This window comes from Pteronotus mesoamericanus, unplaced genomic scaffold (genome assembly GCF_021234165.1).
Source record: "Pteronotus mesoamericanus isolate MK-2021 breed Mesoamerican mustached bat unplaced genomic scaffold, CSHL_Meso_final contig_186, whole genome shotgun sequence".
NCBI lineage: Eukaryota > Metazoa > Chordata > Mammalia > Chiroptera > Mormoopidae > Pteronotus > Pteronotus mesoamericanus.
Window position 1 is genome coordinate 64,893 of NW_026555081.1, and position 69,832 is coordinate 134,724.

Genomic DNA, 69,832 nt, shown 5'->3' on the forward strand with positions numbered 1-69,832 from the left:
CACTGCTGGTCCCGCCAGGAGCCATCCTGCCCTCCGCGCCCAGCCCTGCCGGGAACAGCCGCTTCCTCTGCCTCGCCCTCCCCGGCCTCCCGCTGCAGCCGCTCTCCCCCCTGCACCGGGACCCCAGCTCGACCACCCTTCTCCTGCGGGATCCTCAGACCCTCCTGGCCGCCCCTTGCCCTCCCTAGTCCTTTCGGTGTTCCTGCCCCGAAACCAGACCCCAGCGCTCAGCCCCATTCCTTCCTGCCCCGCGCCGCCCCGCGCCGCGCCGCCCCGCCCCGCGCCGCCCCGCGCCGCGCCGCCCCGCGCCGCGCCGCCCCGCCCCGCGCCGCCCCGCCCCGCGCCGCCCCGCCCCGCGCCGCCCCGCCCCGCGCCGCCCCGCCCCGCCCTTCTCCAAGCCCACCCCTCCCAGGACAGACACCCGGAGCCCCGGGCCTGGCGGCAGACCCTCCTGGCAAGTTCAGCCGGCACAGATTCCCCGGCAGAGCTGGCTCTTCTGCTCGCTGTGGAGGGAGGAGCCGTCGGCAGTGAACTGCTGGGGTTTTCTCTCACCCGACCGACCGGGGCCTGGGGTGGGACAGGCTCCTGGGCTGCAGATACAGCCCCCAGGGCAGAGGCAGAGGCAGAGGCAGAGGCAGAGGCAGAGGCAGAGGCAGAGGCAGAGGGAGAGCACAAGGGGGGGGGCCTGGCCTGTGGGAGTGAAGAGGCTTGGAGTGCCCCGCGCCTCAGAGCGGTCAGCCTCCTCAGGACCTCCTGGGCCCTCCCCGCTCAGGGGGGAGAGAGCCCTGGGCTCTGCCGCAGAGGCACTCAGGGACCCCCGGGGTCACGCCCTGACCCCACCTCTGTCCACTCCGGATCGCAGGGGGCAGTCCAAAGCCCAGCCAGGACGCGGAGCTCCGGGCAGTGCCCACCCACGGTGACAGGCCAGGGTGGCGAGGAGCAGGCGGAGCCAGGAGAGGCCCTCAGCAGGGACCCCGGCCTGCAGCAGGCTTGGCAGGTTCCCAGGGGAGACGAGGGCGCCGCCACTCGCCACTCGGAAAGGGAACACCAGAGGGAAGGCATGGGACGCTGCTGTGGCCCTAACAGGCCCCTGCTCCCCAGAGCCACACGTGCCCAGGGGGCCCAGCAGCTCTGAAGCCCCGCGGAGCCTGGGGAGCGCAGGGGTCACCCGAGACCGAGACCCGGTGGCCGGAGCTCCTCGGGCCCCAGGCAGGAAGGGGTCCAGCCAGGCTTCCCCCTTGCTCGGAAGTCGGCAGGCGTTCTCGGAGCCCAAGGCCTGTGCGGGTGCTCCCCACGCAGGTAGGCCACTGCTGGGCTTGGCCATTCAGGGCAGCGGACTCGGTCGGGGGGACAGCGGTGGCAGGCACAGGCTGCACGCTGGCCCCCACAAGCCCGCCCTGGGCCCCTTCCTTCCTCAGGGAGCGAGCCCCCTGATATCTGGACATGCTTTCACAATGGAACCAAATGTGTCTTCCCTGCCCTGGTATTTACAGCTTCACAGAGTTTTTGGTTTTATCCTCACATGGGTTGAAAACCTTCCAAGGTTTCCGAATCTTGATATTTTCTATGGTGTCTGTCCCCGTGGGCTTAAAACGGTTTCTAGCGAGAAAAGGATGTCTTCCTCTTGGTGTGAAATGGAGGAGAAGGTTTTCACTTCCTCCTGGAGAAAGGTTGTGGGAGAAATCCTACTTCTTGGGTGTTTCTGGATGCAAGATTCGGGGGTCTGCGTTACTGGAAATTCTCGTGAGGAAAAATAGGACCCTAACTGAGGTCTATGAAGCTGAGGTAATATTTCGTGCACACGGATAGGGCCCATGCGGTTTAAACATTCAAATGTGCATTCGGGGATACCGGGGACTGTCTCTTACAAACCTTCAGCGATGCGTCAGTGACTGCCAATCAGCGTGGAAACAGTATTACAACCTAATCCAAAGAGCGTGGGCCATTCTTGGGCCTCTCTGAACCACAGGACCATTGGTGCCCCCTCAGTGTCACTTTGGCCGCTGACACCCGGGTGGGCTGATCCGCCCCGTTTCAAGTGACAGCAACCCCTCCTCAGGGGCTTGGAAGAGCCAGGGGCTACTTGCTCTTGGCAGAAAAAGGCAAGAAAACTGCACTGGTCCGAGCAGGCCCTTTTCTGTTCGTCCTTCTTCTGTCCTTCCTTCCTGTCTCTCTTTCTTTCTTTTTTGATTTCGTTTTCTTTTGGTTTTGGTTTCTGTGGGTTCTATTCCCCGCCCCTGGGGGCTGCCTCCCTCCTGGGGCCTCTCTGAACCACAGGACCTTTGGCGCCCCCTCAGTGAGGGGCCTGGGGCTGCCATTGCGGTGCCCTCACCACTCGTCTGTCCATTCGCAGGCTCGGAGCTGAGTCTGTTTTCTGCTCTTCAATGTGATACTTAAGTTACCAGCCTCCAAGTCGGCCCTTCCTTCGTTCCAACATGTGACTGGCCCAGGAGGTGCCTTCTTGTGATTTTAAGGGAAACGTTTGCAAAACCAGGTGTCCTCAGTCTCCCTGAACAGACCTCACCCTGAGTGTCGTCATGATTAGCAGCTGCATTGGGAAACCTTCCGTACTTTATGGTCGTCAGCGCCTCCCAGCCCTGGGGGGAAAGGGGCTCTCTGTGCATAGGAATGAGTGACAGAAACAGTGAGAAATCACAGTACGTCCAAGGACAGTGATCTGTATAAAAGCTGAAAATCATACGAGACTCCTCCAAAATCCACCTTCCCAGGCTAAAACATGATTATGTGTAGCTTTCACCGTTTCCTAAGAGCTGAACTAGGGAGAGTGATATTGATGATGAACTAGAAAAATAAAACATGCATGGCATTCACTAATAATTTTACAATGGTTGTTTGTTTCCCTTAAAGGAACATTCCAGTGCATTGTTTTAACTTTACCATGCTGTAGAAGTTCCCTCTGTCAGTAGTTATCTATGATTTTGAGACCTAGTAGGAATTATTGCTCTTTTCCCTTTAAATCTAAAAAGCAAAACTAGAGGCAACAGGCTTCAGGGTTTGTACCCGAATCGCAGGAACAGGACTAGGTGAGTCCTGGGCCCCTTGGTCCTCAAGAGAGACGGGGGCACCTGCGTGCTGTCCTTGAGCCCTACTGTCCCCTCGATTGTGTGCCGATTGGCGGGGCGGCCACAGCTGGAGGAGCCTGGGGCGGCCTCTGGGGTTTAGCGCCAACCCTCCGCCAGCCCACAGACCGGGGAGCCCGGGAAGCTCAGTCCCTCCAGGAAAGCGCCTGCACCCGACAGGGCAAGCCTCCTGCTGGGCTCCCAGGGGCAGGACCCGCCAGTCCCCACAGTGTTGGTCCCTGATGCCTGCAGGCCCTATCCTCCAGGGGGCCCTCACCCGGTCGCCGGAACCTCCGTCTGGCCCTCGGAGGGTCCGTGAGGCGTCTGATTTGGTCACTGGGCACCCTGAGTGGCTGGACCCTGGCCAGAGTGGCCTTTGGGCAGGGCAAGGTGGGAGTCAGGAGTCAGAGACTGGCCAGGAACACAAAGTGAGAGTGGGGGGCCCAGCCGGGGCGCTGGCATCTGAGATTAACCCCCGGTGAGAGATGAGGAGGACCAGTCCCTGCGCCCAGGCAGGGATTCTGAGCGGAAGCCCCCGCCAGCGACAAGGTCTGGGAGGATGACACGGAAGCCAGGCTGCATGCCCAGCTCTGCCTGCCCGCCCCTCACAGGTGCCTGATAAACACCCGCTAATTGGATGAGGACACCAGACCACACAAGTCTGTCACAAGTCTGTGACACCTGGGGGTCAGGTCACGTTCCTCATAGACTCAGGGGCACTGGTGTCCACAGGGGAGGAACCAGCAAGTGCCCACGGCGGCCCCAGGGATGAGCCCTTACCCCTCGTGAGGGTCGACCCCCATTCATTCCCCCCACGTCACAACCCTGCCCATCTCCACCTTGTGAGTGACATCTCTCCCTGGGGCGGGCCTTGGTGACAGCCTGTGCCCTTCCTCTTCTCAGGGCCACCTGACCTGGAACAATCTCTGGACTCTCATCCCCAGGGGAAGATACAGCCAGGGGAGGAAGGAGCCCCCAAGACCTCAAAGGAGTCAGGGGGCAAATCCCTGGGCGGGGGGCCCTGGTCTGTGGGGACACCCGGCTGGGGGCCCTGAGCCCATCTCACCAGCCCAGGGTGTCCTGAAGGACAAGGGGCACCTCCGTACAGGATGGGCCGGGCGACCAGGGTCCATGTTTTCCTCCATCTCAGAGGGGCTGAGGATCCCATGGGGAACCCCCTCCGCTAACAGATGAACCCACGGGGGCCCCTGCGTGAGTCTCCATGGGAAGCTGCTCCCGCTCCTGGGCCCTGGGGGGAGGCCTAGAGCAGAGGACAGGCAGGGACACAGGCGACTTGGATGTAACTCCTTAAAGCTGTGATGGGGGTCACATGGGGCACCCTGGGCATTAGATCCCCAAGCTGGCATCGTGTTCTATTTCTAAAGATTTTAATTTGTTTTTATTTATTTAGGGAAGGGAAAGGGAGAAAGAAAGAGAGGGAGAGAAACATCAGTGCACAGTTGCCTCTCGCACGCCCCCAACCAAGGACCTGGCCCAAAACCCAGGCATGTGCCCTGCCTGGCAATCGAACCTACGCTCAACCCTCGGAGCCACGCAGCCCGGGCAACTTCATGCTTTGAAAACCTCCCAAGAGCCCTCACTCACCACATCCTTCCTTGAATCCTCAGGAACAGAGAGCTCCTCTGGGGGGACAGTTCTCCTGTCACGGGGTCACCCTCCCCCCGGGCTCACTCTGCCCTGGGATAGTGTTAGGCAGCCTGGGACCCAGGGATAAGGCCAGTCCCTGCCGCTCACCCTGGCGGTCAGAGCCCGGCTCTGCTCAGGGCTCAGGGTCAGCTCCCTCCTTGTGGACCCTGGGCAGCATCCCTGCTGCAGCCCTGACCTTGGATGCAGGTCTCCTCCGTGCCCTCCCGGGGGCAACATTGAGACACCCAGGCGACAGAAAACTGACAAACCAACCCGGATGTGTCAAAGGAGGTGGAAAAGGAGCCTGATTTACATACCACTGACCCTTCTGGGTCCCTAGAATGTGTCTGCTCTGTCCCACCCACTGTTTCCAGAGGCCTAGGAGCACCTGCTCTCTCAGGGGTCCCTGAGCACCACCCGTGGGGAAGGCCGGGTGACCACAAGGCCCCAGGCAGACGACAGAGGCGGCCCCCATGGTCAGGGAGCACGTGGACAGGATGGGCCAACAGACACGCGGGAGGGGGTCTCCCTAACATCATCTCCCTCAAGGACCAGGGAGCGCACAGCCACCTGACCGCCCGCCACAGGCCTCTCTTCCCAGCACACGCAGGACCCCTCTCCCTTCACAGCCACGACCGGCGGGTCCTCCCAGACTCCTGGTCCTGGTCTCTGTCCCTGGAAGCAGAAACCAGGCTGGTGACACCTGAAGACAGGAGGAGGGGACCCCACCAGGCCTCACCCAGCTTGCCCCTGTCTCACCCCAGAGTCACCCCTGTGACCTTCCTGCTGGGAGGAAACCCAGCCTCCCCAGGGCACCTGAGGACCTGGGGGAGACCCAGGGACCAGCTGGGTTTAGTGTCACAAATATAAATAATGCCCCAGGATTGGGGACTCCAGGGACTGGCTCTGTGGTACTGACATTGCAATGGCCAGGACACAGCACAGGTCAGCAGTGGGGCTCAGGGGGCGGGTCATCGCCCCCGGGGTCAGCGGTTCCCCTCGGCGTTGCCACTGAGAGTGCTCTGCAGACCGGCATGATCGGCGCCCTCACAGCTTGTCAGAGGAAGGCTGTGGGGTCCACCAAACACCTGCTGAGCCAGAATCTGCATTTGAGCAGGACCTGCAGACCCTCCTTGTGCATACAGAGGAGGAGGGGCTTCCCCACACCATTGTGAAACCCACACCGTTGGGTCTCAGCCTGGCTGGGCATCCAGGTTACTGGACAGCTGCACAAGCGGTATTTCTGAGGTGTCACCTGGGCGTGGTAGGTTTTAGGAAGTCCCACAGATGATCGATTCCCGGAGGGCGACCTCCCTGTGACAAGAGGTCCTATTATAGCCCCTGGGCTTCTGCTCTGAAGAGAGAGGCCAAAGGGGATGAGAGCTGGCTGCTGGGGGGGGGGGGCCTTGTGCACCCACACTGAGCTGCGGGGCTGGCCCTGGACACCCTCCTGCAAGCTTGAGCTCGTCCAACGGTGACTGAAGGAACGGACCCAGGTGTTACCCAGATGAGTTAGGCCACACCCCTGTCCTACACATAGGTACTTGAGCTTGGCTGGGAGAAGAATTCAAAGACAAGAAGTCAGGTTATAAGAGAAAGTTCCACTAGACAGTCACAGAGGTAGAAGAATTGAACCTTAGAAGAATAGGGCCCAGGAAACAAGTTACAGAGGCAAAGAAGGGTCCCTGGAGCTTGGGAGAAACTTTATGAAAATCTGCACCTTGAGACTAAACAGGTGGGAAAGGCGAGTGTGTGCTCAAGAGAGGGAGCCGCACTGGGTCCTCCCTCTTGAGGGTATTCGTCTGGAGGTCGCAGGGAAGGAGGTCAACAGAATAGTCGTCCACTTTCCCAGTGTGTCCTTGCAGGTTCAAGGTCTTTACTGACGGGTCAGCGCAGGGCAGGAGGTCATTAGTCAGTGCAGCTCGTCCTGATGTCAGCCCTGGCGTCGCTTGTCTGGTTTCCTGCTTTTCTGGGCCTGGCGCGGAAACACCACTGAGGCCTAGATGTATGTGATGTGGTCAGAGCCTCATTGTCCTGGAGGCTTACTGTTTTAGGGCCATTCTCTGGTCCCCTTGTTTGTTCTTTCCCTTTCTAAGGAGGTCTAACCCACAGGGCTAACAACATTCCAGGGGACCAAAGGTTAGGGGAGGATCTGCACCACATGACCAGTGATAGGAAAGGTCAGGGGGTCTAAACAGCATGATCAGGGATATCTAGGGAAGGAAAGGTTACCTTGGGAGTAAAGTCTCAGCTCAGGTTTGCACGTTGCTAGGTACCCTGGGATTTCCACACTGGGGACCTGCTCTACTTGGCCTATCGTCCTACTCTGCTCATGTCTGTCTAACTGCCTATAGCACAAACCCTGTGTGTGTGTGTGTGTGTGTGTGTGTGTGTGTGTGTGTGTTTAGGAGTCACTGCTGAACAGGGCAGGGGCCTCAGTAGTTACAGGGAACTGAAATGTAGAGGAGAGGAAAGGGGAAGAAAGGGACGCAGGAGGCGAGAGCAAGGGGAGGGAGAGGAGGATCCTTGACACAGACCCCACCCCTGCCCACATGATCAAGGAAGTGATCTTGACACAGAAGGAGGCTCAGCACAAAGAGATTGACAGAGATCCCAGAGGTCGGAACCTCAGTGCCTGTGAGCATTTCTGGATCCAAGCTCTTCTGTGAGTGGGGGACAGAGCAGGCAGCAGACTCCATGGAGGCCCCCTCAGCCCCTGCTCCAAGAAGACTTGTGTTGCAGCAGGAGCTCCTGCTGGCAGGTGAGACAGCACAGTTATGGTGGCGAGGGGTGGACTGGAGGATGAGAGGCAGAGAGTGGCTGGGGACTCCTGGGGAGCACAGGGCTTTCAGGGTCAGAGGTGCTCAAGTAATGGTGGCCATGCTCCCGACCTGCTCCACGGGAGGGAGACACACAAACACACACACACACATACACACACACACACACACACACACACCCCGCAAGGCTGAGAGATGAGCAGATTTGCTCAGGACCAGGGGCCTCATCTTTCCCTCCCAATACATAGATCCAAATATTGATCAGTTTCTCTCCTCCCTCCTAGTCTCACTGTTAACTTTCTGGATCCTGCCCCCCACTGCCCAACTCACTATTGAATCAATGCCGCCCGATGCTGCCGAAGGGGAGGATGTGCTCCTCCTTGTGCACAGTCTGCCTGCGAACCTTCTAAGCTATTCTTGGTACAAAGGGGAGAGTGTGGACAGCAACCATCAAATTGCATCATATATAATACACTTAAAAATAATGATCTCCGGGCCTGCATACAGCTATCAAGAAACTCTATACCCCAATGGATCCCTGCTGTTCCAGAACGTCACCCTGAAGGATACAGGATACTACACTGTACAAGCCATAATGAAAGATTTGCAGACTGAAGTAGCAACTGCACGGCTCTGTGTGTACCGTGAGTGGTCCCTCTCTGACCTCTGGGTGTCGGGTGGGTGAAGTCTGCCTCACACACAGGACTGACTGCCCTGGACTCTGCCTCCCTCCCCCTCTGCATCACGTCCCAGGATGGGGTTGGGCATTTAGTGCAGGACACACAGAGTGTGGACAGACTTCCTAAGATCTTAGTTCCCTTCCCAGGTTCCAGCCCTGCAGACACTCACCACAGGGAGAAGGACCAGTCTGGTGGGAGTAACTCAGCAGGGGGAGACCAGTCTCAGTCCAGACCCCTGGCCCCTCCCCAGCAGAGCTGGGTCAGGGCCTGGCCTGAGAAGCCCCCTGGAATCTCCACAGAGAAGCTCAGCCCAAGAGCCCCTCCCCAGACCCCTGTCCCAGGGATCCTGACTCCAGGAACCCTGGGCAGCCTGTGTCAGGTTGGGTTTTGCCTCCTGGGAAGCTCTGCTCCCGAGGCTCCCGAGCTGGTCATCAGTCAGGGCTCGGCCCCATGAGCCACATTAGGGCAGCGATGGAGCCTGGTCCTTCACCTGAGACGGTGTGTGGAGAGCAGAGGTAGACGAGCTGCCTGGACCATTGCATGGATGATATAGAAGATTCCAGTGGACGATCAGTGCCCTCAGAGGGGAACAGAAAAGATGCCCCTGACAGCTGCTCCTCCACCAGGAACCAGCCCAGGGGATTCGCTGTCATTGAGGCAAATACTGGTCGTTGTCATTTATTTGGGCAGCTGCTCTGTACTAAGTTTTGGTCAAGTATTCAGGAGTGTTTAAGGTTGACGCATAGACAACATGGTAATCCAGAGTTCGTTCACCATTTATTCGGTTTTTATTCAGGAGAAACTGAGGCACAGTGTGATTCAATCATTGAATCAAGGCCACACAGACCAAGAGCAGTAGATCAGACACAACAAAGTCCCTGTACAACCACAGCCCCACTTGCTTCTACCCCAGGGGTTTTATTAGGTGTCTGTGGAGACTGAGATCACTCTTTGGGTCTAGTCCTTTTTCTCAGGTGTCCCTGCTTGAGATAGACCTTCTGGTCTGGGCAGTGACAGCAAACGGAGACTTAATTAATCTATACTCTGGAAAAAAATTACCTTCATGAACAATCCGAGTCAGTGCTGGGATGCCCAGCTGCCCCCCAGGTGGCTGATCCACACCTCCCCACCCTGGACTTAAAGTCACTTCTTTGTTTCCTGAAGTGCTGGTGTCACTCCCACTGAAAGTGAAGGAAAGGACTTTGCCTTCTCACTCCTCACTCTCCACCTGCAACCAGCTCAGGGACCAGCACTCAATTGTTTTTCCTTAATAGGGAAGGAGTAAAAGGTGGATGGATGAATGAATGAATGAATGAATGAATGAATTGTTCATAATCTCTACAGACACTGGAACCTGGATGCAGAGCCCTAAGAGATTTTGGTCACACCTGTTCCCTGTCCCTCCGGAGGCTGAGACACATGGTCCACCCCTCTGACCACCTGCCCCCGAAGCCCTCTCAGGAGCCAAGTCTCATAACAACTGTGGGCTGTTCAGCCTTGGGAGGGTCTCTGGACTGCACAGGTCCTGTCCTGGGGCCTTCATGCTGGAGTGTTGTTTGTTTGTGTGTTTGTTTTATACTCACCTGAGGACATGCTGATTGATTTTAGAGAGAGGGGGACCGGAGAGAGAGAAAGTGGGAGACATACATAGATGTGAAAGAGAAACAGTGATCAGGGACCGAACCCGCAATCTATGCATGTACCCGACTGGGGATAGAACCCACAACCTTTCAGTTCACAGGATGATGCTCCAACCGATCCACAAGGGTCAGGACATGGGAGCACCTGAAGTCACCTGTAAGCCCTGCTGCTCACTACCAAGTACATTTCTGGCTCCCTCTGCTCCTTCTGTGTCCTTCATCTTCCTCCTCTTCACTCCAGCCCCACTGCCCTGCTCTGCTCTGCTCTGCTTCCTCCACCCTGCAGTCTCCCTGGATTCTCTCAGTAACACCTGTGCTCTCCTGGGTGCTAGGAAAGGACACAGAAGCCAGTCAGAGCAGCAGCCCCGGCTCCATTATGAGCCACATTCCCAGGTCACCAGGAGGAAGAGCCTCCACTGTGCCCCCATCCAGGGTCCTTCTCTCCCTGATGCCAACAAGAGGAATGGGCCACGTGACAGGGACATGTAAACCATTAATCTGCTCTCTGTATGACTCAACCAGGGAGTCAAGGGCAGAAGGACAGGTCCCAGTCCCAAAAGCTCATGGGCTCACTTCAGCCCTGACTTGTGACTCACATCTGTGTCCTGGTATGAGGCTCCCATTCCTCTCAGTGACCTAGAGACCTTCCCGAGGTGGGGCTGGTGGCCCTGCACCCTCTGACTGGTTCACTGCCTGTGTCATACACGTGTGTCCTCATGATGACACCTTTGCCATGGGGTGGGGTCCCTCAGACGGTGGGGTCCCCCATACAGTGAGGTCCACCAGCCCCTGCCATTTCTCTTAGGTGCTGTCCAATCTGAATGGATTTGATCAAACTACAGTTGTTTCCTGAGTTATGTGGGGGCCCCTCCCCACTTGCCTGACTGTCCATAGAAACAGGTGACGGACCTTCTTCCCAAATGTACTAACATAACACACACCTTTTCTACCATTGCTGTCATTCCTCCCTTTATCCACCAGAGACACCTACCCGTGCCCCCTGATCACTTCTGTCCTCTCAGCGGGACTCACAGCCTCTCTCTCTCCTCCCCGGGAGGCGCTGATGTCACACTCGCTGCAGCACCCTCCTCTGGCCACAGTGTGAGCCTGCATGGACGGCAGGACTTGGTCTCCGACCTTGAATGTCCTGGTGATAGAGAGATTCCTCCAGAGACTGGCATTAGATCTTTGGTGTATGAATAATGATTTTCACATATTCTTTCGTGATTTAACTCAAAGTTCTGTCTCATAAGGCCAAACACAAACGGTCCGTGAGGGCCATATTTTCAGCAAGTTCAAGCCCCAGCACTTCCCACAAGTCACGCCTTCTGTAGTTGCTGTTGTCTGAGCGTTTGTGGGAGGACCCCTGCCCGCTGCAGTGGGAGAAGGGACACTAAAGACCAAGGGCAGGGAGCCCGGTTCTGCTGCCAAAGCCAGCCGGCTCCTGTGCCCCTCACCCTTTTCTAAACCACTCCTGGACTCTGCTCTGCCCTTTCTGGGGTCACTGTCTCATGTCAGTCACCAATGAACTCCCAGGCACACTGCCCACTTCACGGTCCTGCAGCCTGGGTACTGAACTGACCACCAGACTTCCTTCTGACCTCCTGTGTATTGTTTCTGCTCCAAGTGCCAGCCACAGTGACCCTATCGCACAGAATGTTCCCTGTGAGTAACATCGGTCCCTGTGAGGTGCAGGCCACCACCAGAACCCACATTCCAGAGGCAAGGCTGCATACCTCTCTGTCCCAAACACACAGACCCTCACCCTGGACACCCAGGCTGGCCATGACTTCCTTTCCCAGACCAACCTGGGCAGGCCCAGCCGTGAGCCAAGACTCGGATGGTATGGGCGGATCCTGTCTTGAAAGGCTGGGCATCAACAACCTGTGATGGGGCAAACAGATTAATGCCTCAGAATCAGACTCAGTGGACACAGGGGTTATGGTGGGGACTTTTTCGAACCAGGCTGTAACCCAGCTCAGAGGACACTGTGGCCCTTACACAGACCCTTCCCTCTGATTACATCACATGTGTCTTTGCTCTGTTTGCTCCAATGGCCCGGACGCCCCCACCATTTCCCCCTCAGACTCCCATTACCTACCGGGGCCAACCTCAGGCTCTCCTGCCACGCGGCCTCTGACCCTCCCGCACAGTATCTGTGGCTTATCAATGGGAGACCCCAGCTATTCACACAGGAGCTCTCTATCCCCAGCATCACTGTGAATAACAGTGGATCCTACACCTGCCTCGCCCATAACTCTGTCACTGGCCTCAATAGGACCACAGTCAAGACCATCACAGTGTCTGGTAAGTGCCCCCTGGACCATGGGCACGAGGCTCTGGGGTGGAGGTCTGTCTGCTTTTCAGAAAAGAGCCTGGATGTTATCTCCATCCTGTGGCCATGGACGCAGCAAATCACAAGGTCCTCCCCTGAGCCCCCACTACAGCTCTGTCAGCTCTCCTCCCCTGGCTCTTCTGATTTCTCAGGGCAGAGCTGGGGTCCAGCCTTGGAAAGTGAGGAGGGGGTTCCCTCAGCCCCAGAAAGCCCCATGTGGTAGAGGGGGCCCCACAGAGGGGGAAAACCAAGGGGCCTCTAAGTTGCTTCATCTGCCACTAACTCATTCCTTCTGTCACCTCTTTCTTTTCTGTGACCTACTCCATCTGCTATAGGGAACATACGAGGCTTTGAAACAAGCTCACCTCCTTTTCCCCAAACAGAAGGGTGAAGCCCCCGCCAAGGAGGGTGGGCAGGACAGACCCCTGCTCTCTGCTCTGCTCCAGGCTCACCTGGTGCCTGACTCTGCTGCCACCTGTGCTGGGACAGGACCCGTGGGGGAGTTGCATGGGCAACCTGTCCTCAGTTTGGCCAAATTGTGCCGCCCACTGACACCAGAGCTCCCCGAGGCCAGGCTGCATGGAAACAAGCCACAGTGTTTTCATATGGAAAGGGAGTTTGATCACTTAGAAATTCACAGGAAACAGCGGGGAAGAGTCACACAAAAGTCGATGGGTGGAAAATTCCCCCCGAGGCTGAGGATGCTGGACACATGGGCTGAGAAGAGGTTCCTGGTGCTGATACTACAGATGTGCAGGGGCACAGGTCAGGGGTCATCCTGGGGAGATCTGGTATCAGAGGGAGAGATATAGTCCTCTCTCTATGGATTGTCACCTGAACAAAGACACTCGTTCTTCTTCAGAGGTCAGGGCCATCCTCTGGTGACCATGTCATAGCTCACGGGGACTGAGTGGCCGAGGTCTCTGGGGAAGGAGCCCACTCTCGTCACTCACCTCCTCTGTTTCTCCACAGAGCCCGTGGGGAAGCCCTCCGTCCGAGCCAGCAACACCACCGTCACAGAGCATAAGGACACCGTGGTCCTGTCCTGTCTCACAAATGACACTGGGATCTCCACCAGGTGGTTCTCCAATGACTGGAGTCTCCTACTCACAGAGAGGATGAAGCTGTCCCAGGACAACAGCACCCTCACCATAGGGCCCATCAGGAGGGAGGACGCTGGGGGTTATCAGTGTGAGGTCTCCAACCCCATCAGCTCCAGCAAAAGTGAGCCCCTCAGGCTGCATGTGCATTGTAAGTGACCCTCGGCCTCTCCCACCTGCCCCCTTGTGTACTTCACAGGCTGGGGAATGAGACGGATGAAAGTCCTAAGGAATTGGGAGCCTCCATCAGAGTCTGCAGGGCAACATGGGGAAGAACCCAGAAGTAGACAAATCTCGTCCTTGTCTCTCACCCACCTGAGCCTCAGCACCCTCGCCTGTAAACTAGAAGGAAACAGCTGGGCCTTAGGATGGTTGTGAGGATGTTTTTTGTGAGATTTGTGAGGTTAAAGCCCTTGGACAGGGTCACTCACAGTCAGGCACATCCTTATTGCTAATCAGCACTGAGCAGACAGGTCAGGGCCTGCCCTCTGAGACTGTCAACAGGGATGGAGAAGAAACAGAGGGAAGAGACACAGTGTGAGGGGAAAGAGGAGTTAGGAGGAAGGGCAGTGGTAGGCGTGAGAGAACCTGCAGGGTTAGAGCAAACGGAAGGTTTCAAGTGTGCAAAACAACGTGACGTGACCAAGGGAGTTGGATCCAGTGAGGCCCGGACCTTTCCAGTAGGTCGCACCCTCGGGCGGTTCCTGTCCTGGTTCCTCTCTCCCCTCCCTGTTTCTTGAACCCCTTCCCCTGGAGGCCCTTCCCCTGCGGGCCCAGATCAGCCATGGTTTCCTGAGGCCTTGCCTCAGAAGGACGGTCTGATGACAGCACCTCCAAACCGCACACCGATGGCGACAGTTCCTTCCTCCCTAGCCAGGCCTCCCCGGTGCGAGGCCCCTCCTTGTCTCCTGACTGGACTTGGGCCCCTCCCCGCCCCCTCTCCCTTCCCCTCTCAGCAGATGAAAACTACTCGGGCTACCCCGTGGGGACCATCGCTGGCATCGTCATTGGGGTCCTCGTCGTGGCGGCGCTGGGGACCTCCCTGGGGTGCTTCCTGTGCCTCCGGAGGACTAGGAGGTACCATGGCATTCCCTTCACCCTAATCCTCTCCCCACCCCAGGCTGACCCCCGCTGACCCCAGGCCAGGAGGAAGGAGACCCCTCCCAGATGCTGGGCTGGCTCTCTGGCCTCCCGACTCCCCGTGGATGTTCCTAACTCACCCCCTCCAGCCCCTCCGGCACCAGCCGCTGACCAGGGCAGTTTCCTCAACAGCTTCCTCGTCTATAAATCGCTCACAACTAAGGGACTGTCCCCTCGGGATGGTCCTGGTTCAGTCCTCACCCCCGCAGCGGGGCCTGCTGGCAGTAAGTGCTCAGTAAGGCACCTGCGGTTGTTTGTCTAAATCCACCCACCGGGTGAGGGGGATCTGCTGCCCCAGGACCTGAAGGGCCTCCTGGCCAAGGTCACACTGCTGAGGGTGGAGGAGCCTGCACAGGCCGGGGGAGCTCAGTCGCCCCCGCGTGGCCAGTTTGGTAGCTACAACCCCTGATGTATGAGATGGGATACCTGGGCCTGGACGGGACAGCAGACGCTGTGCAGTCATCTTGGCCTCTAGTCCGGGCAGATGGAGATGGAGGACAGGCCACTGTCACAGCTCAGCTCTCGGGCCTGAGGGGCAGGTCTGGCCCCAGCAGGACACCGCATTCATCCAGATGCAGCAAGCACGGGGCTCCCAGGGTCCTGCACAGGCAGCTGGCCCTGCTTCCCTCTGCGGCCTTCAGCTTCCCACTTAGTCACACGCTCGGGGTGGTGCCTGTCCCGGGTCCTCAGTCCCTTCCCTGGTCACTGCCTCTCGAACCCCGCCTGCCCCTGCGTCCTTCCCTTGTGGGCCCAGGTCAGCCATGGATTCTTCAGGCCTTGCCTCTGTTTCCCTCTCCTGGTCCCTCCCTTTCCTTAACAGTAGAGAAAGGTCTTCACCCTCTGATGAAAAAGGGACCCTATTGTCCCCCGTTGTGACGCAAAAGCTCCCCCTGCTCCCCTCACAAGGAAGTCTGACCTTTCCTAGGGCCAGTGACCCACGAGGCCGCAGAGAGCACCGACCCCCAGCATCCACCCCTGGTGAGTGCCTGCTCAGCCGGGCAGAGGCCGGATGCCCCTGACCCGCCCCACAGAGTCCACTCCTCCCTGTCCCCCCTCCCCGGGCTCTGACCCTTCCCTGGGCTCCAAGGCGGGGGGCTCTCATCAACCTCTGTCAGCCCTGACCTGCAGGGCTGCATCATGGTCATCCCCTCCCTCGATGGACCCTATGATGGCCAGAGGGTCTGTCTCTGGGAGGTGTTCTGTCCCCCCCTGGTTCTCTGGGGGCTAAGGGACCCATCCCCTCCCCGGAGAAGGGGAGAAGCTTCCTCACCCCCGGGTGCTGACTGCTGTCTCTGCTCCCAGGCCAGGGTCCTTCTGGAGCCTCCGCCTCCCCGGTGAGTCCATCCCCTCCCCGTCTCTCCACCCAGGGTCCCGGCTGTGCAGGCCCAGGGCAGGGGTACCCTCCAACCTCGCCGCACAGCACAGACCCCATCCTCAGAGCAGCCAGCGCAAGGCCTCCCGCCCGGCCTGGAGGGGGCACCCACGTCAGGGACAGACGCCCGGCCTGCCCTGAGCCTGCCCTCGTCCCCCGGGTCAGCCCGAGGAGAGCCCTGGGGTCCAGCATGGAGCAGAGTGAGGGCTGCGAGATCAGGCAGGGCTCCTGGGCTACCAAGGGTGAGGGGGTGCAGTGTGGACTGAAATTGGGGTGCAGGGCGATGGGTAGGTGTGGGGACAGCTGGTCAGGAGGCAGAGCTGTCACTCCTGTGGGGAAATGACCCTCCCTCCCTGTCCCCTGATGCCCTCTCTCTCTTGTCCCTGCACAGGGTCCCCTCGACTCCCCCAGGACAGCCTGCCCCATCTATGAGGTGAGTGGGGGTGACGAACGTTCTGTCCCGCAGGTCCGAGGGCGCCCAGGATCTGCCCCAGCCCAAGGCTGGCGGGGCTTCACGTTCAGGAAACGGCAGCATAAAGTGAAGACAGAGGGTGGGGAGGAGGGGGTGCCGGGGTCAGGCACCCCAGCACGGTCAGCCCCATCACACATGTGAAACGCTGCCCTGGCTCTGGGGAGGATGCAGGGCTCAGAGGCCTCTTCTCTCTCCCACAGGACTTGCTGAGCCCGAGCACAGACGTGTACTGCCAGATCCACCCGAGAGCAAACGGGGCCCCTTAGTTCCCTGGGGACCTGCTCCTCCCACCCAGGGCTGTGGGGAGGAGACCTGAGACCCCCGACCCTGAGGCCTGTGGGGGGTCAGGAACTGGAGCCCGAGCCAGAGAACCAGCTCTGAGTCCTGGGGATATTCGGGGACCTGGGCCCAAGGTCGGGGTCCCTTCTGATCACTGACAACCCTGACAGGCTGCCTGGACCCTGAGGGACCAGGGGAAAGGCTCTCATCTTCCAGAAAGTGACTGGGGCCGTGAGGCACCGTGGACCACCTGTGTGATCCGAATAAAGGGGACCTTCCCCCCGTTTGCTCTTTTTCTATGAAAGGGAACTTCTTTTAGTAGAAATTCACCTGAAACTCTGGTCATTTCTCTCCAAGGTCACACAGGGAAAACATCTCTAAGTTACCCCAGCCCTCATTTCTGTTTCCTGAGAGAAAGGATGGAATGTGGGTGTGGAGATGGCGGGACATGTTAAAGGAAAGGCAGAGCCCTGGCCTGGTGTGCTCAGAAGGTTGGATGTCGTCCTTGGGTGCCAGGGTCACGGGTTCAATACCGGGTCATGGCACATGCAGGGCTCAGCCAATGAATGGATGGATTTGTGGAAAAAGAAATCAATCTCCCTCTCTCTCCCCTTCCCCCCAATCAATAAATTTAAAAAATTAAAAATAAAAATGAAGGAAACACAAAAATGACAGGGGTGCCCTGGCTGGTGTGGCTTAGCAGATTGAGCGCCAGCCTGTGAACTCAACGGTCACCCGTTCGATTCCCAGTCAGGGCACAGGCCTGGCTTGTGTGCCAGGTCCCCAGCTGGGAGTGCGCAGGAGGCAGCTGATCGATGTCTCTCTCACACAGTGATGTTTCTCTCCCTCTCTGTCTCCCCCTGTTCCCTTAAGAAAAGATTTTAAAAAACAATGACAGGAGCCATAGCCCTGCCAGGAGACAACACTACCTACAGTCCTTGCATGGCCCTGGGGACCAGGCCATGGACCCTCCCAGGGTTTGCCCCTCTCCACATGTGCCCTGTGTATCAAGAGAACACAGTAAGGGTCACCTCAGGTTCTCAAAAGATGAGCAAGGGTCCTTCCGTGGGGTCACTGCCTATACCCATTGGTAGGGAACATATTCTTGGTGGGGCCCCCACTGAGTCTCCCAATGTCCAGTGTCCTCCCTTCTTCCTCCCCCAGGCCCTGGTGGCCTCAGCTGGTGGCCTCCACAAATAGACTTGCCTGTCCCCACATCCAGGATCCAGGGCGCTGGGCTCTGTCAATGAGGTTCCGCTTTGACCCAAAGGCTAGCCCTCGGGACACCTTTACATGTGGGGGACACAGACAGGCGGCCAGAGTAACCGAGGTGGGGAGGACCCGGGACTCCTGCCTGAGCAGGCCCTCCTTGGCTCACCCATGAGCTCAGCCCCCACTTCCCATCCGTCTCCACTCTCCTGCTCCACCTGGATCTCACTGGCTCGGGCGTCCTTTCCACAACGGAGCGTCCAGGTGTTCCAGCAACAAACTCTCACCCAGGCTGCCACGGAGAAGGGACAAAGTGTCTCCTGCACCTGGCCCACAGGCTTCCTCCCACACACGCCTCACCTGCAGCCCCCCTACACACCTGGGCCCGCCGTTCTCAGGCCTCCCCTGAGCACCCAGGATGGGTGCTGTTCCCATGTAGGTCCACTCGGATCAGGGTGCCCACGTTCACACAAGCAAAGCTGGTCCATCACTGAGGCGCAGAGCCACAGCTCGGGGACGTTCCGCATTGCCCGAGCATAATCTGTCATGAGATGAGATCGTCACAAGCCATCAAAGTCTCTCATCACGATGGGGCTTTAACTCCTTCCCTATCCCAATGCACACGAGGCTGGTTAGACAAGGTGACGCCTCTCGCTGGTTTCCTACAGCTGCTGCAGCCAATCACCGCAAACATGGCGGAGCCACACAGCACAAATCACAACATCAACATGGCTGGTTCTTTCTGGAGGTTCTTTCTTGTGTCTTTGCCTTTTCAAGATGTCAGAGGCACCTGCATTTCGTAGTTTATGGCCCCTCCTCCATCTTCATAACCAGCAGCGCAGCATTTTGAAGTCCCTGTGCTCTGCTTCCACCGGCACACCTCCTTCTCAGGCTCTGCCTCTCCTGCCTCCCTCTGCCCCTTATAAGGACAGGACGCTTGTGATCATAAAGAGCCCACCTGATGAACCACCAGAGTCTCGAATCACGTGATCTTTCACCTGTTAGTTCCCTTTATCAGGCGACATGTTCACAGATGCTAGGGACGAGATGTGGACTTAGGGGCCCGTGTCCCGTCCACCGCCCCTCTCCAGGCAAGTCCTTCATCTTCCTCCACCATGAGCCGCCTGTGGGCAGCCTGGACTGGGTCCTGCTGACCCTGGGGCCAGTTCATGCGGTGACGTCCACAGCACCCTCAGTCCCCAAGCGAGGGAGACAGAGGCCATTGCACATGCCCGACAGCCCCTCCTCTGCCTCCTCCTCGTGTCAGCAATGCTCCTTGTAAACAACGACAACAAGGCCGACGCAGCTCCTGCTCCTGGAGCGCTCAACCCTGGGTGCTGGGCGTCCGCGCCACAGCCGGTGTCTCGGGACGCGGCTCCCTGGGGCTACGGTGGGGCAGGCACCATGAGGAGGGGCTGCGAAAGGCCACTGGTTTCTATTCCACATGAGAAAGACACCACCAGGGGGATGTTACCCGATTCTGCTCTCATCCGTGAATCGTGAACCTGTTGCACGGGCCTGGAGTTCACTTGTTGGCTCTCTCCACACATGGGCGACCTCTCGGAGGCTGACCAAGCTCCGGCCTCAGGGAACCTCCATGCCCCTGAGGGCCAGGCCGCTGTCTTGCCTACAACACAGAGGGATGTTCACCGAAGAGCTCTACTTGTGTTCCCACCACACTAGGTACTTCCCTTCTCATGCCCTTGCGATTCTCATAACTGGTCTCTCATAGTGACTGGCTAAGTGCCTGGCTCCCTGCTCCAACACAGGGATCACAAAAGGCCTGTCTCTGTGGTGTCCCCAGGCCAAGCCTGGTGCTGACACAGAAGAAATGCTCAAGGAGTCACACAGGGACAAGTGCCAGAGTCCCACTCCAGCAACCGTCAGGGTCCCACTGGAATGGACGGAGTCAGCACAGTGAAATGATGAGGGGTCAGGTATGCAGTTGCAGACAGTCTGTCTGCAGCAAGCAGGCAGTCCTTTACTTATATTCAGACACTGCATAAGTTGTGGTTAAGTGCTAACATAAATCAGACATCGGTTCTTTCAGTTTCCCATACCGCATAGTCATGGGGTTTTAACATCCCACTTATTTTTACCTCTATGCTGAACTTTATTTCCATTACTCTTAGTCTATATTTCTAACTAAGCATATAAGTCCTAAAGCTTATACTGCTAAAACATACTCAGCAAAGGTTATTTGTGGAAGCCTTGCGGAAGCCCTGCGGTTACCCCTGTCTGGCGCGTTTTCACTCATAATTTCTGATATAATACCAGCACCCTATTTCTCGATAATACTTATTTAATTGTTTCCTAATAGCATTCCTAGATTCCTTTGTTCTATAACACTGGGTGGGGAGGGGAAGGGGTCCTGACCGTGCCAAGGCCTCTAGGAAGCTCGATTCCTGCCACCTCACATGTTTTCCATTTTTCACTACCATTCTTTCTCCATCCACATATGCCCCTGTGTAAGGCAATGGTTCGACAATGGTTTCAGGCACCCATATTTACATTCCCTGTTTTCCCCGGGGCTTTATTTATACCGGGGCTTCCCGTGTTTCCTCCCTGCCTGGGGGCTGCCCAATAGCCCGCAGGCTTGGGTGATTTTGTGGCTTGTATGAGGGCCTGCAATTCCTGCCCTCTAATTTTCTTATAGACTTCTTTAAATGGGGTACAGGGCTTAGTGGTCAGTTCTTTTTTCCCCTGTCTATTTGTCTCATTCCCTGGAATTCCAGCAACACCATACAAAGGGGCTGCTCTATGAGCAATTAGACATACCCCCAAGAGGGGGATTATAACCATAAGTAAACAGGAAAGTCCCAAGAGTCAAGCTTCTGGACATCTGCCTTGCGATTGTCCATGTTCCTCTGCAACCTTGTCAGACAGAAGGGCTAGGTCGGCTCCCGGCAGACTAGGAAATCAACCAAACAGAAACAGAAGACCAGACGGACAGGACACTGGAAGACACGCTGGCTCTGCCGCCGCGGAGGGTCCTCCCGTGGACCCGGGCCCTTGACCCTCATGAAGTCAGGAGCCCGGGTGTGCACAGGTGCGAGGGACGAGCTCCCTCGGGACCAGGACCCTGACCACACCCCCTCACTGCTCAGCTGTGAGCCCCTCACTCGCCTCAGTGGTCTCTCCTGCCACCACCTGTTCTTCCTCTTCTCACACAGGGTCCTGACCAGGCCCAGAGCCCCTGACCCCAGATCCAGGGTGATGTCAGCCCGGGCAGGACCGGGGCCCCGCCCCCCTGACTGCAGAGTGAGTCAGGCCCAGTGCCCCACAGCCCAGCTGACCCGCCCCCGCAGGCCTCCCCTCCCAGGACACACACATTCGCACTTCACGCCTCTAGGAAGTATTGCTTCTGGGACCCCCCGGTCCTGACCATCTGTCCCTGGAAGCTGTGGCCTGGTTAGAGCCCCACAGAGATAGCAGGGGGACCTTCTCACAATCACTACCCTCTTGACCCCTTCTCACCCCAGTGTCATCTCTGTGACCTTCCTGTTGAAAGGAAACCCAACCTCCCCAGGGCATCTGAGAACCTCGGGGAGACCCCGGTGCCCAGCTGGGTGTCTGTGGCACAAACAGGTGAAATCGCCTGCTTTAGGGACCCCTGGGGCTCTCTGTGGTGTGCTGAGAGCCCCAGGCCCGGGCCCAGCAGGGGCCATGCTGGGGTGCGTGGGTGTCATCCCCTCAGGGCAGGGTCCCCATCGACCTCGACCATGGAAGTGCCCCCCAGGCCGGTGTGATCAGTGTCCCCTTAGAGCTGTTAGAGGCAGAGTCCCTGGTCCCCACCTGCTGGGCCAGACTCTGCATGTTCAGCCGGACCCGCACGGCCTGCCTGTTCACAGGAGGGAGGGAGGGGGCTGCCCCACCCCCACATCCGGGGCCTCAGCCTGGCCGGCCTCCCCAGGAGCTGGGCCGCTGCTGAAGCAGCGTTTCTGAGGTGTCCCCTGGGCCTCACATCCTTTATAAACGATTCCCAGGCACAGTGGGAGTGAATCCCTGCGACCAGAATTCCTGACATAGCCCCAGCCTCAAGCCCCGAGGGGAAAAGTCAAATGCGAACACGAGGAGGGTGGGGGAGCCCTACTCTGAACCTGACAGAAAGCCGGGGTCAAGGTCCTGGACTGGACTCTCCAGGCTTGTGCTTTTCCAAACAGCACGTGTGTACGTGCGTATGTGTGTGTACAGAAGCCTTGGCAGTTCCCTCTGAACAAACATGTAGACTTAACGCAAACAGAAAGGAGGGGACAGGACAGGCAGGAATGAGGGGAATGTGAGGGAGGGTCCTGGGCACAGACCCCCTCCCTGGTTTACTGACCAGCCGGGTGCTCCGGCCCCTGGAGCATCAACACACAGGTAGGAGGGACGTCATCTCCAACACGTCTAAACAGCGGGGCCTGTGAGCACTTCTGGAATCTAAGCTCTTTTCACAAGGGAAGGGACAGAGCAGACTGCTGACACCGTGGAGTCCCCCTCAGCCCCTGCCTGCGTAGGGTGCGTCCCTGGTACGGAGGGGACAATCCCTGGGGGTGGAATGAAGACTGAAAGACAGACTGTCTGGGCCCCCTGGGAGGACACTGCTCCGGGAGGGGACAGAGGGCTTCTGTTTGGACCCCAGGGGAGAGGGCAGGGGAGCAGAGCAGGAGGGGGAGGGGGCTCAGCACCTGGGAAATCTCATGACCTGGGAGTGTGGGGGGCAGGACAACCTTGATTACAGTAAGTGCTACAAGTTATTCATCACTGAGCAATAATTTCTGAAAACAGATGATAGAAATAACAATTTATGTCAGTGTGAAACCAGAACAACTTAACCCCAGACACTAAACTTTTTTCACTGCCAACCTCAGAAAGAAGCAAATAGTCCCCAGGAGGTCTATTCAGGACCCCAGGATCACTCATTCCTTCACCCGCAGGTAATTCCAGCCTGTTGCAGGCACTGGGGGTACAACAAGATCAGAGAAGCCCCTGCCTGCGTGGCGCTCACATCCTGTGGGGGAGACACACGAGGAAAGATCTAGATGTGATGTCAGGCACCCACAAGTGCCATGAAAGGAAAAGAGCCAGGACATGCCAGAAAGGAGACACAGGGTCTCTAGAAGAAGCGGCCAGGAAAGATAGTTTTCAAGGACACCCCTGAAAGTCAGCAGGGGTCTCAGGACACTGAGGGGGTGAGCCGGGCAGACACCTAAAGAAGAGCCTTTGAACCAGAGGAGAAAACAGCTTCAGGGGTGCGGAAGTAACGGAGACCATGCTGCTGGCCTTGACCATGGGAGACACACACTCACACACACTCACACCAAGACTGAGAGATGAACAGATTTGCTCAGGACACAGGGCCTTTTCTTCCCATCCCAATACATAGATCCCAACATTGATCCATTTCTCTCTTCCCTCCTAGCCTCACTCTAAACCTTCAGGAGCCCCCCCCCCGCCACCGACCCAACTGCCTGACTCACTCCTGAGTCAGTGCCGCCCAGTGCAGCCGAGGGCAGGGTGTGCCTTTTCTTGTCCAGAAGCCACCTGAGAATCTTGCACTATGGCTGGTACAATGGGGAAACGTACATGACAACCTTTCTATTTTATCACATGTATTAGACACTAAGGAAATTGCCCCCAGAACCACGTACAGTGGTTAAGAGATAATGTTCCCCAAAGGATCCCTGCTGTTCCAGAAGGTCACCATGGGGGACACAGGGGAGTATACCCCACAAGCCATAGGAAAAGTTCTCAAAATGAAGGAAGAACCGGAGAGCACCGAGTGTACCGTGAGGGATCCCTCCCTGACCTCTGGGTGTTGGGTGGGTGAATTCTGCCTCACACACAGGACTGACAGCACTGGACTCTGCCCCCACCCCCCTCTGCATCACGTACCAGGCTGGGGTTCAGCATTTAGTACAGGACACACTCAGTGGAGACAAAGTTCCTGGGATCAGAGCTCCCTTCCCGGATTCCAGCCCTGCAGGCGTTCACCGCAGACAGGAGGGCCGGTCTGATGGGAGTAACTCAGCAGAGGGAGACCAGTCTCAGTCCAGCCCCAACGAGCCATGAGCAGCCAATCTGAGTCCCTGGACGTCTGTCTGCAACCACAGCCTCTTCCCTTCTTCACCCCAGGGCCCTTGCAAGGTGTCTGTGGATCTCCAGAGCTACCACTGGCTCAGATCCGTTCCTCTCAGGAACCCTCAGCTCAGGGGGAGAGACCTTGGTCTGGGGAGTGAAAGGAAATGGAGAATTGATCTGTTTTTACTCCAGAACCAAAGTACATGCCGTCACGATCAGAGTCGGTGCTGGTAAGGCCCCGGCCTCCCCCTCAGGTGGCCGATCCACACCTCCCTGCCCTGGGCTTAAAGTCACTTCTTTGTTTCCTGAAGTGCTGGTGTCACTCCCACTGAAAGTGAAGGAAAGGACTTTGCCTTCTCACTCCTCACTCTCCGCCTGCAACCAGCTCAGGGACCAGCACTCAATGGCTCTTTGAGGTAACAGAGGAGGAGCAAATGGTGAATGAAGGGTTGAATGGATGATACAAAATCTCTTCAGACTGGAAACTAAATGCAGAGTCTTGGAATTCTCGCCTCACGGGACAGGATCCAGTCCTTCCAGAGCTGAGGCCCATATTTCAGACCTTTTGCTGTTCTTGAGAAATTAAATTTAAATAATAATTTAATTGCTCTCTAGAGCCATTAAAGGGCAACTCACTTCAAATCAAAATGACTTTCCCAGAGAAAAAGAAAAGAACATTCATTGACTTCCAGCCAAGACAGAGGGGTAGGTAGACATGGCTCACCCCTCACACAACCACATCAAAATTACAACTAAACGACAGAACAACCATCACTCGGGACCATCAGAAATTGAGTTGAACAGAAGCCTGACAGCTATGGAATTAAAGAAACCACACTCACGCAGACTGGTAGGAGGGGCGCAGGCACAGGATGGGCTGGTCCCACACCCGTGTGGTGGATAAAAATTCAGGAGGGACAGTTCAAGAGCGAGGAGTCCCAGCGCCAAACCGGGCCCCCAGCCCAAGGTTCCAGTACCAGGAAGGTAAGACCCCACAACTTCTGGCTGCAGAAACCAGCAGGGATTGAGTCAGCAGAAGAAACTTCTGGAGCCCCAAGCAGTTCCTCTTCAAGAACCCACACAGGGACTCACCTAGTCAGACTCACTCTCTCTGAGCTCCAGCACTGGTGCAGCTACTTGAAAGACACCAGGGGTACACAGGGAGAAACCCAAGTGTGTGCCATCAGGGAAAACACAGGCCATTGACCCTTGTCTAAGCCCTCTTCCCACAGAGCTGGCAAGATGGTGCCATGTCTAAGTCTCCATCAACCTGCCTAACACTGTTTGACCTGCCTTGGACATCCCTAGAGATTCCGCCCCACCCAACTTAGAGGCCCACCCAAGCTACTTTCCCATAGGAATGGCTGGTCTTGGCTCAGGCTGCCCAATTTCCTAAATCCTATTAAACAAGCAACAGCTGGCCTCAGTGAGCCCCAGGCCCGGCACTAGCAGCGGCCAGCCTAGACTCACAGCCCGGCTTCACCTTGGACTCTCCACGCCCAGCACAAGCAGAAGCCATCTCAGATTGCTTTGCAACTCAGGCAGGGTGGCCTGGGTAAAACACAGCTGGGGGCGGACCTTGGCCTGCACCACCCTGGAAACCCCAGGTACAGTGCACCCGGTGGACAGCACCAGACCATGTCGGAGCGCCACCGCCCTGCCCCTGCACGGCTGATCCTCCACAGAGGGCAGAGGTGGGTGCTCAGTCGTCACAGCCGGTCCTTGCACCTCACTGGCCTGGGTGAATCCCTCCCATCGATCGGCCAACGGCAACTAAGGCTCAACCACAAGAGGAGGGTGTACTCAGTCTAAACAAAGGGCACACCTCGGGTACCCAGCTTGGGTGATAGGGGAGGCTGTGCCACTGGACCCTACAGGGCACCTACTACATTTAGTCACACTACCAAAATACAGAGTCAAAGCAACTCTACCTAACACGTAGAAACAAACACAGGGAGGCTGCCAAAACAAGGAGACAAAGACATGTGGCCCAAATGAAAGGACACATCAGAACTCCAGAAAAAGAGCCAAATGAAATGGACAGAAGCAATCTATCGGATGCAAAGTTCAAAACACTGGTTATAAGGATGCTCAAGGAAATTAGTGAGGACCTCAAGAGAATAAAAAAGATCCAATCAGAAACAAAGGATACAGTAATTGAAAAAAGAACAATTTACAGAGAGTCAACAGTAGAGTGCATGAAGCCAAGATCAAATCCATGATTTGGAACATAAGGAACCAAAACACAACCAACCCGAACAAGATGAAGAAAAAGAATCCAAAAAAATGAGAACAGTGTAAGCAGCCTCTGGGAAACTTTCAAGAGGTCCAACATTCACATCATAGGGGTGCCAGGAGGAGAAGAGAAAGAGTAAGAAAATGGAAATTTATTTGAAAAAATAGTGAAAGAGAACTTCCCTAATTGGGTGAAGGAAATAGACATGCAAGTCCAGGAAGCACAGAGAGTCTCAGGCAAGATGGAGGCAAAGAGGCCCACGCCAAGACACATCATAATTAAAATGCCAAAGGTTAGAGATAGAGAATCTTAAAAGCAGCAAGAAAATAAGTCAGTTACCTATAGGGACATTTCAATAAGACTTTCAGCTGATTTCTCAAAAGAAACTTTGCAGGCCAGAAGGGATTGGCAAGAAATATTCAAAGTCATGAAAAGCAGAGACCTACAGCCAAGATTGCTCTGCCCAGCAAATTTATCATTTAGAATGAAAGGGCAGATAAAGATCTTCCCAGACAGGAAAAAACCAAAGGAGTTCATCATCCCCAAACCACTGTTATATGAAAGGTTACAGAGACTTAAAAAAAAAAAAGATCAAAACTGTGAACAATAAAATGGCAAGAAATACATATCTATCAACAACTGAATCTAAAAAACAAACTAAGCAAACAAGAACACAGACAGAATGATGGATACAGAGAGTGTTTTGATGGCTGCCCGATGGAATGGGTGAAGAGGTGAGGGATTCAGAAGGACAAATAGGTGACCACAGAACAGCCATGGGGGTGAAAAGTACAGGATAGGAAAGGGAGCATCCAAAGAACTTACACACAGGACCCACGGACATGGACGATGGTGTGGGGATTGCCTGAGGGAGTCGGGGGTGCTGGCTGGGGAGGAACAAAGGGAGGATAATTGGGAGAACTGTAATAGCATAATCAATAAAAATAATTTTAATAAGTGACTGAGCAAGTAGAGTAATGAATCTGCATCAAGTTTTGCATTAAGCTTGAACATTGCTCTGTGGAAGCTATTCAGATGATTCAGAAGGCTTTCGGGCACTATGCAATGGCTGATTGGCAGCTTCATCACAACTATGAGCTCACTCATGCATCACATCTCATGCAGAGTTTTTTGGCAACATGTCAAATCACCCAGGTGACTCAGCCCCTCTACAGCCCAGATTTGGCATCCTGCAAGTTCTGGCTTTTCCCAAAACTAAAATCCTTTCCCTTTGAAAGGGAAAGGATTGTATATCATTGATTCAGGAAAAAACGGCAGCAGATGGTGATTCTAGCGAAGGATTTTCTGACTGTTTTGACCAGTGGAAGTGATGCTGGGGGAACTGTGTGAGGTCCCAGGTACCTACTTTGAAGGAGACTGAGATGGCATTGTCTTAGGTACAATATTTCTTGTACCTTGCATCTTCTTCAATAACTGTCTCTTTTCTTTAACAGTACACGGCTGGATATTTTCTGGACAGAAAGTATGAGGGGACCCACAAAAACTGGCTTCCCCCACTAGATGAGTGTTCTAGGAACCCGTCTCTACCAGCACCAGCTGGCACTGTTGTGAAAGACTGCATTTGACTTCAGTGAATTTTTTTTTGGAAGACTCTCGACTCCTTTGCATATTTCACAATGGGTGATTCATGAGCACACCCATCCACACCGCGCTGAGTATTCAGTAGTTTTGGACCAGAAATGGCATGACCCACCCTACCTATTCACCTGGTCTAACCCTGAGTGACTACTTATTGTTGTTGTTGTTGTTGTTGTTCTTGTTCTTGTTGTTGTTGTTTCCCAGATGGAAAACGTCCTTCAAGGATAACGTTTTGCTGATGTGGAAGAGGTGAAACAAACAAACAAACAAAAACTGCAGAAGCACTAAAACGCATCAAAATCGATGACTTCCAAAGTCATTTTGAGCAGTACATTGCATCAAATGGAGAGTACTCTGAAGGTGACTGAAATTTAAACATATAAAAATAAATACACAATATTTTCTAAACAAATTCCGGTGTTTTGCCCCCCCCCCACCTTATAGATTGTACAATGGAATATTACTCAGTCATAAAAAAGAGTAAAATTTTACCATTTGTGACTACTTGTATGAACCTAGACGGTATTATGCTAAGTGAAGAAAGTCAGAGAAAGAGAAATACCATATGATTTCACTTATATGTGAAATCTAAAAAACAGATCACATAAACAAAACAGAGACAAAGTCACAGACACACAGAACATTTTGATTGTCGCCAGACATGAGGTACGTGGGGGAACGGGCGAAAAGTGGCAAGGGGTTATGAAGTGTAGATTGGCAGGTGTAAAACTAGTCTTGGGGATGTGAAGTACATTGTACGGAACATATTCAATAATATCATAACAACTATGAACGGTGCCAGACGGGTACTAGACTTACTGAGGCGATCGCTTCAAAAGTTATATAGATGTCTAATTATTACACTGTACACCTAAAACTAATATAATATTACATGTCAACTATAATTAAAAATAAACATTATTTAAAAATAAACACAAAAACTCTCGGGTCTCATGGGGAATGGAATTAAGGAATTTCAAATGTCTGTGGCCAGGTTAAAAAGAAAATACACTGTTTGATTCCATTGACATGACGTTTGAGAACAAAGGTGATGAAGGTCACAATAGTGGATACTTTTTGACCACAATAGTGGGGGTCAAAAATGTTTTATATCTTGATCTGGAAAATTGTTATAGGGGTGTAGAGATATATAAAATTTCCCCAAGCTTTACACTTTCAAGATACATCTTACATTATGTATGGTGTACCTCAATTTGAAGAGTGGAAAGTTCATTTTCGGCCTAACTGGACACTGGCTTGCTTCAGTGAGACCCAAGAAGAAGCAACAGAAAAGGGGGGCATTATAAAAATTTACAGCACAGCAAATGAGCTTACACTGAAGGGCTGGTGTTTGGGGCAGATTTTAGAGGATTTCGGAAATCCTTATTATTACCTGTTATAGTTGCTTTCGCTGCAGGAGTCCAGGGCAAGCGTACAGTCAAAGTGAAGGTTCAAAGAAGATCCCATCCTCACTCGCATGCTGAAAGGTGAAGACTTGGGGTGGGAGCGTCTTAGGCCTTGCTCACCTGCCTCCATATGATCTCTCCCTAAAGCTGAAAACGAAATTGGAGTTTGACCTCGATATAAGCTAGGGGGGTTCTAAGAGATTACAGAAGTCTCTCTTGCACTCTACGTATAGGCTGTTGTACCGTGATGGCGATTCAGGGGAAAGTTATCACTAAGGAGTGCAGAGAAGGACGGGTAAAATACATGACACAGAGGAGCTGTGGTTTGGGGTAGTTAGTGAGGGAGGATGGTAAAGAGTTTGGGAAGTTCTTTTTATTATCTGATTAAAAATGTCATCAGTGGAAAGATTCAGAGGGGGATTAGGAAGGGCAGGTATTTGAAAAGTCTTTAAAAATCATAGGTTGAGCCCTGGCTGGTATGGCTCCGTTTGGCCAGTGTGGCTCAGTTGGTTGGAGAATCATCCCATTAACTGAAAGGTCATGCTTTCAATTTCTGTCGGGGCACATGCCTGGGTTGCGGGTTTGGTTCCCAGTTGGGCCATGTGCAAAAGGCAACAGACTGACATTTCTCTAATGTGGATGTTTCTCACTCTCTCTCTCTCTCCCCTCCTTCGTCTCTCTCTGGAATTAAAAATATCATGCATTTTGAAATACTTTCTTTTTTTTACACATCTATCGATTTTTTTTAAAGATTCTATTTATTTATTTTTAGAGAGAGGGTAAGGAAGGGAGAACGAAAGGGAGAGGAACATCAGTGTGTTCTTGCCTCTCGCACACTCCCCAATGGGGACCCGGCCCACAATCCAGGCATGTGCTCTGACTGGGAATCGAACCGAAGACCCCTTGGTGTGCAGGCCGGCGCTCAGTCCCCTGAGCCCCACCAGCCAGGGCTGAAATACTTTCAGAAGGACGGAAGAGTTGCAGATAGTACAAGAGAGTGTGTTGATTCCTCGCTCAGCTTCCTTTGATGTTAACAACTGGCAGAACCATGGAACAATGATCCAAACCAAGAAATTAGCATTGGTACAACACTATGAACAAACTACGCGCTTTATTTAGATGTCACCAGTTCTTCCCTAGTGTCCTTTTCCATTCCAGGATGCCATCCGGTGTCTCATATTGCACTTAGTTTTTATGCCTTTCTAAAGCTCTTCCTATTTCGGACAACTCCTCATTTTTTCAAGACTCATACACTTGAAAACTTATGTTTTATTTTTCAGTTACAGTTGACATACAATATTATATTAGATCAGGGTACAAAATAGCGATTAGGCATTCATATAACTTAGGAAGTAATCACCCTGAGCATTCCAGCGCCCACCTGATACCATACATAGTTGTTACAATATTGTTGACCGATGACCTCAACACTTCTGAAAAGTACTGGTCAGTTAATCAGTAGACTGTGTCTCGACCTGGGGTTTTTCTGATGTCGTCTCACGAGTGGATTGAGATTATTCAGTCTGGGCAAGAATAGCACAGAAATGCTGTGCCCCTCTCAGTGCGTCCTGTCCGGGGGTGCATGATGCTGTCTCTGATGCATCTTATTCTTGACAGTGTCGACTTTGATGGCTTGCTTATTTTCTTTCACATAGAATTGCTAGTTTTTCCTCTACTTGATAACCATCTTGAGGAATATATTGTATTTGAGACTACAAAGTTGTTTCTCCTCCGACTTTTGCCCACCGGTGCGGGCCTCCATCCAAGGACCTCGCCGACACTTGTTACTGTGCTGTTTTCACAGTGAGTTTCCATTTCCCTCATTCCGCCGACATCTGTTAGCTGGAACTCTTTCGTAGTATCTCTCCTTCCCTATTTATTCAGCCAGTCATCGACTTATATATCAATAGTCTGATGGATATTTGTTTTATTCCATGGCTTCTAATCCAATACTTTATTTTTGTCTTCTCAAATTGTTTCAGCTTTCATCGTGGGGCGTTCCTTCAGGTTGGCTCCTGTTTCTTTTCAGCATGCCCCATCTTTTTTTCTTTTTTTTAACCTATTAATTAAATAATTAATTTGTTTATTTATATGCTGCTTTACTTCTGTAAGGATACTCCAAAACATTAGATGATAATAGCGAGTGACAAAATGTAGAAGCGAGGCATCGGCCTCTGTAACCACTGCTACGTGAGTGTCAATATGTATTACCGTTACCTGTTCACTTTTGATTTCGCCTCATTCTACTATGTAATATAACAACGTAGCTGGAATACAGTACATAGGTGATCCTGCCTCTCAGATAAGCACCTCAGGGAAATCTGCCTGTAGGGATGGCGGCCTCCTCACTCCCCCAGAGACCCAGCGAAGCTCTTGAGGAGCAGTCCTAAGCATCACAAGGGATGTTGGCGAGACCTTTAACGCAGGGACAAAGAGCAGACAATTACTGTTATAAGGATTCAACTCTCTATTGTTTCGGAATGTCACATGCGTGTCAGTTCAGTCCTGTCGCCTTCTCGGCTGCCGCGCTGCAGTTTTATGGTTACTTCTGTAGGATGATATCAAAACTGCAGGAACGTTTCAGCAGGCTATAACGTTTTCATGCAAGTCTCAAACCCATAAATTGCTATTAATTGAAACAAAATATTATTTTTATTACATTTCATTGATTATGCCATTGCAGTTGTCCCAATTTTTCCCCCATTGTCCCCTCCACTCCGTAGCCCTGACGCCTCCTGGTGATCCCCCTGCCCATGGGTTCATGTCCGTGGGTTCTGCATGTAAGGTCTTTGACAACTCCATTTTCTATACTGTACTTTACATCCTCATGGCTATTCTGTAATGGCCAATTTGTACTTCTTAATCCCCTCACCTTTTCCCCCACTCACCCACACCCCATCCCAACTGGCCACCATCCCAATGTTCTCCAGATCCATGATAACAGGCCACCATCCCAATGTTCTCCAGATCCATGATAACAGGCCACCGTCCCCATGTTCTCCGAATCCATGATTCTCTTTCTGTTCTGCTTGTTTGCTTACTTTGTTTTTAGATTCAATTATTGCTAGTTATGTGTTTATTGCCATTTCAATGTTCATAGTTTTGATCTTCTACTTCTTAAACAAGTCTCCGTAACATTTCGTATAGTAATGGTTTGATGATGATGCACCTTCCCTGGGAAGCACTTTATCTGCCTTCTATTCTAAATGATAACTCTGCTGGGTAGAGTAATCTTGGTTGTAGGTCCTTGCTTTTCATCACTTGGAAAACTTCTTGCCAGTCCCTCCTAGCCTGCAAAGTTTCTTTTGAGAAATCAGCTGACAGTCTTGTGAAAACTCCTTAATAGGTTATTATCTCCTTTTCTCTCTTGTTTTTAAGATTCTCTCATCTTTAACCTTTGGCGTTTTATTTATTTATTTATTTGACCTTTGCTATTTATTTGTTATATAGGTGTATGTGAGGGAGGATGCTAGAAAACTGGGATTTTTTTTTTCAAAAATAAAGTGAAATCTCAAAAGTATCACCAAAGTTGTACTAATCTAGCATATTTAACAAGTTGTCCTTTCCCATGCACTCGCCAACACTTGAGATCAGTTACAGAAATGTGTGCCAATTTGATGGGTGAAAAATGACATCTCACATTGTGTTCATTTCCATATACCTGATTATATGTGAGGTTGAACACCTTGTCTTTATAAAAAATGTAATATTTATGGTATTTTTTCTATTAGCATTTAGTCCCCTTATAGCCCCTTCCCCCAACTTTTGGAATTTTAATTATGGTATGTCTTGGTGGGGACCTCTTTGCATCCATCTTGTTTGGAACTCTCTGTACTTTCTGGACTTGTACATCTATTTCCTTCACCAAATTAGGGGATTTTTCTTTTATTATTTTTTTCAAATAGGTTTCCAATTTCTTGTTCTTTCTCTTCTCCTTCTGGCACCTGTATGATGCAAATGTTGGCATACTTGAAGCTGTCCCAGGGCCTCCTTGCACTATCCTTGTGTTTTTTTCCCATTCTTTTTCCTTCTTGCTGTATTGTTTGGATGTCTTTTGCTTCCTTGTGTTCCAAATCATTGACTTGACTCTCAGCCTCATCCACTCTGCTGTTGATCCCCTGTAAATTGTTCTTTATTTTTATTCTTACCTCCTTCATTTCTGATTGGATCACTTTTATGCCGTTGAAGTACCCACTGAGATGCTTGAGCATCCTTATAACCAGAGATTTGAACTCTGCATCCGGTAGCTTGTTTCCCTCCATTTTGTTTAATTCTTTTTCTGGAGTTTTGATCTGTTCTTTCAACTGGGTCATGTTACCTTGTCTCCTCATTTTGGGTAGCATCCTTTTGTCTGTTTCTATGTGTTAGGTAGGGCTGTTTGGCTCCGTGACTTGGTAGTGTGGCCTAATGTGGTAGGACCCAGTGGCGCAGCCTCCTCTATTACCCAGGCTGGGTAGTTGAGGTGCACCCTTCACGTGGGCTGAGTACCCCCTCCTCTTATACTTGAGTCTTGATTGCTGTCAGTAGGTCATGGAAGGGATTTATCCGGGCCAGACGGCTGGTAGGACTTGCTGTGACCACTGGCCACCAACCACGGCCCTGCGTGGCCTGTGGAGGGGGTTGGGTGTTGGTGCTCCAACATGGTCTCTAACTGTCCACTGGGAATGCGGACTCTGGGGTGTTCCAGGTGATGCAGGCCAAGGTCAGCCGCCACCTGTGTCCTGTGTGGAGCTTCTTGGTGAAAGCTATGCAGTGATCTGCAGATGGCTGCTGCTAGTGCCAGACCTGGGGCCACTCCACGAGAGGTAGGGGGGCTGGGCTCAGCTGTTGCTTGTTTGAGTGCACTTAGGAAGGTCTGCAGCCTGCAGCCAGCCCAGCCATTCACATGGAAAAGCCACCGTCACCAGCACGGGCCGGCGTGCAAGTTGAATGGGGCTGTGACACAGGTTGTTGTCAGGGCAGGGCTAACCAGGTAAGTCAGGTTGATGGAGACTCAGATATGGTGCCACTGCGCTGTGGCTCTGTGCAGAAGAGGGCTCGGAAAAGGAACATGGCTGCTGTCTGCAGGTCTGTCTGGGAAGAAGCTGTCCCCCAGCTCTTGTCCTGATGCCAGACACTTCAGTTCTTGCAGGAACACCAGTGGTGCCCTTCAGGTGCTGCCCCCCTGGTGGAGCCCGGAGGGAGGGAGTCTGAGCAAGTCTGTGTGTGGGGCCCTCCAGAGAGAGATGCCTGAGAATCCCACTGACACAACCCCCACTGGTGTTTACAGCCAGAAGTTATGAGGACCTAGCTCCCTGGCCCTGGAACCCTAGGCGGGGGGGTCTGGTGTGGGGGAAGTGATACCCATCACTTCCAAGGTATCTCTCCAACTTGTACCCACCACATGTGGGTGTGGGACCGGCCCTATTCCACGTCTCCACGACTCTGCCCCCCTGCTCTTCCTGCTCGGCTGGATGAATATTGCTTCCTTAATTCCTTAGTTGTCAGACCTCAATTTTCTGACAGTTGTGAGTGGTAGTTGTTCTATAGTTTAGCTGTACTTTTGCTATGGTTATGCAAGGAGGAGAACCACATTTACCTATGCCTCCGTCTGACTGGAAGTTGTACAACAAGGTATTATTTAAAAACAATTTTTTTGTTTTTATACATTTTAGATTTCATTTATTCAATTTTAGAGAGAGAAGAAGGGAGGAAAAAAGAGAGGGAGAGAAACATTGATGTGAGAAACACTGAGCAGTTCTCTCTCGAAAGCCGCCTACTGGGACCTGGCCCACAACACAGGCATGTGCCCTAACTGGGAATCGAACCTGCAACCTTTTGGTTCACAGGCTGGTGTTCAATCCACTGAGCCACACTCACCAGGGAAAAATAAAATATTATTTATTAAGAAGACAAAAACAAAAGCTGGGCAAGTTTTTTTAAGTTTCCAGAAGTATTCACTGGGATGGTATTCCTTTGACACACACTCCTTCTCCCAGATCTGGCTCCATTTTCCAAATCACCTGCATGTTCCATGCTTGAAAGTAGGAATGTTCAGAAAGTACGGCACACAGGGAACTCAAATATTAGAAGGTTCAAAGGCTGAGTTTAGAATCACAGCTAAATTAAAATGTTGATGTTCTAGATATTTGTATTAGTTGATCAAAAGCACAAAAGAAGAGAAGGAACATTTTGATAAGGAAGTTAAACTACGCATGTCAGTAAGTTCTTCTGCTCACAGAACACAGGGTAAGCAGGGGGTTGGAGAAGCTGCTTGGAGTAGCCACTGCAACCCTTGTGCGTCGTGTGAGGACACGGTGGGTCCCAGCTGAGTCACAAAGGCATCTCAGTGGGAGCCCTTCCTGTTAGGCTTCTTGCTAACATCACTAAACAGCTAAATGGTTAGTACTTTTCTGCTCTATGATAAACATGCAGAAGAGTCAATCTATCTAAGGGTTAGTTTTTTAACTGCAGACATTGAAAAATTAACTTTGCTGCAGGGTTGCACTTTGCTAAATTATAGTATGATCACTGTGTTCCCTTATTTGAGTAATACTGTAAAATGTGAGAAAAGACAGAAGGAACAACTTTGAAGGAGTGAAAGCTGCTCTTTCCCTGTGGATGGTGTAGAGCACTAGGTGAGGACGCAAAGAACAAGACTTAATTCCATTTTACAGGACAGGAGCTCCTGCTACTTTACCGCTTCCTGGCACAGTCAGGGCAATATACTTGCTCCCGATGGAAAGCAAAGCACTTCTTGGCCAGGTTCATGAGGAATGTGTTGTTGTTGTTGTTGTTGTTTTGCAGTGGAAGCAGTAGTCATGCCAGGATTGTCCTTCATGGGCCACCCCGCTGGAGCCTTTACCAAGCCCAGTGATGGCGCTCTTGCATCTAGCACAGTTCTTGGCCACACAGTTCTTGTAGCCACCCACACAGTAACACTGGTCCTCCACGGGGTGAAACGGTGCCCAGCCAGCTTCGTAGAGCAGGTGACACACACAAAGCCCTCGGCATGCCAGGGCTGATCCCGGTGAGGGACTCCTCCAGATGTGATGGCCTTGTTGTGTTTCACGCCATGCTTGGCAAATTTGGTCCCATGGCAACTCACGCAGTAGCAGTCCTCCCATTTAAGGAGGAAGCTTCAGTCCCGACAACGTGCCTGCACTTGCTTCTGGTGAGTAGCCTCTGTGCCAGACGGTCCCCTTGTAACTCGCTTCTCATCTCCTTCCACAATGGGCTTGAAGCAGCCCCCTTGCACTTGGGGAAGCCCTCCTGTGTGGTGTGCTTGTTGTGCAGGCTTTTGTTGTCCAGGGACACAAAGGCCTCTTTGTCCGAGGGGCGCAGGCACTTGTCACAGTGGAAGCAGGTGTCGTGCCAGCAGCGGTTCTTATAATGCACCTCCTTGGAGTGTGCACCCGTGGGCTCGCCGTGTGCCACACAGGCGTTGGCTCAGGATTTGTCCGAGCACTGCAGGTGGCAGTGGTGGCCATCCTTCTGCAAGCACCTCTTCCCCTGCAGGGGTCCCTGTAGTGGTGGCAGCCAAGCTTCTCAGCCGTGGTGCCCACCTTGCACCCAGAGGGACCTCACTCTAGATGTGTGCACAACGGGATATATTTGGCAAGGGCTGGATATAGTTGTCAGCAACTTCCACTGTGCTGCCAGGGGACGCTTGGCAGTGCAGCTGTCCTGGCAGGGGCCGCTATCTGCACTGAGACTGAGGCGGGGCCAGCAGTGGTGATGGTGGCTGCAGCGGAGCCTGACCACTCCTTTGCTTTCTGGGACTACAGGACGTTCCTGGATCGTCTTATATTTTCCCTGCCCCTGGCCTGGAATCAAGCACTTCCCCAAGGAGTCCTGGTTCCTTTAAGCTAGTGACAGGTGAAGGAGTGGGGTTCGGGTGGCGCAAAATGAGAGCTCCAGTCTCCCCAAGGGCCAGTCCAGCCCCGAGAGTCCCTTGTTAACCCAGGAAAGGTTTAGAAGGGTTAGAATCATTGCATTCTAGAACCTGAGAATCCCAGACCCACCCTCTTAAGGCTAATACACCCAGGTTCCTGCAGAAGTGAGAGAGAAGGAATTGCCCCATGTCCTCCAAATCCTTTCCTGAGTCCACTTTCTATCTGTCTGCATGCTAGGATGCATGGTGGTCTTCTCTCCTCCTCCTTCCTGGACGCAAGGCTCCCTGAAGAAAAAAAACCCCACTCCTATCTCCCCGAGCCTCCTCCATTACAACCCTGGGGGCTCAGAGATGCTTGCTCTGACATGCAAAGGGTTGAGGGATTTGGGGAAGTGGCTTCCTTATTCAATCACAGACCTGGAGAGTTGACCTGGGGCAGGAAGCAGAGATAAGGGAGCTGATGAACTGAAGACAGACCTAAGGAGCTGGCGATTTTAGTGGAGCATAAGAGGAGCTTCCTTCCATGGGCACACCAGTGTGGGTGAGAACACACCACTAAGCAGGTCCCCTAGTTTGAACAATACTGGCTGGGCTGGAGAAGAATGAGCAAAGGAGAAATTGGGAGAGGGCACACTTGGAAGAAAGTCGTAGACAGAATCAAACAGTTCCAGATACTGCACCTCAGTGGCACAGATGACAGTCAGAGCATTATTATTGTTTATTATTATTATTCTTCCTCACCTGAGGATGTGTATATTGGAAGGAGAGAGAGAGAGAGAGAGAAACAGTGAAATGAGAGAGACACATTGATCAGTTGTCTGCCACAGGTCCATATGTGCCCCGGGGCTCAAATCTGCAACCTAGGTATGTGCCCTGACTGGGAGTCAACTGGCAACCTCTTGGTGTACAGGACTTCACTGTAACGAACCGAGCCACCTGGCCAGGGCAGTCAGGGGGTATTACTGAAGGACTATGAGGAAAGGCAGCTTGTATAGCAGGAAGCAATGGAGACCCCAGGCACAAGCATAGAAGCTTCGCAGAACTGCCCGGGGTGGGTGGGGGGGCACAGTGAAGAGAGAAGCGCAGCTGGAAGACATCAGGAAGGGAGTCATCATCACACATGGGGAGCAGTCAAACTCAAGCTCCAGGAAGCGGAAGTTTCCAGAGGTGGAAGCAAAAGAGATGGAGAAGGGGCCACATGAACCAGAGGAGACACAACAGCCACGGTCGGGAGGACGGCCCAAGTCCGTGGCTATTGCCTGCTGGAGCTGATAGTGGCACCTACTTAGATGGGGCATCTTCTCTGAGCTCCAGGCCCCTCCCAGCCCAACTCATTTGCTGGTGACCTGTCAGGTCCCCAGAGGAATTTAAGATGGGGGCAGGTGGGACTTGGATATTAAAGGGCTTTGAATGCTAGTTGGCAGGGCCTGAAGGCAGATGCTGAGCAATGGGTAAAGATGAGCTGAGGAAGCTCCTGGCTGAGACCTGAGGCAGAAACCCTCAGGTTTCCTCTGATGAGAGGGCAGGGGAGCTGAGTTTACTGGGAAGTAAGTGAGACGTGCAATAGGGGAGGCACGGCTCCTCTGTCTGAACTGGCTCCATGACCACAACCCTGTCACTTTCCTCCTGAATCGCTGCATCACTGCATCATTTCCCAGCTCCTCTTCCCACCTCTAGTTTTCACCTCCTCGATGAAGCCAGAGGGTGCTTTCTTAATATGACCATGATTTTAATGCATTCATTCATCAAGTCAACAAATGTTCATCGAGGACCAACTATCTACAGGTGCTGGCAATACAGCAAAGAATGAAACAGAAAAATATGCCCTGCTCTCATAGAGCTGACATTCTAGTTGGGCTATGCCCTGTGTAACTGAGAGTTTTTTTTCTAGGGTCAATGATAGAAATAGGATTGCTCAGTCGCAGTGTATGTGCAACTTCGACTCACCTAGGTATTGCCAAATTGCACTGCAAAGTAGTTGAACTAATTTATACGCCCACAAGTGGTGTATAAAGATTCCTCTGTTGTCCTTCAATACCTGATCTTATCACTTATGAAATTTTACCAACCTGATGAGTGTAAATTATTATCTCATTCTTAGGTGAGACTGGAAATGCAGGTTTTGGGGAGAGAATAAAGAGAGTAGTCGCTGGGATCCTGGTACTGAGTGATCCACAGCAGCCATGTTGCTCAGGCAGACCCCTACCCTGAGAGGCAGCAGTGTGAGAAGACACAATAACCTGGCCCCCAGGAGGATTCTGCCCTGCTCTGCAGTGCCTAAGCCTGACTGCTGAGTGCAGAGTGACTAGATTAACAACTAGAGGAGAAAACCACAGATATTAGATTCCTGGAAATCTTGAACAGCCTGCCTAAGGTCAGACGGGGTCAACATTTGACATCATCAGAGGCAGATCCAGAAAGAAAAATCAATGATGTCCTACCATATACATTCACACCACAAAGTCAGGAAGTCAAGAAAGATCAATTTAAGAAGCAGAAGCAAAAAAGAAGAGTCTCAGAAACAATGGGGAGACAAAGAAACACCGCTCAATTGAAAGGAAAGGAGGAATCACCAGGAAGAGAACTGAATCAAATAGAGGCTAGTAAACTATCAGATATTGAGTTCATAGGCGATGGTTCTAAGGAAGCTCAGTGAGCTCAGAGAGAATTACCAACAACTACAAGGAATTGATTACAAACTATATCAGCATGAAAAAAGACACAGAAACTATCAATAAGAGGCAAGAGGAAATGAAAAACACAATTTCTGAATTGAAAAACACAGTAGAAGGAATCAAAAGCAGGCTAGATGAAGCTGAGGACTGAATCAGCGAGCTGGAGGACAAGGTAGAAAAAAGCTCCCAGAAAGAGCAAGAAAATGACAAAAGACTCAAAAAGAATGAAGAGGCATTCAGGGAAATGCAAGACAACCTGAAATGTAATAGTATCCGTATAATAGGGATACCAGAAGGAGAAGAAGAGGAGCAAGGGATAGAGAACTTGTTTGAAAAAGTAATGGTGGAAACCTTCCCTCATTTGAGGAGAGAAAAAGTCACACAAGTTCAAGAAGCACAGAGGGTCCCATTCAAGAGGAACCCAATCAGGCCCACTCCAAGACACATCATCATTAGAATGGAAAATACCAAAGACAAACAGAGAATCCTAAAGGCAGCAAGGGAGAAACAGGGAGTAACATACAAGGGAGCCCCAATACGGCTAACAGCTGACTTCTCAACAGAAACACTGCAAGCCAGAAGGGAATGGCAAGAAATATTCCAAGTCATGGCAGGCAAAGGCCTGCAACCAAGACTGCTCTACCCAGCAAGGCTCTCAATTAAAATGGACAGCGGAATGAGGAGTTTCCCAGACAAAAGAAGGCTAAGAGAATTCATCTCCACCAAACCAGCACTTGAAAAATGCTAAAGGGACTGTTTAAGATGAAGAAAAAGTTTCTATGAATACCCAGTTCCTTCCAGAGTTGCCAATACTTGATAATACCAATATTTTTAATACTCATTAATCTGATTGTGACAATGATGTTATTTTAATTGTCCCTTTACTATTTGTTGAAACTAAACCTGTTTTTGTATATTTCTTGCCTATTTCTATTTTTTTAAAGCTTTAAATGACTTTTTGGTATTCTTTATCCATTTATTGATTAAAGGTTTGTAGAACTTTTTTTCCCTAAAAAAAGGAAACAAAAACCCTATTAACCATGTTTTAGATATGTTGCAAATGCTTTTCTATTCTATTCCTTGTCCTTTTAAGTTTTTTTATATGTATATTACTATATAGTTAAATGTTTAATATAGTCATATTGTCAATATTTATTTTATAGCGACTGGGGTTGAATATTTTACTTTATGTCATGAAAAATATTAGTTCTTTTTTCTTCTAAAACTCCTCAGATTCTACACATTCATTTTTAACTCACCTGAATATTTCTTGTATAATATGTGAAATACAGATATACATTTGTTTTATTTCAATAGTGCTCCATGCACCTTATTTGTGAAATAAGCCTCATTTTACCCATTGATTTGAAATATTAACTTAATCATACATATATTAATCAGATATATACATTTGTCTCTAGAATGTTCATTATATTTCATTGATCTACTTGATTATTTCTGTGCTGGTGTCATGTTGGTTTAATTGCTGAAACTTTATAATGGTTTTAAATTTTTTTTAATATTTTATAATGAACTTTGACATTTAAAAAAATAAATAAAATCAATCTAATCAATCTACATTTACGAAAGAGAGAAAGACAGACAGATGGAACTCCTACTTTTTGTGACGACATGGATGGAAGTGGAGAATATCAAGCAAAGTGAAATAAGCCAGTTGATGAAAGACAATTACCGTATGATCTAACCTATAAGTGGACCCTATTCAACAAAATAAGCTAATGAGCAAACTAAACCACGGGCCCGGAAACATGAAGCAGACTGAAAGTGACCAGAGGGGAGGAGGAAAGAGGACTATGGTGGAAAGAAGGGGAAGGGACTAGACAAAGAACATATATGAATGACCCATGGACATGGACAGCAGGGTGGGAATTGACTGTGGGAGAGGGGGGTGGGGTGGGATTGGTGAAGGAGTGTAAAGGGGTGTAAAGGAGTGTAAAATTGAGACAAATGTAATAGAATTAACATGATGTATAAATAATAATAATAAATACAAAATAAAACGGAAGGCAAAATAAGGAGTCTCCTAGACAAAAGAACGCTAAAAGAATACACCGCCACTAAACCAGCACTGCAAAATATGCTAAAGGGACTGCTTTAAGAAGATGAAGAAAAAGAACCTGTGAATACCTGGTTCCTTTCGCAGTCACCAAGTCTTGATATTACCAATATTCTTAATACTTATTAATCTCATTGTGACAGTGATGTGTTATTTTGTTACTTTATTATTTTTTTAAACTAAACCTGTTTTGAATATTTCTTACCTATTTCTATTATTTTTAAAAAGCTTTAAATGACTTTTTGGTATTCTTTATCCATTTTTTTATGAAATGTTTGTAGAGTTTCTTCCCTAAAAAGAAAACAAAGTGTTATTCCTTTTTTAGATATGTTGCAAATATTTCCCATTCTACTACTTGTCCTTTAACTTTTTTTATATGTAATTACTACATAGTCTTAAATGTTTAATATAGTTATATTGTCAATATTTTACTTTCTAGCTTCTGGGGTTGAATATTTTACTTCAGTGTAAGAAAAATATTACTTTGTATTTTCTCCTAAAACTCCTTCAATTTTACGTATTGATTTTTAATCCACCTGAGTATTTTTTGCATAGTGTGTGAAATAGGGCCCTATATATCTTTTATGTCAAGTAATAGTGATCTATGCACCCTATTTGTTGAATAAGCCTTATTTTCCCCATTGACTTGAAATATCAATTTAAACATATATTACATTGTTAGACAGATATTTACATTTGTTCCTAGAATGCTCATTTTATTTCATTGGTCTAGTTGATTATTTCTGGGCTAGTATGATGTTGTTTTAATTGCTGAGACTTTATAATGGATTTAAATTTTTTTTAATTTTATAATGAATTTTGGCATTTAAAAAAATAAACAAAATCAATCTACATTTAAAAAAAAGAGGGAAGGGACTCACCTTTTGCAACAACGTGGATGGAACTGGAGAATATCATGCTAAGTGAAATAAGCCAGTTGCTGAAAGACAAATATCATATGATCTCACCTATCAGTGGAATCTATTCAACAAAATAAACTAACAAACAGAATAAACCACAGGCATGGAAACATGGAGCAGACTGAAAGTGACCAGAGGGGAGGGGGAAGGAAGATAATGGTAGAAAGAAGGAGAAGGGACTAAATGAAGAACACGTGTGAATGACCCATGGACATGGACATCAGAATGAGAATTAACCATGGGAGAGGGGGGTGGGGTGGTATGGGTGGAGGGGGACAAAGGGGGGAAAATTGAGACAACTGTAACAGAATAAACATGATTTAAAAATAAATACATATTTTTAATATTTTATTTACTTATTTATTTTTAGAGACAGGGGAAGGGAGGGAGAGAGAGAGGGAGAGAAACATCAGTAGCTTGCCTCTTGCAATGCCCCCAACCAGGGACCTGGTCCACAGCCCAGGCATCTGCCCCCACCAGAAATCCAACCGGCAACATTTTTGGTCCGCGGGACAACACCCAACTCACTGAACCACACCAGTCAGGATAAGAAGCAATACGGATCTTTAACCAAATATCTATGAGAGAAATAGAACTTAACTTAAAAATCCTTCTCAAAAGTAAGTTCTAGACTCAGGTAGCTTCACTGGTCATTTCTACAAGACATTTAACAAAGAACTAATAAGAATTGTACATAAACTCTTTCTCAGTATAAGAGATAGAACATCCCAGATAATAATACTTGGATATCAAAACCAGACAAAAACATTATAAAGAAACTACAGTCCAATATATCTCATGAATATTGACATAAAAACTCAACAAAATAGAAACCAATTGAATCCAGCAACCTATAAAAAGAATGTCAAATTCTTCTCCTTCTCCTCCACCCTCCTTCTCATCCACCCTCTCCCTCCCTCTGTCTCTTTTGCTCATATTCCCTCCTTCCCTCTACCTTTCTCTTATTCTCTGCCTCTCTCTCTCTGACCTCTCCCTCTGTTTCTATCTTTCCATATTTCTACCTCCTTTCCACTCTCCACATACCACCATGGTTGGTACCTCTAAGTTGTTCAGTACATGCCTCAAAGTTTTTTGTGCACGGCACAGGGTAGAGCTAGGGGAGAAAGTCCCAGAGCTGTTCTGACCACCCCTATGGTTCAGCCTCTGGACAGCAAGGAATTCCCCATGGTTCCCAAATGGCTGAGCTGAAAGACACAGGGTTGGGAGACTCAGGGATAGCTCTTGTTTAGATTGTCTCTCTGTGCCTCATGGTCCCTGGGATCCTGCACAGTAGACATCATAAGAGAGAGAGTTGGTGAACCTCAGAATAGCAGGCTCATCATCTACTCATTTCTTTGGGTAGCAGATAGAATCATGGAAAATGTTACCCTTAGATCTAATAGATTTTAGAATCATGATACATTAGAATCATTAACTCCACAATCCAGTAGAATATAACTCCATGAGGGCAGGGATTTTTGTCTATTTTTTGGTCTGAATTTTCACACAAAGCATTGGTAGCAGAGGTGGGCTATGATCCAAGTTTTCAGGATATACCCATTGCATCTCCCCTCCATCATCCCCCTTTCTGAGAGCAGAACTCACAGTCCTGAGTCCCTCACTTACTCTCCTCCTACTGCCCTGTCAGCCTGAAGAAAACTGGAGAAGAGCAGGTGCCCACAGTGTCCTCCCTTATCCCTCACCTCTGTCAATGACGTCAACGGATTCTCCACATGGACACCCAGAATATTTCTCACAAAGTGCGGGGCTGCATGGCTGACAAGCAATGTCCGGAGGATGAGCAGGAGGAAGCCCGAGTGGGTCAGACAAACAGCAGTTCCCAGGTGCTTTATCCTCTTTAATCACCACCATCAGCGGCTCCCAGACCTTCTTGCATCAGCCCCAAGGGGATGATGGAGGAGGGAAATCTGGGGGACTCCTCTTGAGTTACGGTTCCCAGCACTGTGCTGAGTGCATTAGTTCACTACGGCTGCTGGAACTGAGTACAACCAAGTGGCTCAAACAACAGATATCTGTTGTCTCAGTCCTGGCCACTACAAGTCAGAGATCAAGCTTCTGGTGGTTTGCTGGCAATCTTGGTGTATACAAACATCGCCTTGACCTTTTCCTCCATCGCCATGTGTCACTCTCTGTGTCAGTGTGTGACACTCTGCAAATTTCTCCTTTTGTAGGGACATCAGCCATATTGGAGTAGGGACCCACCCTTCTGTATGACCTCATCTCAAGTAATTGAAGCTCTAATGACCCTATTTACAAATAAGTCTACATGGTGAGGCACTGGAGGTTAGGACTTCCACGTGTGAACACTTGGGGAACGCAATCCAACCCATGCCATGAGTATCCCCTACCCCGTTATCTGTGGTAGACATCTCCGGATTGTCCCACCCTCTTCCAGAACCGGCCTTTGGCTGACCTCACTTCACGTATCCCTCGGCTGCAGCCCCAGTGGCTGTACCCCTGTTCCCCCATCTGACTGCACTTGGGAAGCCTCTGGCCGCGCTTAGTCCCTTCCTCTGTCTTTCAGTCACACCCCAGAGACTGTGGTTGTTTGCATCTGCCTGTTTCATTTCTTTTTGGCTTATCCTTTTCCCAAATTCTCCTGTTACCTCTTTCTCTCTCTGTCACATCCCCTGCAGCCATCACATCTACAGTAGAAACTGGTGCTGTGTTGACTGCTCCATGGACATGCACAGATACACGTGGGAGTCCACACTGTAGGTGCTGTGGAGGAGGGGCCTGCTTACCCAGCTTTTTCTGAGTCACCGTGTTTCAAATACCCTGTTTCTCTGGCCTAACTTTTCTCTTGCCTCATCAGCTCCCCATTCTGCTTCTATCCCTTGATTCTGCTGCTCAAATTAGTGACCCAGAGGTGAATAAACAAACCACCTGCTGGATTTCATCATGAGCCTTTCACAGAATGTCCTACGAACAGCATGTGTTTGATGTGGTGTTGCAAGTTCCTAAATGGGAATCCTTCTCTTCCTCATCTTTGCCAGGGTGGAATTTGGTAATCTAGGTGCCAGACTGGTGCTTGGGCCAATTGAAGTTTGGATCCTTGCCCAGGTAATCTAAACCTTGCTAACTAATGTAGAATACAGGGGGCCCCCACCCTGATCCCCGTCCGAGGTAGGCCGATGTTAATGAGAGCTGTGCTGCCTTGTGTCGCCTTGTTGAGTCCTATCAAGCTTCTATTATAGGTTCAGCTGACCCAGTTTGAATGCTCTACTAGGTAATTGGCATTTAGGGACAGAAGTATAGATTTTGGGGCCTCCTCAATGTGACCTTTGGTCATTTGTCTTGGCCTGGACCTATTTGTGTGTCTTAGAACGAAGCTCCGGCTCACACTGGGCTCAGAGGAAAGATCATAGCCTGTGACCACTTAGTCGTGTGTCCCTGACAGGCTGTGGCCCCTCATCTACGGAGCACTCCGAGGAAAGACTGTATCCTGTATGATACGTGGACCCATAGGGGAGCCGCTCACGAAAGACCCTCCTTAGGGAACTGAGGGGGTAGGGGAGAATAAGCAACTTCAATTGGCATGCTGAGGCCTGCGCTCCTGAGAGTGGACTACTCACCAGGACCCATATACACTCCTGCTGCTGCTGTGGCCATCTATGCCTCGGTTACAGCAAAATATTAAAAATAAAACTACTTTTAATTAATACCTTAACTGCCAAAGAGTGCAGTGAATGCTTTTCCCTATAACCTTGGGTGTCAGAATCGTGCAGCAGCAGAGGCATGTGCAGCAGCAGCAGCAGCAGAGAAATACACACATAAGGGCCCTGGCAGGCAGTGCACATCAGGGTACAGGCCTCAGTGTGCCCGCGGAAGTTGCTTTCCTGTCTCTCTCACTCTCTGTCATCCTGCGATGTTTAAAACTATACCCCTCCTCAGCAAAGCCTCCCCATCCACAGCCACACATTTTGTCTCATTCCAATACCTTTAAGTCTTTGATTCTTCTCTCCCAAGACCCCAATATCCACAGCTTTAGGGTCTCTTCTCACTCTGAGACGCCAAATCCCAAACTCAGGGGCACACATGCAACTATTACAAAATCTGCACTTCTGTAATTTGTCTACTGTCCCCCCAACTCCTCAGCCCTGGGCAGGCCCCTCAGAAGGGGCCTCAAATTCAGTCTTGGGCCCACTCCCTGTGTATCTGCCCGGGAGTACCGCCCTCCTCTGCTGCTGGCAGCGCCCCAAGCTAGGCAGGGAGCCCAGAGCGGTGGGTATTTGGGAGGTGGAATAAGCTAGTTACATAATCAGAACCAAAACCTGCCCTTCTCTTCCAGGCAGTATAAAGGCAAACCATCCCAGCCATCGCCATCTGACCGTGACTCTCAGTGCCACCATGCTGGCCTCAGGGCTGCTTCTGGTGGTTCTGCTGGCCTGTCTCACTACTACAACGGTCTTGATGTCCATCTGGCGGCAAAGGAAGCTCTGGGGAAAGCTGCCTCCCGGCCCACCCCCGTTGCCGTTCATCGGGAACTACCTGCAGCTGAACACGGAGCGGATGGTCGACTCCCTCATGAAGGTGTCAGGAGGCAGGGATACGGGAGGTTGTGTGGGGCTGGGGGCCTCTGCGGTCTGGCTGGGACCTCGTGGTAGGGGATTGGCAAGGTTGGGCCGAAATCTTAGGAAGGGGGAGTTTTGAAGGTTTAGCATCAGGGTCCTAGACAGGAAAGACCAGATCGTGGGGTGTCCAGCCCCTTGACTGTCAGAACTGGGCACAATGCCCGCCATTCTGTGAGAGCGGGGTACGGAGGCAGTTCAGAGCTGGGGCTGCTCCCTCCCACCCCTCCCACCCTGCCACCCTCTCCATCAGATCAGCGAGCGCTACGGCCCAGTGTTCACGGTCCACCTGGGCCCGCGGCGGATCGTGGTGCTGTGCGGCCACGAGGCTGTGAAGGAGGCTCTGGTGGACCACGCGGAGGAATTCAGTGGGCGAGGCGATCAGGCCACCTTTAACTGGCTCTTCCATAGCTATGGTGAGCGGGATCCTGTGTGGGAGGATCCTGCGTGGGAGGATGTGGCCAAGCCGACTGGATGGCCTCGGTTTCCCCAGCATTCTTCTCCCAACCCACCCACCCGCTCGAGGCTGTGTCAGAGCCCTTCCTCTGCCTCCAGCCCTGTTTACCCCCGTGTCCCCTCCAACTTGTCTTGCTGTTTCTGCCCCACCCCGCTTCTCTCTGCCCCACCTCCCGGTTCTCTCTCATTAGACATCTCCTCTCTCTCTATCTCGTAGAAGCTCTTGGGGTTTTGCTTTGGAAGCCTGGCCCTCTATCTCCATGTTCTTTTGGCCTTATTCCCCTTCTCAGTTTCTGTGTTTCCCCATGTTTCTCTTTCGGTCTCCCTGCCTCTCCTTTACCTTTGTCTTAGAATCTCACGTTACTTCTGTTTCGAAAGCCCCATGCCTCCGTTTCCTGTAATACTCTCCTGGGTCCAGACCCTCTCTGTTTCTCTGTACGTGCTTTTCTCCATTCTGCACCTCAGTTTGAGAATCCTTCTCAGTTTTTCCTTCTGCCTCCCAGATCGCCACATGTCTCACTTTCCCTCCTCCCCTCCACTCTCTCTGCATGTGAGTGTCTCCCTATCACTTTACTCTGTGCACCGACCTTGCCCCTCTCCTTCTGATTTCCTTCCACCTCGGTCTGTCTCTTCCGGTATTTCTCTGAGTGCCATTCTCGCCGCACCCCCGCCCGCCCGCCACTTTCTGGCCGTGACCCTCTCTAGGCCACTCCCCACTCCTACCCTTCCTCGCCAGGCGTGATGTTCAGCAACGGGGAGCGCTCCAAGCAGCTCCGGCGCTTCTCCATCATCACGCTGCGGGACTTCGGCGTGGGCAAGCGCAGCATCGAAGAGCGCATCCAGGAGGAGGCGCGCTTCCTCCTCGAGGCCTTTCGGGAGACGCGCGGTGAGCTGGGAACCCGGGGGTACGGGGGAAGAAAACAACCTGCCCAGGGTTCGGAGGAGGATACCACTTACACGGACACGCGTGTTCTGACCTGGGAAAGGGACTGGGTTGGCGGAAGGCGTTCCTCGAATCTCACGCTGCATCAGACCACCACGCTCACTCTTCCCAATCCCTTTCTGCTTCCCGACCGCCGGCCACCTGCCAGGCGCCTTCATAGATCCCACCTTCTTCCTGAGCCGAGCAGTCTCCAATGTCATCAGCTCCATTGTCTTTGGGGACCGCTTTGACTATGAGGACAAAGAGTTCCTGTCACTGCTACGCATGATGCTGGGAAGCTTCCAATTCACAGCTACATCTACAGGGCAGGTACCCGGTCCCAGCCTGGTTCCACCCGGACCCTCCCACAACCAGCCAACTGCTCTCCCACTGGGACCAGGGGCCCCAAATCCTATCCTCCTCTACACAAGGTCCCCTCAGAACCAGCCTTCTCGCTTGAGCAACTCAACCCAGGACAGGAGGCCAATATCCACTCTCCAATACTTGGATATCTCAGCTCTACTTCCCCTACAAAAACAGAAAGGGGAGGAAGGAAGGGAGGGAGGAGAAATGGGAGGGAGGGAGGTATCCCAACCCAGCTTACCTAAGTTCTAAGACAAGGGGATTCACACTTAACTACATGAAAACTTAGATATCCGTTCCACCCAGCCCTATCTAAATACCTAAACACCAGGACAGGTGCCTTTAAGCCAGTGCCTCCCTTGCCCTGAGATAAGTCCAGCTCCCCGCAGGGGATGTCCACCAACACCTGCCGTTCCCTTCCCTTCTCCTTATCCCACCCTCAGCTATATGAGATGTTCTACTCGGTGATGAAACACCTGCCAGGGCCACACCAACAGGCATTTAAGGAGCTTAAGGGGCTGGAGAGCTTTATAGCCAAGAAGGTGGAGCAGAACCAACGCACGCTGGATCCCAACTCCCCGCGGGACTTTATTGACTCCTTCCTCATCCACATGCAGCAGGTAAATGCCAGCCGCCAGTGCTGAGAGGTCCGAACACCAAGCAGAGCAAAATCACGCTGGGGGTGGGAGAGAAAGGGGCCCATTCACTTTTCCCACTACATCATAATAGTCCTCACCACCCCAATGAATTAACCATCACTGTTCTCTCTACTGAGCCCTTACCCACGGGCAGGACTTGTGTGTGCAAATCATCACAACAAGCACATCTATAACACTACCGTGCACCGGGCACTATTGTAAGAACTTTATGGTATTCACCTACTTAACACTCACGCCAGCTCTTGGAGGAGGCTCTACTATGACCTGAATTTTAGATGTGAGGAAACTGAGGCCCAGAGAGCATAAGTGCCAGGCCTGCGGTCACACAGCGAGGCAGCAGGGGAACCCAGCTCAAACCCTGGTCTCTCATCTCTAAGGCCGGCGCTTTTAGACAGGGTCCCCTCTCCTTCCCTGGGTATCAGGTCACCTGTGTGGACAGGTGACCTGGCTTTACTATGTGACATTGGAGGGTGCCCACTCCTAGCTGGATGTCAATGTCCTTTCTGCGAAGAAAGGAGACGGGGCTTGGTGGAGTCTGAAGTTCAAGGTGAAAGGATCAGGGAGTGGGTTCTCCATAGTAAGCTGCAAGACTTTTAGTGAAGGAATACTATGCAGCTGCTTAAAATTCTGTCTGTGTTTCAGAAACTCTCTTTGACTCTCTCTGACGCGTTCTGTCACGGTCTCTCTTCCTCTCTTTCTAAGGCACTGCCTGTCTCTGCCCTTCTCATCTAAATATTTCCACAATTAAAAAGCGGCAGGTAGTCAGCAGGGTAAAGAGTGTGGGAAGAGCATTAGGGGCAGAACCAGCAGCCTGGGAAAAGGCCTGGCAGAACTGGGGTCCCTCTTCCCACCTCTGGTCTGATTCGATGAGAGGTGGGTCCAAAAGAGAAACCCCAGAAGGGCCCTGAGAGTGTGGGGGCGTGGACTGGGCCTGAAGCTGTCCCTCCCTGCAGGAACAGAAGAACCCCAACACAGAGTTCTCCTTGAGGAACCTGGTAATGACCACACTGAACCTTTTCTTTGCTGGCACCGAGTCGGTCAGCACGACCCTGCGTTATGGCTTCCTGTTGCTCATGAAGCACCGAGACGTGGCAGGTAAGGCTGGAGGGGGCAGGGAGGTGAAGGCCACAGACTCTCAAAATTCCTCTGAGCCCACTGCACGTCCTCACCTCCCTCAAATCCCTGGACCCTCAAACACATCCTGCTAGACAGAGACTAGGTGATGCTATTTAGCTAAGAAGCACCAGCCGAGTTTCATTAGCTGTTAAAATATTGAAACAGTCTGAACTGATTGGGCATCGCTCCTGTGCTGAGCCCACCAAGGGCCCGCTACCTGCCGGTCCAGACCATTCCCCAAGGCTCCACCCTTGCAGCTTCCCCCATGATCCGGGCACAACCAGGTAACAGGACCCTGTGCCAGCAATGCTATGCACAACCAGTTTTGAATGATCTACGTCCATGTCACACACAGATGGCATGCGTGTCATATATGCAGTTGTACACATTTGGGCTATCATCCCTGCCCAGAGACCCCAAGGTGCCTAAACGTATTCTCCTCTATCCCCCAGCCAAGGTCCATGAAGAGATTGACCGGGTGATTGGCAAGAACCGTCAGCCCAAGTTTGAAGACCGGGCCAACATGCCCTACACGGAGGCAGTAATCCACGAGATCCAAAGATTTGCAGATGCGATCCCCATGGGCCTGGCCCGTAGAATCACCAAGGACACCAAGTTTCGGAACTTCCTAATCCCCAAGGTGTTGCCCTTACCAGTCTACATGGACGTCTAACCGGCTCCCTGTGACCCAACACCCCACACCTGTTAGATGCTTCCCACTGCCTGACTCACGCCCTCAACCACGGACTCCTCAGTCACATAGCCCTTCAACCTTCCCACTCAGAGACACCTGAAACCCAGGGGTACCCAAGACCTCTTGCCTCAGGGAATATGAACCCCATGTCTCCCAAATTTCATGTCTCAAGAGACATTAACCTCACTGCCCCAGGACTGCCTGCCTCACACACATGACTCGCATGGCCCCCAGACACCCTGCCTTCAGAGACATGACCCCACGTCCCCCAGACCTTCTGCCTCAGGAGACACAGACCCCATGTTCCCCTGCCTTACTGTCTCAGGGGCATAACTGTCATGTCCCCCAAAGCTCCTACCTCAGAGAAGACCCCGGCTCACCTGCCTCTCATTCCTCCGCACCTATGGCACCCAGATTCACACTCTAACTCCATGCGCTCCCACCATACCCATTACGCCTCCAGCTTATCAAACCCCCTCCCACCTCCCCACCAGGGCACCGAGGTGTATCCGATGCTGGGCTCCGTGCTGAGGGACCCCAAGTTTTTCGCCAACCCTCGAGATTTCAACCCCCAGCACTTCCTAGATGAGAAGGGGCAGTTTAAGAAGAACGATGCTTTTGTGCCCTTCTCCATCGGTAAGAGACCAGTATCTGAGGCCAAGTCACCAGTCACACCAGCAGGGGCCCCTTCATCCCAGCTCCCCTCTCTGAGGTGTAGCCTAGTATCTTTCTCCAGCTTAGAAGTCCCTCTTATGATCTACCCTAGAGCCAACCACTGCAACCCTCATAACTACCAAGGACCTAAGCCCAGGCAAAAGGAAAGGGATGATTGTACCCATTTCAGAGACTGGATGAATCAAGGCCCAGAGTGACTCAAAGACTTGTTCAAGGTCACTTCAATTCTTCAGATTCCTAAGAAGGAGATGACGGCACAGCAGCCATATTGGTGTGTTTCAGAGGAAGGGCCCTGTAAATTCCCAGTGCTACATCCTCGTATGGCTCACCGCCTCCCATGCACAAGGGAACCTTAGGCCGAGAGAGGTTTAGGGGCTTCTCCAAAGGTCTCTCAGGCCACGATAAACCGCCCCCTCCTCCCTGGGAGAATGCAGCCGGATCGGGAGAGGAGAGGTGGCCGGGAGCCAGGCCTCACCTCCTCCCACCCCGTCTGTCTTTTCAGGAAAGCGGTACTGCTTCGGAGAAGGCCTGGCTAGAATGGAGCTCTTTCTCTTCCTCGCCACCATCATGCAGAACTTCCACTTCAAGTCCCCGCAGTCACCCCAGAACATCAACGTGTCCCCCAAACATGTGGGCTTTGCCACCATCCCACCAAACTACACTATGAGCTTCCTGCCCCGCTGAGCTGCCGCTGCGACTGGAGCGCACCTGCACCTGTGCAGGGCTGTGGAGGAGCAAACAGGGACGTGGGGTGGCCTGGGTGGGGCTCGCGGGAGGGGCAGGGCTACGAGCGGTAGCCTCAGGGCTGGAGGAAAGGAAGGTGCAAGGTGGACAGGAGAGAGGGGCTGTCTGTCTACCTTGCTGGAGATGGAGCCTTCAGGGCTGGGATGAAGGGAAGGGAAACCTTACACCGTACTATGAGTGATAATAAAAACAACAGCTATTGTTTATGAAGTATGTATCTGGGTCAGCTCTGTGCTCAAAGGCGTCGCACACCTATGAGACAGGAACGGGGTTCGTGCCCATTTTACGGGTGACACAGCTGACGCGCAGAAAGCTTAAGTCTCCACCTGAGATCCGACAGAACACGGTAAGTGCTCAGCAAGTACTGAACACACATCTGCGCAGGAATGGCTATCCTTAGCCTACGGTACTTTAGGTAGGTTATTAAAAGGCACCGCTTCCTCACGTAAGAAACCACAACTTAGTATATTATTATACAATACGAGCGGCTCTGTCCAAGGATTTTTCCAGATCCCAGCTGGCAGCAAACCAGACTTCACTCCACGCACTTGCCCACACTCCTGGCTCTAGAAACCGCGGCGGCGGGAGGAATCTTAGAATTGCAGAGGAACAAACCGATGAATCTTGGCACTGCAGAGTCTACAGTTCATGGTCTGGGAACCTCAGACTCCCAGAACCTAAGACTCAGGAGTATTTGAAGCACTGATGCTCAGGATTTCCGCATCAGAAGTTCCCAGGTGCACAGCTTCGGGGACTGCACTCCCAACCCCCCAGGTGGCTGATGCCAGCTCTCCAAGCTCAAAGTTCTTTCTGAGAAGGAGCCCAGAGAGGGGAGGAGGGGCTGGGGCTAGCTGGGCTCTGCCAACCAGGCACTTCTCCAGGAGAACAGAGGATGACTACCAGGTGTTTGCTCTGCAAGGAGGGAGCGGGGAGGGAGGAGAGAACAAGAACCCTATTTTGCCATGTATTATGCTCACCCACGTTTCTGTGTGCGTTACCCCAGGGTACGTAATCGTTACACCCGTGTATAATGTGCATCCTTATTTTTCCCTCAAAAATTTGAGCAAATGAGTACGCGCTATACACGGCTACACACAGTAATCTTCCCACAATCCTCAAACACACCCTGGAAAGGGGAAAGCAGGAGTCCGCCAAAGCGTTCCCAAAGGTGCCAAGACAAGTCAGGATCTAGCCACCAGTGCCTGGAGCGCGCCTGTCCACACAGGACACTTTCAGCTTTGGTGCTCTGAGAGGGCCAGCTGCTGCAGCAGAGTGACCGTGCTGGGGCCCAGGTGGGAGCAGGAGCCCTGGATTCTGGCCCAGGCTCTGCCGCTAACTCCACGGGCCTTCTCGGGTCTCACTTTCTCATCAGTGCCTTCCTCACGGGAATTATATGAAGGTCAAAGCACAGCCCTGTGCTAAAGGGCTTCCAAAAAGCCAGAGTAGAATCCACAGCCAAGAGGATACAGCGAAGGGAGGCATAGGGCGTGGGAAAACCTCCCAAAGCCTTTCTGAAGGCGTCTTTTGGCCACTGGCACCTACACGGGCTGGATCCACCCCTTTATAAAGTAACAGCAGCACCTCCTCAGGTGCTTGCAAGAGCCAGGGGCTACTTGCTCTTGGCAGAAAAGAGGCTAGAAAACTGCACTTATCTGAGTAGGCACTTTTCCTTTCTTTTTTTGTCTCTTTCTTTGTAACTTTCTGTTTTCCTTTTCTTGTTTTTTTCTTTCTTTCCTTTTTCCCCCTGGTTTGATTTATTGATTTAATCTCAGCGAGAGGAGATGGGAGGGAGAAAGAGGAAGGGAAGCATGTACTGGCCCGCAAGGCAGGCAGGTGCCCAGAGTGGGAATGCAACCTGGGACCCTTCCCTCCAAGGGACTAGAAGCCCCGCCCCCGGAGCCACACCTGTCAGGGCGGCTCCGTGCAGGTGCTTTGAGTGCACAGACCATGGGTCCCTGCCCGTGGAGCATGCCACAGGCATTCTGGGAAAACCGTCCCGTAAGGGGCATGTTTACAGCACGAGTGAAGAGTACGCGATCCTGCAGAGGTCCTCCACGGAATAGCAGTAAGAGTGAAAACAGCTGTGCAATCGAAGGGGGACCCCGCCCTGCCCGCAGGAGGCTTCCAAGTCCTGGGTCCCCAACCCTCAACCACCCCTTTCTTCACTGCCTCTGCCTCAGCAAGATCCAAGGACACCCTGCCTCTGTGCCCCCACCCGTCAGGCACCCCGACACCCAGCAGCAAGCAGGCTGGCCCTCGGCCCCCACCCCCTGCCACCTGCAGCCTCTGGGATCACAGGGCTCTGGGCGCCGGGGAGGCCACTGCGACCTCTCCGTGGCGCCTCGGGCAGAAGCTGAAGAGGCGGGACTCCGATCCGCCTCCCGCCCAGGCATCCCGGCCCGGCCCTGGGCTGGTGCTGGACACCCGGCCCTGCCGCGGGGACTCCAGCCCGCGCGCTCCCTCCCCAGCCGAGGAGCCCCTCTGCCTTTCGCACCCTTCCCCCAGCCTGGGGCTCGCAGCCCTCTTCAGCCCCGCAGCGGCCTCTCCCTGGCCTCCCGCCTCGGTGCCGTCTCCTCCCTCCCCCTCTCCAGCCTGCGGCTCCCCCAGCCGGACCTCCCCAGGCCCTCCAACCCCTTCCAGCAACCTGCACCCCCAGTCCCCCAGCGGCCGCCGGTCTCCCCTCGCCCTGGGTCTCCCTTCCACGCCTCTCGCAGGGTCCCACGGACCCTTCCCCTGAGGACACCAGGGGCTAAACTGCAGGCACCTGAGCCTCTGATGGTGCCTGCCCCGCCGCGCTCTGGCTCCTTCGCTCCGGGGCACTCTCTTCCCTCTCTCCTTACCGCACCCGCCCCTGCTCTCCGGTTTCCTTTTCCCACCCTGCTGTGCCTTCAGGCCCCCGCCCCTCGAAGGGAGCGCGCAGCCAACGGGGATTGCCCAACATCCCAGGAAAGTCCCAGGGCCAAGGGCCGTCCTGTGAGTCCTCAAGTGCACTGCTGGTCCCGCCAGGAGCCATCCTGCCCTCCGCGCCCAGCCCTGCCGGGAACAGCCGCTTCCTCTGCCTCGCCCTCCCCGGCCTCCCGCTGCAGCCGCTCTCCCCCCTGCACCGGGACCCCAGCTCGACCACCCTTCTCCTGCGGGATCCTCAGACCCTCCTGGCCGCCCCTTGCCCTCCCTAGTCCTTTCGGTGTTCCTGCCCCGGAACCAGCCCCCAGCGCTCAGCCCCTTCCGCCCCGCCCCGCCCCGCCCCGCCCCGCCCCGCCCCGCCCCGCCCCGCCCCGCCCCGCCCCGCCCCGCCCCGCCCCGCCCCGCCCCGCCCCGCCCTTCTCCAAGCCCACCCCTCCCAGGACAGACACCCGGAGCCCCGGGCCTGGCGGCAGACTCTCCTGGCAAGTTCAGCCGGCACAGATTCCCCGGCAGAGCTGGCTCTTCTGCTCGCTGTGGAGGGAGGAGCCGTCGGCAGTGAACTGCTGGGGTTTTCTCTCACCCGACCGACCGGGGCCTGGGGTGGGACAGGCTCCTGGGCTGCAGATGCAGCCCCCAGGGCAGAGGCAGAGGCAGAGGCAGAGGCAGAGGCAGAGGCAGAGGGAGAGCACAAGGGGGGGGGGGCGCCTGGCCTGTGGGAGTGAAGAGGCTTGGAGTGCCCCGCGCCTCAGAGCGGTCAGCCTCCTCAGGACCTCCGGGGCCCTCCCCGCTCAGGGGGAGAGAGCCCTGGGCTCTGCCGCAGAGGCACTCAGGGACCCCCGGGGTCACGCCCTGACCCCACCTCTGTCCACTCCGGATCGCAGGGGGCAGTCCAAAGCCCAGCCAGGACGCGGAGCTCCGGGCAGTGCCCACCCACGGTGACAGGCCAGGGTGGCGAGGAGCAGGCGGAGCCAGGAGAGGCCCTCAGCAGGGACCCCGGCCTGCAGCAGGCTTGGCAGGTTCCCAGGGGAGACGAGGGCGCCGCCACTCGCCACTCGGAAAGGGAACACCAGAGGGAAGGCATGGGACGCTGCTGTGGCCCTAACAGGCCCCTGCTCCCCAGAGCCACACGTGCCCAGGGGGCCCAGCAGCTCTGAAGCCCCGCGGAGCCTGGGGAGCGCAGGGGTCACCCGAGACCGAGACCCGGTGGCCGGAGCTCCTCGGGCCCCAGGCAGGAAGGGGTCCAGCCAGGCTTCCCCCTTGCTCGGAAGTCGGCAGGCGTTCTCGGAGCCCAAGGCCTGTGCGGGTGCTCCCCACGCAGGTAGGCCACTGCTGGGCTTGGCCATTCAGGGCAGCGGACTCGGTCGGGGGGACAGCGGTGGCAGGCACAGGCTGCACGCTGGCCCCCACAAGCCCGCCCTGGGCCCCTTCCTTCCTCAGGGAGCGAGCCCCCTGATATCTGGACATGCTTTCACAATGGAACCAAATGTGTCTTCCCTGCCCTGGTATTTACAGCTTCACAGAGTTTTTGGTTTTATCCTCACGTGGGTTGAAAACCTTCCAAGGTTTCCGAATCTTGATATTTTCTATGGTGTCTGTCCCCGTGGGCTTAAAACGGTTTCTAGCGAGAAAAGGATGTCTTCCTCTTGGTGTGAAATGGAGGAGAAGGTTTTCACTTCCTCCTGGAGAAAGGTTGTGGGAGAAATCCTACTTCTTGGGTGTTTCTGGATGCAAGATTCGGGGGTCTGTGTTACTGGAAATTCTCGTGAGGAAAAATAGGACCCTAACTGAGGTCTATGAAGCTGAGGTAATATTTCGTGCACACAGATAGGGCCCATGCGGTTTAAACATTCGAATGTGCATTCGGGGATACCGGGGACTGTCTCTTACAAACCTTCAGCGATGCGTCAGTGACTGCCAATCAGCGTGGAAACAGTATTACAACCTAATCCAAAGAGCGTGGGCCATTCTTGGGCCTCTCTGAACCACAGGACCATTGGTGCCCCCCTCAGTGTCACTTTGGCCGCTGACACCCGGGTGGGCTGATCCGCCCCGTTTCAAGTGACAGCAACCCCTCCTCAGGGGCTTGGAAGAGCCAGGGGCTACTTGCTCTTGGCAGAAAAAGGCAAGAAAACTGCACTGGTCCGAGCAGGCCCTTTTCTGTTCGTCCTTCTTCTGTCCTTCCTTCCTGTCTCTCTTTCTTTCTTTTTTGATTTCGTTTTCTTTTGGTTTTGGTTTCTGTGGGTTCTATTCCCCGCCCCTGGGGGCTGCCTCCCTCCTGGGGCCTCTCTGAACCACAGGACCTTTGGCGCCCCCTCAGTGAGGGGCCTGGGGCTGCCATTGCGGTGCCCTCACCACTCGTCTGTCCATTCGCAGGCTCGGAGCTGAGTCTGTTTTCTGCTCTTCAATGTGAAACTTAAGTTACCAGCCTCCAAGTCGGCCCTTCCTTCGTTCCAACATGTGACTGGCCCAGGAGGTGCCTTCTGCTTGTGATTTTAAGGGAAACGTTTGCAAAACCAGGTGTCCTCAGTCTCCCTGAACAGACCTCACCCTGAGTGTCGTCATGATTAGCAGCTGCATTGGGAAACCTTCCGTACTTTATGGTCGTCAGCGCCTCCCAGCCCTGGGGGAAAGGGGCTCTCTGTGCATAGGAATGAGTGACAGAAACAGTGAGAAATCACAGTACGTCCAAGGACAGTGATCCGTATAAAAGCTGAAAATCATACGAGACTCCTCCAAAATCCACATTCCCAAGCTAAAACATGATTATGTGTAGCTTTCACCGTTTCCTAAGAGCTGAACTAGGGAGAGTGATATTGATGATGAACTAGAAAAATAAAACATGCATGGCATTCACTAATAATTTTACAATGGTTGTTTGTTTCCCTTAAAGGAACATTCCAGTGCATTGTTTTAACTTTACCATGCTGTAGAAGTTCCCTCTGTCAGTAGTTATCTATGATTTTGAGACCTAGTAGGAATTATTGCTCTTTTCCCTTTAAATCTAAAAAGCAAAACTAGAGGCAACAGGCTTCAGGGTTTGTACCCGAATCGCAGGAACAGGACTAGGTGAGTCCTGGGCGCCTTGGTCCTCAAGAGAGACGGGGGCACCTGCGTGCTGTCCTTGAGCCCTACTGTCCCCTCGATTGTGTGCCGATTGGCGGGGCGGCCACAGCTGGAGGAGCCTGGGGTGGCCTCTGGGGTTTAGCGCCAACCCTCCGCCAGCCCACAGACCGGGGAGCCCGGGAAGCTCAGTCCCTCCAGGAAAGCGCCTGCACCCGACAGGGCAAGCCTCCTGCTGGGCTTCCTGGGGCAGGACCCGCCAGTCCCCACAGTGTTGGTCACTGATGCCTGCAGGCCCTATCCTCCAGGGGGCCCTCACCCGGTCGCCCGAACCTCCGTCTGGCCCTCGGAGGGTCCGTGAGGCGTCTGATTTGGTCACTGGGCACCCTGAGTGGCCGGACCCTGGCCAGCGTGGCCTTTGGGCAGGGCAAGGTGGGAGTCAGGAGTCAGAGACTGGCCAGGAACACAAAGTGAGAGCGGGGGGCCCAGCCGGGGTGCTGGCATCTGAGATTAACCCCCGGTGAGAGATGAGGAGGACCAGTCCCTGCGCCCAGGTAGGGATTCTGAGCGGAAGCCCCCGCCAGCGACAAGGTCTGGGAGGATGACACGGAAGCCAGGCTGCATGCCCAGCTCTGCCTGCCCGCCCCTCACAGGTGCCTGATAAACACCCGCTAATTGGATGAGGACACCAGACCACACAAGTCTGTCACAAGTCTGTGACACCTGGGGGTCAGGTCACGTTCCTCATAGACTCAGGGGCACTGGTGTCCACAGGGGAGGAACCAGCAAGTGCCCACGGCGGCCCCAGGGATGAGCCCTTACCCCTCGTGAGGGTCGACCCCCATTCATTCCCCCCACGTCACAGCCCTGCTCATCTCCACCTTGTGAGTGACATCTCTCCCTGGGGCGGGCCTTGGTGACAGCCTGTGCCCTTCCTCTTCTCAGGGCCACCTGACCTGGAACAATCTCTGGACTCTCATCCCCAGGGGAAGATACAGCCAGGGGAGGAAGGAGCCCCCAAGACCTCAAAGGAGTCAGGGGGCAAATCCCTGGGCGGGGGGCCCTGGTCTGTGGGGACACCCGGCTGGGGGCCCTGAGCCCATCTCACCAGCCCAGGGTGTCCTGAAGGACAAGGGGCACCTCCGTACAGGATGGGCCGGGCGACCAGGGTCCATGTTTTCCTCCATCTCAGAGGGGCTGAGGATCCCATGGGGAACCCCCTCCGCTAACAGATGAACCCACGGGGGCCCCTGCGTGAGTCTCCATGGGAAGCTGCTCCCGCTCCTGGGCCCTGGGGGGAGGCCTAGAGCAGAAGACAGGCAGGGACACAGACGACTTGGATGTAACTCCTTAAAGCTGTGATGGGGGTCACATGGGGCACCCTGGGCATTAGATCCCCAAGCTGGCATCGTGTTCTATTTCTAAAGATTTTAATTTGTTTTTATTTATTTAGGGAAGGGAAAGGGAGAAAGAAAGAGAGGGAGAGAAACATCAGTGCACAGTTGCCTCTCGCACGCCCCCAACCAAGGACCTGGCCCAAAGCCCAGGCATGTGCCCTGCCTGGCGATCGAACCCACGCTCAACCCTCGGAGCCACGCAGCCCGGGCAACTTCATGCTTTGAAAACCTCCCAAGAGCCCTCACTCACCACATCCTTCCTTGAATCCTCAGGAACAGAGAGCTCCTCTGGGGGGACAGTTCTCCTGTCACGGGGTCACCCTCCCCCCGGGCTCACTCTGCCCTGGGATGGAGTCAGGCAGCCTGGGACCCAGGGATAAGGCCAGTCCCTGCCGCTCACCCTGGCGGTCAGAGCCCGGCTCTGCTCAGGGCTCAGGGTCAGCTCCCTCCTTGTGGACCCTGGGCAGCATCCCTGCTGCAGCCCTGACCTTGGATGCAGGTCTCCTCCGTGCCCTCCCGGGGGCAACATTGAGACACCCAGGCGACAGGAAACTGACACACCAACCCGGATGTGTCAAAGGAGGTGGAAAAGGAGCCTGATTTACATACCACTGACCCTTCTGGGTCCCTAGAATGTGTCTGCTCTGTCCCACCCACTGTTTCCAGAGGCCTAGGAGCACCTGCTCTGTCAGGGGTCCCTGAGCACCACCCGTGGGGAAGGCCGGGTGACCACAAGGCCCCAGGCAGACGACAGAGGCGGCCCCCATGGTCAGGGAGCACGTGGACAGGATGGGCCAACAGACACGCGGGAGGGGGTCTCCCTAACATCATCTCCCTCAAGGACCAGGGAGCGCACAGCCACCTGACCGCCCGCCACAGGCCTCTCTTCCCAGCACACGCAGGACCCCTCTCCCTTCACAGCCACGACCGGCGGGTCCTCCCAGACTCCTGGTCCTGGTCTCTGTCCCTGGAAGCAGAAACCAGGCTGGTGACACCTGAAGACAGGAGGAGGGGACCCCACCAGGCCTCACCCAGCTTGCCCCTGTCTCACCCCAGAGTCACCACTGTGACCTTCCTGCTGGGAGGAAACCCAGCCTCCCCAGGGCACCTGAGGACCTGGGGGAGACCCAGGGACCAGCTGGGTTTAGTGTCACAAATATAAATAATGCCCCAGGATTGGGGACTCCAGGGACTGGCTCTGTGGTACTGACATTGCAATGGCCAGGACACAGCACAGGTCAGCAGTGGGGCTCAGGGGGCGGGTCATCGCCCCCGGGGTCAGCGGTTCCCCTCATCGTTGCCACTGAGAGTGCTCTGCAGACCGGCATGATCGGCGCCCTCACAGCTTGTCAGAGGGAGGCTGTGGGGTCCACCAAACACCTGCTGAGCCAGAATCTGCTTTTGAGCAGGACCTGCAGACCCTCCTTGTGCATGCAGAGGGGGAGGGGCTTCCCCGCCCCCACACGGTTTGGTCTCAGCCTGGCTGGGCATCCAGGTTACTGGACAGCTGCACAAGCGGCATTTCTGAGGTGTCACCTGGGCGTGGTAAGTTTTAGGAAGTTCCACAGATGATCGGTTCCCAGAGGGCCACCTCCCTATGACAAGAGGTCCTATTATAGCCCCTGGGCTTCTGCTCTGAAGAGAGAGGCCAAAGGGCATGAGAGCGGGCTGCGGGGGGGCCCTTGTGCACCCACACTGAGCTGCGGGGCAGGCCCTGGACACCCCCGCCCCCAAGCTTGAGCTCGTCCAATGGTGACTGAAGGAATGGACAGCCCAGCTGTTACCCAGAGGAGTTAGGCAGGACATCTGCTCTACTCACTCAGTCCTTCAGTTTGGCTGAGAGAAGAATTCAGATCCAGCAACTCAAATATAAGAGAAAATTTCTTTAGAAAGTCACAGAGGTAGAAGTGAGGTGTATTAAGTGGGCTCAGGAAACAAGTTACGGAAGCAAAAGGAGGGCCCTTGGAGTTTAGGAGACACCACATTGAAATATGTGCCTTGAGGGAAAGGAAGGGGCGGGAAAGGCGAGGGTGTGCTCGATGCTTTCTTTCCTTCCTCTGGCACACACAGCATCGTCTTCTTCGTTTTGAGCCCTATGAGTGCTCACAAGCCAGTACTTTAATGAAATAGAACACAAGCTGGGCCCTTTTGTCTTGTGAGAGTTTAAAATAGCACAGACCCTGCTATTGTCACCCAAGAAACACCTGAGAAATATCAATTTCTCCAAATCCTTAATTCAGAAGAAAATCAAAATATTCAAAACTTTTTCCTTCACTTTGCAGCAATAAGAAGGCAGCAGTGCCTTGCCAGAAAAAAAGTTTTATGAAACTCACTGTGACAAATGCACTAGAGAAAAGAAAATCTAACTTTAGGAGACCTGTTAAATTATTTCAACCCAAGTAACACCACAACCAGAAACTGTTTTTTCAATTTTGACCTAACGAGACAGGAGAGACACGTTTCTCTTCTCCCAAAAGCAGTTCCGCGGACCAAGGGGCCCCCCCCCCCCCCCCCCTCCCCGAGGAAGAAAGGGCAACTGGACGGGGCTGTGGGGACGACTTGCCCTCTGCGCTGCGACGGCTGTTTCCCTGCAACCAGGGGCACTGGAACAGCCCCCGCGACTGTTGCCTAAGCGCAGGGAAGGTACCTCCAAGTGGCCTGGGCTTTGGGGAGAAGGACACTGTCCCAAGAGCAACGTGGGGCACTGGCTGGGCTCATTGAAATCAGGGGGCTGAGGAGCGAGAGTCCAGAGGGTTGCAGGTGAACCCAGCGCTCACCAGGCTCCCCACGGGTTCTGGGTGCTGGCCGGCTCTACCTGCACACGTGGGATCTGGGCAGGCAGGGCCCGTCTGAGAGACACGGGAGACGGTGCTTGGCCCTTCCCTGTGCTGCGCCCTTTCGCAGTCAGGGATTCCCAGTCTCCTCGCAGAACCCCACCCGCCCTACACGCTGCGGGCGTCCTTGCCGCGGGCCCCTTCTGGTCTCCACTGGCTCCTTTCCCCAGTGGTCTCTCCCCCTGTCTGGGCACCAATAGCCGCGTCTGCGCGCTGAGCTCCTGCCTGCCCGCCGGGCCAGGGAACGGACAGAAGCACAGAAGCGGGGTTGCCCTGTGATTCTCAAAAGTCCCTGAGGGCCTCTGCGGCGGAGCTTAGGACTCCTTCTGAGACAGACGGGAGGCCCAGGGGGGAGGACGGGGCCCACAGCGCTGTGCTCACAGAACCTCAGGCTCTTCGCTGGGACAGCCGGGCCCCAAACCTGGGATCCTCCCAGGTCTGTTTTCTGCTCACCAGCTTCCCCACGGGTTCAGAGTTGTGGCTGGTTCCACCCGCACGTGAGAGTTCTGGGGAGAAAGGGCCTGCCTAAGACGAGACAGGGGTCCCCTCCCTTCCCTGTGGTGCTCCCTGTGGAGTGACAGCTGCCTAGTGTCCTGTCCCAACCCTGTTCCCTGCTGGGGTCCTGGCTGAAGGTCCGTCTTAGTCTCCTTCTGCTCCTTCTCACCCTGGCCTGTCCGCCTGTCGGCATCCACAGCCCCGTCTGCTTGCTCAGCCCCCAGCGGCCCACTGGGACTGGGGCAGGACAGGCCTGGGGGCAGGGTGGGACCCTGGAGGTTTCTAAGGGTCTCTGTGGCAGAGCTCAGAGGTCTTCTCAGGCAGGGAGAGTCCGGGTGGGACAGACAGGGCTGACCACACTGTGCCCACAGACCTTCAGGCTTATGACTGGGATGCCCAGGCCCCTGACGCTGCGCTCCCTCCTCCCCCTGCCCGTTGTGTGCTCCATCGCCAGCGCAGGCCGCCGCCCCAGGCGCCAGTAACCACACGTGGCCATTTCCCACCTTGATCCCCTGTCATGCAATCGGCCCATGTGAAGTTGCGAGAACACCCCAACACACAAACACAGGTTTCAGCAACTGCAGTTTTAAAAACCTTTTTCTTTCATTTTAGGTGGACAATGAAGTCCCACGACTGAGAGGCAGACATTAATTGAACAGTGAGTAACCACATAATTTTATAGTGTGACTTGAGAGAGTGATAAGTTCTACTTACAAAAATAAAGTGAGAGCAACCGCCAGGGTGAGTGAGGGTAGGAGAGCTTTATGTTAGGGAATGCGACCAGGGAAGACCCTTCGAAGAGCTGACATCTGAGTAGGCTCTGAAGGCAGGGAGGAGTAAGTGATAGGGGAGTTGAAAGAGTAATTGTGGCAAAGGACCGGCACGTGCAGAGCCAGTTCCGTGTCTTAGCCGACCAACGAATACGTCAGTGCGTCTGGGTTATTGGTGAAAGCGGGGTTCTTGCAGTGCCGAAAGGAAACACATTTCCTGAGGCCCGCACGGGAGGATGGGGCCCTGGGGTATGGGTTACTGAGGGTGTACAATGAATGGGCTTCCCCTCCTGACTCTCCGAGGTCCCATCTTTGTCCTTCTCCCCATGGAAAAAGTCCACCCCTGTCTTCTGTGGGGTCAGAATGATGGCCACTGCTCAGAGATCATGCTCCACGTTGAAGCCCAGGCCAGGCCAGCATCCAGCGAGCTCGGCGTGTGCCTCCAGCAGCAGCCCGATGCTGTGCTTCTGAATGCAGGGTCCCTCCTGGAAGCCAGGAGCCACGCGGCTGCTGAGGCCAAGCGGCCTGGAGGGAACAGGGGTGTGTACCGTGCAAGTGTGGGTCTCAAGCACGGGAGAGGAAGAGCTGCTTTCTTCCCTGGGTTTCTGTTAGCTTGGGTTTGGGATGGACTGGGAGCCTTTTCAAATTGGGCAATGGGCGTCCCAAACTTCTGGGGGCTTGGGAGGGGTTTACACCCCCTGGTTAGACTGACAAACTTCTATGGTTCGTCACTCACCTCTCCCACTGCCTTGCCCCCGAATTCATCTGGCACCAGAGAGAGGGAAGAACAGTGTTAATGCCCTTGGCAGACCAATGCTGTAAACCCTGGGGTGTGGAGATGCAGCTTCCTGGCTAGCGAGTCGGCTCTGTTCCCCAGTTTATTCATCTCAGCGCCTTCTTTCCTTTCCCCTATTTAGGGCGTGCATTCAGATGCTGACATGCTAACATGGCACATAGGTGCCATGTATGCAACATGGTAACATTCAGAGAAACACCAGAAGTGGTTGACAGTTTGGAAGAGCAGGGCAGGGTCAGGTGCAAGTTGTGTCGGTCTCGAAGAGGTAGTGAGCCTTGAGGTTTATGCTGAGTGGCATGGGCCCCCGCAGAGGACTTTGAGCCTTTCCTCTTTCCTCAGCAGCCTCCTGCAGAGGCTCTGGACATCGGACCCGCTTCCTCTTCCCTGAGACGTTGCTGCCTCCCGCCGACGGGTGTCTTGAACACTAAGCTGAGATGTGAGCCCTGGCTTAGGGTGAGGAGCAGAGAGGGCAGCAAGTGTTGAGGAGAGGCCGAGCACCCCGGTGGAAGGTGTGGTTCAGGGTAACATCCAGTGACAAAGGAGAGGGTCACTGGAGCTGGGGGAGGTGGGTGGGGAAGAAGAGAAAGCTATTCTTCCAGATGTGGGCGTGGTCCCCAGAGGCAGAAGGGTGTCTTGTAACAAGGCAGAAGAGACCTGAATACTCACATGGGTGTTTAGCTACTGAGACCTAACATTGGACTTTGGGCGGTCCGTGGCGGTGTATGCACTTGTATAGATGAGGAGAAAAACACAGAAAAGCATAAAAATAAAATAAAAACCCAACGGAGCTCAGGGGTGGGGTGCGGTGGAGGGAGAAAGAATGTGTCCCTAAACAGACATAACCAGAGGGACACACTGGGTCTTATCTCAAAGGCGCATTAGCCCAGTTTGGGACTCGGTGGCCCCAGGGAAGCGGGTGACGGGGCCCTGGCACTGGGGTGCGGGAGCGACCGGAGGTTTAAGGAGACGAGCCCCCTTCTCCGTACCGGACCGCAGGGAGAGCGGAGAGGGAGGCGGTGCACCAGAGGCCTGGGCGTCTAACTGCGGGGTGCCACCCATACAAAGCCCGCAGACGTTCCTGAAGTGGCCGATTTGGAAAAGCACCTGGTCCATCCCAAGCCCAAGACACTGTAACGAGAGGATAGAGAGCAAGTAGGAGTGGGTGGGCTCTGGAGCCCTGCGTGTAAACTGAAGGCTGGAGGGAAGGAGGCGAGCTTTACTGAAGTGGGGGGGAAACTAGCGTGTGTGGTGTCAGGTCTGAGAAGCGTTTCGAAACTCCACCCACGGGAGGGTCAGAAATAGAGTGTGGGCTGGTGTTGGGGGCAGGGCCCGTGGCAGGGTCAGGGCATCCCAGATTGCAGTAAGCGGCCAGGGTTCTCAGTGTCCTGCTTTGACCAGGGCGAGACCGGGCCGAGCGTTCTTCAAACGTGGTCTGAGCTGGGGAGTCTCAGCTCTGCCTGAAAGAGCCTTAGACAGTCGACATGGAGCCTCGCAGCACCGCAACCTCGGATCTCAAGGCTGCAACGCGCAGCAAGTGCCCACGAAGGAGGCAGTGAGTGGAAGCTGGGAAACCGCCTCCCGGCGGCCGTTGGGTGCCTGTGGAAGGGGATGAGGCGGGGTATCCTTGAAGCTTGCTGAGCCCAAGGGAGTGAGGAACAGGGTGAGTGAGGGCTGGAGGTCCAAGACCTTAGATGCCTGCGGTAAACGTGGGGCAGGGTCCTGTCAAGGTTGACAGCTATCTGTGTGGTTTTCTGTCTTCGTACATAAAGGACCCTGCAGTATAACGTGCTCTTCATATGTCCTCTGAGCATGTCCGTTATTGCACTGGTTTCCCACAGGGCTGGCTGCACGCCAAACCAGCGAGCATTCTACAGATGTGCCTTCCAAGGGCAGGCACAGCTCAGTGCAGTGTTCGGGGCTTCTCACCGCGGGCAGCACGCGCCTCATGGCCCTTCCAGCCACCTGCGGAGGGGCTGACAGGACTTTAAGAACAAGGAAACAAGGCTCCCCGGGCGCCAGTGACTGAAAAGACAAGATCGGGAGGTTCCGGGGAGGTTCCTCGGTGCCCTATTTATTCTGTCACTGTATCCTTTGAACTCTCGCTTCTACTCTGGTGCCCTTTCCGCGTCCCTCCCTCAGGTCAGCGATTGCCCCTCCGGCCACCCACAGGGGGGCCTCAGCCTCCCTGGAGGTCCTCCTAGGAGGCAGGTGGTGATTCACGCCACTCTGGGCTCTTCACTTCACAGCTTTAGTTTTGGGGCCTGCCCTCTGTGCAGCCCCATTCCGCCTCTAAGCCAACGCGGCCTCCAGCGTCTGGGCGGCAGATGTTCTCCCCCAGAGACAGGCCCTGCCCTCCCCCCTGAAGGGGCCGGCTCTCTCCAGCCAGCCCCGCTGGCCTCTGGGGTCCAGGACCCAGGCCCTGGGCGGGACGTCACACAGGCCTCCTCACAGAAACAGCTCACCGAGTGCATTGGGTTTAAAGGAACTTATTTCATTTTTTGTGTGTTTTAAACGAAATTTTATTGTACCTTTCGATACCATTTCGTCCCCTTCACCCCCCCCCCCCCCCCCCCAGTCACCACAGTGTTGTCCGTGTCCATGAGTCCTTTTTCCTTTTGGCTCGATCCCTCCACCGCTGAGCTCCCCCAGCCCTGAGCTGTCGCCCTGCCCTCCATCTGTCAGGCTGTCTCTGTTTTGCTTGTTGGTTCAGTTTGTTCATTAGGTTCCACATACAAGTGAGGTCACATGGCACCTGTCTTTCTCTGACTGGCTTATTTCACTCAGCATAATGCTCTCCGGGTCCATCTTGTTACTAAGGGTACAGTTTTCTTCTTTTTTATGGCCGAGTAGTATTCTATTGCATAAATGTCCCATCGTTGTTTTATCAGCTCACTTAATTTTTTATGTTCGTATTTCTCCTGCCACCTTTCGAATTGGGTGCTATGAATGCAGGCTGTTGCAGTAGTAACTTTATGATTTCAGATCTTTTCAATGCATAACGATTCCTCTGTAAAGTAGTGTGGAGGAATTATACTTATTTAATTTCCTTAAGCAATATTAATATGCTTTGGTTCCTCGGGAAAGGCAGCTCTGGCTCCATTTAAATAATTGGTTCCATATATACAGGAGTTTTTGACACTTTGATGTAGCCGCACTTGTTCATTTTTACTTTTGTTGCCTTTTCTTCCTTTTTGGTGTCAAAGTGCAGAGAGCTGGAGGGTAATTAAACCACAACTACAGCAGTCAGTTCAGGAAACGTGTTCTCCTTTCAAAAACCATACAAGATGTTTCTTAAAGATTTATCCACAATCAGATTGTGTACAACTGGAGCGAGACCGACCACCCAGAATAAAAAGAAGAACCTCCTTCAGCAGCAACTCGCAGATCTTTTCAAAACACCGCATGGACAGCCAGTGATTCTTCAGAGGTTGCACGACCTGTTCTGGGAGACACACGCTCATCTCACTCGCAACAAAAAACGTCATGACCTCCACCAGTAATTCCATGGCCTTGCGTTTCACACGAGACGCGACTGTGTTCTGGGATAACATAGTGGTAGTACCAGCCTGGGTTCCTCTTAGGAGAATGACTGCAAGCCTAGCCGTCCCCCCTGTTGTCGTCACGACAATGAGCGATTTACTACCCTGCTCCCCTTACTCCGAGAAAGGGCTGTCCCTCCAGCTGGTTTACCTGACTGACCCATTTGCGTTGCTCATGCTGTGTCACGCCCAGAAAATGAGCCGCTCGACTAGACTCCCCGTGCTTGGCACACCAACAGTGAGGTCGTTGCTATGTCTGTCCCAGGCTTTTTTTTTTTTTTTAAGCCACTTCCCTTTTTGGCCAGACCACACCTCCGTGTGGCCCTAACTGCACAGCAAAGGCAACATGTGGCAGCTCAGAGCACGTGCAGTTTGCGGACAGGCAGGTGTGCTCCAACTCTGGCATCAACGCTCCACCCTCTGTGAAATCAGACAGACCACGACGGCTGCCCGAGTCACTGGAACTAGCCTGTCTCTCAGGGCTTTATAACTGAGAGAAGCCCGTTCAGACGAGGACCCAGCGTGACACTTGGTACTAAACGGGTGCTAAGAGGGGTTTCCCTTTGATTCCCTTAAGCTGAAACTTTGTGATTTTGATTGGCTTTCAGGTACATTTGACACTCAGTATCACTTCAGTTTCAGGTGTACAGCATGGTGGTTAGACAGAGATACAATTTACAGAGTGATCCCCTGAAAAACCTAGCATCCACCTGAAACCATACATGGTCATTACAATGTTATTGACTGTACTTGCTCTGCTGTACTTTAGGTCTCTGTGGCTGTTCTGGCAATCCACTAATTTTTCTTCTTAACGCCTCACCTCTCCTGCCATCAGTGTCCCTGTCACCAGTGGCCCCTGCATAAAACACACATGCTGCCCGGCTGCGCCGCGCAGCCCCCGGGGTACCCCCAGGAGAGTCACTCATGCCACGCGCCAGCCCCTACAAACACCCCCTGCTCCACCCCTAGGAGTTTCTTTGCTCTGCCCACCTCCCCCACCTCACGGACATCAGGCAGTTCCAACGCTAGGCTTCAGCTCCTGCTGCTCCCGTAACCACGAACGTTCTGATTCGTCCTGCAGGGTTCAGATCCTAAATATCCACCAGGCTGGAGCTCATGTTATCACATCTGATTTAGCACCTGCTCAGGATTTAACTCCAGGTAACACTCAGTCTCTGCTGTCCAGGAAGTCAGGACCTAGTCCAGAAAAACAGACACACTGTCAATAATAAC

The 69,832-nt window shown here is 53.2% G+C and overlaps 2 protein-coding genes and 2 pseudogenes across 3 annotated transcripts; 3 read left to right on the plus strand and 1 right to left on the minus strand.

The window, feature by feature from the left end:
• The first annotated feature begins 7,274 nt into the window (after positions 1–7,274).
• Positions 7,275–16,691, plus strand: LOC129066146 (carcinoembryonic antigen-related cell adhesion molecule 21-like). 2 transcript variants are annotated; one of them, XM_054567637.1, is made up of 8 exons: positions 7,275–7,488; positions 7,792–8,151; positions 13,135–13,413; positions 14,219–14,339; positions 15,328–15,380; positions 15,705–15,736; positions 16,166–16,207; positions 16,447–16,691. In XM_054567637.1, exons 1-8 carry the CDS (start codon positions 7,425–7,427, stop codon positions 16,510–16,512), a joined length of 1,017 nt encoding a protein of 338 aa, XP_054423612.1. In that variant the 5' UTR covers positions 7,275–7,424; the 3' UTR covers positions 16,513–16,691. The 2 variants fall into 2 exon arrangements, with proteins under 2 accessions (XP_054423612.1, XP_054423613.1); XM_054567638.1 differs by having other exon boundaries at positions 14,222–14,339.
• An 18,945-nt stretch (positions 16,692–35,636) lies between these two features.
• On the minus strand, positions 35,637–46,466 carry LOC129066152 (four and a half LIM domains protein 1-like; annotated as a pseudogene).
• A 426-nt stretch (positions 46,467–46,892) lies between these two features.
• LOC129066145 (cytochrome P450 2A13-like) lies at positions 46,893–53,014 on the plus strand. Its single transcript, XM_054567636.1, has 9 exons — positions 46,893–47,137; positions 47,429–47,591; positions 48,368–48,517; positions 48,723–48,883; positions 49,360–49,536; positions 50,529–50,670; positions 51,144–51,331; positions 51,880–52,021; positions 52,563–53,014. Exons 1-9 carry the CDS (start codon positions 46,955–46,957, stop codon positions 52,742–52,744), a joined length of 1,488 nt encoding a protein of 495 aa, XP_054423611.1. The 5' UTR covers positions 46,893–46,954; the 3' UTR covers positions 52,745–53,014.
• An 11,636-nt stretch (positions 53,015–64,650) lies between these two features.
• LOC129066153 (AN1-type zinc finger protein 3-like) overlaps positions 64,651–69,832 on the plus strand; it is a 6,844-nt pseudogene continuing 1,662 nt past the window's right edge.

Excerpts from the sequence above, each read along its gene's own strand:
- LOC129066146 (XM_054567637.1), top strand. The coding sequence starts at position 7,425 with ATGGAGGCCCCCTCAGCCCCTGCTCCAAGAAGACTTGTGTTGCAGCAG. Across the intron at positions 7,489-7,791 it reads GCAGGAGCTCCTGCTGGCAG|TCTCACTGTTAACTTTCTGG; the intron begins GTGAGACAGCAC and ends CCTCCCTCCTAG. Across the intron at positions 14,340-15,327 it reads TGCCTCCGGAGGACTAGGAG|GGCCAGTGACCCACGAGGCC; the intron begins GTACCATGGCAT and ends GACCTTTCCTAG.
- LOC129066145 (XM_054567636.1), top strand. The coding sequence starts at position 46,955 with ATGCTGGCCTCAGGGCTGCTTCTGGTGGTTCTGCTGGCCTGTCTCACT. Across the intron at positions 47,138-47,428 it reads TGGTCGACTCCCTCATGAAG|ATCAGCGAGCGCTACGGCCC; the intron begins GTGTCAGGAGGC and ends CCTCTCCATCAG. Across the intron at positions 52,022-52,562 it reads TTTTGTGCCCTTCTCCATCG|GAAAGCGGTACTGCTTCGGA; the intron begins GTAAGAGACCAG and ends CTGTCTTTTCAG.